Below are 71,859 nucleotides of genomic sequence, written 5' to 3' on the forward strand. Positions count from 1 at the left end.
CGCCCGGTCGCAGACGACGCACAGAGAATGCTTCATAGGCTGCGTGCTCGTCCATTGCGAATGCGGTGAACAAAGCGTCACGCACTGCGTCCAGGGAGCCGCGACTAGCATCCGGAAGCTGTGACCAGACAGCGAATGCACCACCAGTGAGCCGAAGCGGCAAGACGGACATCACAGGCACACCGCGCAGCTGGCACAGAAGCTCAGTCCGCTGAAGCCACTCCACAACGTCCGGCGTCCCGCTGAACTCGGGAATTAGGCGTGCATCGAATGGTGGTCCTGCAGTAACGGCTGATGCCACAGACGGCGGCGTCGGGGCCCCGGGCGACATCACAGGGGTCGCCCCCAAAGCAGGAACGCACGCCGTCCCACCAGAAGTCGCGATGGCAGCGACGGTGCTTCTCGAAGATGACATAGCTGTAGATGTTGCACCGCAGCTCATGTTGCCGAAATAGCTTGTTGTATTGACGCTCAATGCACTCAGATTAACCAGCAGCACAGAGCAACCAGCAGCACACCCGCGCACAACGCTCTCGCCGAGCCCACTGACCCAAGCTGACCGCCCCTCCCGAGCCGCCAATCGCCCCGGGCCGCAGTCACCGCACCAGCGCACGATCCTGACACGGGCGCGCCCAGGCCCGGCTGTTTTGGGGTGCATCGCCAACTATTTCACAACCTTGTACTTACGTCCGCCGGTATTTATCATGACAGTCCATGGTAATTGGTAGGTAGGTACACACATACCTACTTTCTGTATGCATGACGTCTGGATAAGATCGCTCCCAAAATAACACACACAGCAAAGCATTTCATTATTACTCGTAAATCATTAACATCCGGAGAGTAAATGCTTACGAGAAGTGCCTATGAGACATTTATGTACATTATATGTCTAGTGTCTGCTCTCCATGACAACTTGACTTCTCAAAACCTGGAGGCATGCCTTGAGCTTTCGTCATTAACCCTCGCCCGCACATGGGGGGGGGGGGGGTGGTTGCCACCCCCCCCAGGTAGTCTTTCTGCTCTGCACTCAACATTTTTAGAGCTAGAAGGTTGATTTTTCGTATAGCTGCTCCTCTATCCTTTATTGATGTCCACTGAAAATTTCAAGTTTCTGTGATTTTTGGTTTCGGAGATATGACCTTGTTTTTCAGGTCATGTCATGACCCAAATGGCCAATTCTCAACATCTTGCGTTTGCCATGGGCCTTATGAGCTTTTGACACCCTGATTTCGGCCTTTTTTGCCAGTCTTACCTCCTACCTATCATGGAACATGTTGTTTGACGATGTACAGGGGTCAAGGTCAGGGTCAAGGTCAACCTAGGTCACCTAAGATAATTGCGTTTTAGGCAAGCTGAATTTACTTTTTTTTGAAGTTTTTTGACTGCATTTTTGGTAAAAGCTTCTCAGATCATGATTTCATGTAATATGGACCCAAAAACAATCGGTGCACACATCAGTATACATGTTGCAGGCACTTCAGAAAATCAGTCATTTTGTAAAATGCCTAGGCATTTTACAAAAAGACGGCTGTTTGAAAAATGACTGAACGCAACCAGGCTTTTTTTCAAAATGGCTAGCCATTTTACAAAATGACTAGGCATTTTGCAAAATGCCTGACCAGCATGGAACGTAGGTCCCACTACAGATAGGGTGAATAGGTCAAAAACGCCCCCATTAAGCGCGAAACCTTCTGACACTCAACCCAACACAGATTACTTAAACCTTTGGGCACCATCATGTAGCTCATTCTTTTTACTACGCCTTGAGACCAAGAAAAGACACCTGCGTGTGGTATTTAACCCCCCAAAAAGGTTTTCGCATACCCTTACAAAAGGGCGTTTTGCCCCATACCCTGGGTAATACGCCCACACCCATGTGCAAAGCGCCCCCACCCCATCCATCAACAGAAAATGATGAACATGGCAGAACTTGACGTCATTCTGACGTCATTCGTGGTCAACCTATCATAGCCTTTGGAATACAATTTAGTTGCAATGTGTAAAATGGATGCCCGGAGGAGCCCTGAAAATTTGGTGACGATATCTGCAGTCGTTTAGGATATATCAGCAAAAAAAGGACAGGGAGAGGCATTTTCGGCCCCGACCTACAGGGCGCTACCCTGCACTCTCACCACCGTGCAAAACGCCCCCCCCCTTTCAGAAAACTGGGGGCGTCTTGCCCCATGCATCGAGTAGGCGTCTTTCCCCATCCACTCCATTTCCGGTCAACAAAATATTGACAAAAAACGCGCCACTAACGCCGCAGCATAATACATTCAACAGAATGACAATAAAACGCAGTTTTGAATGATGTGCACAATAGCAAGTTTTGTGATATAAAGAGGGCATCAAAATATTAGGAATCTTCTGTAAAAACAACAAAATCAACACCCAAAACCAACATCAGCACCTACCCACGCTGCTCCCCAAGACGCAGAACCGGAAATAGAGACCTACGTAAACAAGCAGCTGACTGTTCTGAAAGACAGGATAAAACACCTATCCGTCGATAAGAAGTACGATTTTTTTTTAGGGGAGGCGTTTAAACCAGGGGTGCGTTTTCCCCACAGTTACCCTACTACATGGCCAACAGTTTTTGGACGTCTTCCTATACCCTATAGGTACGTGTTCAGCCTGTAGCTGATCGATTTGAAGCTCTGTGATGACGACAATGCTGAGTAACGACCAGGTTGAGTTGCAGACTCGGCTGTAGCATAAAGCATTGTTTAGTTAACGCTGTAAAAAACTCCCAAGTACATCAACGCCGTTCATGTTCTGCCTGAAACTAGACTGACTGACTGTAGGTTGATAAAAAGTCTACTATTTCTGTCCGTTCCTGGTTCGTTATGAATTGATGGTTTTTGCCAGCACTTGAGTCTATGATCTCCGCCACCTTGCGGTCGAATTCTGGACGCGACATAATGCCGGTCCACGAGGCACTCGCGACACGCACGGACGCTCACTCACAGCCCACGGATCAACAAAGAAGCCCAGTGTGGACCACCCCTCCCCTCCTCAGTTGACTGGACAGCGCTCATTGGCTCTAAGGAACTTCAACAAGTCTACCCTAGGCCTAGTCCACGCAATTGTTTACAGTATTATTGTTTAGGTTTTCTTCCTAACTTTTCTTTGGAATAAAAAAGCTCTCTGATCACAATGAATATTAAAGCAATAATTAACAAAACACGATTAATTTTGTTCTGTGGCAACAGCTTTGAGTACCTACTTGCATGGTCCCAGTTAAAAATATCAAGCTCCACATCGGGAGAATCATCAGGTCGCTTGGCGTAGGACGAGAGCGTTGGTTTCAGAAGACACTACCGCCTAAGTGTGTGGGATCGAATGCTCGCGACCTCTAATAGTTTTACAGATCAGGCCGGCATAGGGCCAGTCGTTTGTTAACGCTCCAGATCGATCATTTTAAATCCAGCAGCGTCGCTGACGTCGGGGTTGGAAATGTCGCGGGCCTTCACTTCTCAAAATAGAGGTAGGTATGGACTTCCCACTGCTGGACTCCTCTGGTCAGACTCCTCGGTCCACCTACACGCTTCCAAAACGTATATAATTAGGTACTCGTATCTACAACACGCTGCTCAGTCATTTTGTAAAATGGCTAGGTATTTTGTAAAATGTCTAGGCATTTTGCAAAATGACTGGAGAGTCAGTCATTTTGTAAAATGCCTAGGCTTTTTGCAAAAAGCCTGGAAAATCAGGCATTTTGCAAAATGCCTAGGCATTTTACAAAATGACTGATTTTCTAAAGTGCCTGCAACATACACACAGACACACACAGACATACAAACACATATAATTGACCTTGACCTAACTTGACCTGAAATGACCTCAGCAGCAAAATTCTGGTCGGGTAGTGTGACAAAGAGGTTCTAGCTGGCTTGGCACCAGAAAACAGCATCGTCATCGGTATTTGATAAGCAGCACACTTGATATCCAACGGTGACCCAAAACAGCAACATTTTTTAGTTTGACCTGACCTGGAAGGTCAATGACGGACCTGAGAAGGTAAAACTGGGTATCATTGGATTCGTCTCTTCCCAAAGAATCTTTTTGGTCTTTACTGCTAAGCTCTATCTCCAACAGGAACGAAATGGCGCGGGGGGGGGTGGCAACCACCCCCCCATGTGCGTTCTAGGATGGGAAAATGGCATGTGCGGGCGAGGGTTAATTGTGGCTTCCCCTATGACGCTTTGTAAAATGCAGTAGCACGAAGCGAAAAAAAGATGTAGGTATATTATACATTCGCCTAGTTTCAAGAACGATATTTCATCATCAATCATGCTAGGAAGGCAATAACGTTCCATGTTTGTTCTGTCACCCACATTATCTTCGTCCTATAGCCATGAGAAGAATTAACGGTCAATTACCCCTCGTGCTGACCGCACGCGTACCTGTTTATCCTATAAGCCTATCACTCGGCGTTAGTTCATTGAGTGGAAGTTGGGACCACAGACGGATTATGGGGAGAGGTAGCCAAGATCGTCACTCGGGTGACCAGCTGCTCGCCCTCCCACCAGCACTGGCCCCCGTCCCCCACCGGTTTCACGGTCACTCGGCCTGTCTGACACACACATTGCGTCAGGTCGGCCTGACCCCTGTGTGGACCGCTCGGGTCAGGTCGGCAGCTGCGGCTGAGCCGGGGCGATCCACTGTTCAAGTACTCAGCCGGGCGGCACTGAGGCGCTCGGCGTCACCGCTCGACTCGCTGCTCCTCTCGGTTTGGTGTGGGCGAGACGGAGGGAGACGGACGGGGCTGGTGGTCAGCCCGCCGCGCCACGGCGTGCTCTATCGCGGCGGGCGGGGAGCGGGCAGGTGCGGACACCCCCTCCGCGCCCGCCTGGCCACCGGCTGCCGCGCCGCCCGCGGCGCCTCCAGACAGTAGCACCTGGCCAGACCTGAGGTCGGCCAGATCACGGCCGCTGCACCACAGATAGAACGCACCGACGCCATAAAAAGGCAGCAATATGGTCAGATACAAATCGGTTACTAATGTATCTGAGAATCAAATGCCTTCTTTTTGTTGGTATCGAACCCATTATCGAGTACGAGTACACAATCTAAGCCGCACAAATTGGTACGAATTAGAACCAACCCCTTTACTTTATATTTTACTAAGCAAACAAACTTAACTTCCCTGACCGGCTGCAAGCGGAGTCGTGCGGAAGGCTCCAATGTTTATTTCAAGGTCTGTTTCAGCTTGTTTCAACTTTGAAGAATTGTATGTACAAAAAAACGGCAAGCATCACTCATAAAATGAACATATAGGAATCCAACTTTTTCCATTACGAATAACAAGTCATATCAGCTCACTTGCTGTCAGTGTCTCCCATGGACACGCACTGTTCACCCATCTACTTCACCGTACACCTTCCCCCCAGTCCCCGCCGGACACCTTTCCCAGTCCCTGCCGTACACCTTCCCCAGTCCCTGCCGTACACCTTCCCCAGTCCCTGCCACCCCAAACAGCCACAGGCAGCGCGTGCCTTGGCGGCGCTTGGCCCGTCCGCTGCCGTAACAGGAGCTGCCGCTGCTACCGCGCGCCGAGCACGTAACTCTATCGGTGAAGCCGGCGGGAACACGCGCCGATCACCGGCTGCTTACGAACGATCCACGCGTATCGCTGAAACAACAGCCACTCAGCTGGGCTGACGCAGGCGGCACTAACGGGCTTCGCGTCCATACGGGGCACGGGCCCACACACACGGCGGGACCAGCCTTATGGCGACTTGTACTGCTGCTGAAATGCTAAGGTTCGCATAACAGGCTACCTCAGCTCGCAACCCGATGATAGAAACATGCATCTCCGTTCCTCTATCGGTCTATCTCCCTCAGTCTTTCCGGAGGCAATTATAGGATAATGAGAGTTGCAGTAGGTTATACATAAAATATGTAACAAAGTAGGTAACTATGGTGTGCAATGTGCATATCTCCATCAGAACTGTACCTATATGTACCAAAAATATGCATGATATCAGAACTTTTATCAAATATTTTCACAACTCGTATAGGTAAAAAAACATAAATGTGATAACTCACATAGGTACATATATGCATTTAATAGATTTTATTACGCCGTAGCGGTTAACAAATTCTCCGTTAAAAAAAATATTTGACTGGGGAGCACTCAATAACTATGTGTGTGCGCTGTGAAGCATTCCGTTATTTTTTGCGGCCCTGCACGAATCTCTGATCAATGCTAGCAATCACTCAGCTTGGAAGGGTGCCATCTGTGCTGAATCCGTGATCGGAACTCCATCTGTGTCCGCTAGCCGTGAGCGCGCCTCATTTCTCTGCACGGCCGCGGGGGCCCGGGCCTGTCACCCTGTCAGCCTGCTGGCCTGTCATTCTGTCAGCTCTGCACCAGCTCCGCCGAGCTGAATCACGTCAGTCTCGGACGCTGCAGTGTCTCCTGTCCGGCTCTACCTCCCCAGTCTGCAGCCGAAGAGGGGACGGTTGTTCATGACACGTGAAGGCATGTAGGCACTGGCACATCAGAAAGTCAATTATGCGAAAGTGTTAACAGAGATACACCTGAGCGCACTGTGTTTTTTAAGGCAATACGCATTACATAGTTATATCAGTGAAATTGATAAGTATGCTGGATGACAGTTTTGGCTATTTCTCAAGAAAATATACTTGCTCTATCTGCATGCTGCATATTTCGTAAATAAGTAATATTCGCCGTTCATGCCCTCTGCCAACGTTTGCTTGCTAAACAAAAAGCCTCCTTTCCGTTACTTAGTATGCTCGTGCTCTAACTATATAACACCACTGCCGAAGCTTAGGTAAGAACTAAGAAGCATTCATGGTAAAAAATTTTTATTTCAATATGAAATTATTTGCTAAATGGGGCGAGTGAGTGAAGGAACAAGAGTCAAGACACCTAAACCCCTTGAATCGCACCATCCCTTCTGAGATCGTTGAGTCTTTCATCGCGGCGTGCCATTGCTGAGTATGCTAAGTGCAGTACTTTGTTATAGTTTCAATATTTCCACCGTGTCCCTGCCTCCCTACCTTCTGCATATGACCTGCTGTTCAGACACACTGGTACCCCGTCCGTCCGGCGCCATAAACCAGCCGGCTGACACGACCCCGGACACGTGTGCGGGTCACGGAGGCCGGCCGCTGACCCGCAGGGCCCTCCGGGCGGTCGGCGGTGACCCGCAGGGACCCCCGGGCGGTCGGCGGTGACCCGCGGGGACCCCCAGCCGGTCGGCGCAGCTGACCCGCACGGCGACCCCCGGGGAGCGACGGGCAACAGGTGGCGTCGCGACAGGCCACGGCGACGTTGCCCCACCGTGGGTACTTATGTGATGTGTGTGCTTGAAGCGATACGAGAGGTGAATTAAAACGCGAGGCGGCAACATGTGTACGCGTATGCAGCTTAATGCCGAGCGTCAGTAAAATACGACTGAGCCCATTCGTTTTCTGATAAATCACAATGCATGTGAACTGCTGCCTGCTAGGCACAGTGTCCAGTGTCCACAGGTAAAATGGGAAAACCACCGATAGTCCAGCCTCTTCTGGCCTTCATCAATAGCCGCCTGACAATATTGTGGATGACATGCACTATTCCGTGTCAGTTCCGCCCTACATTGTACTGCAGCGACCGCCCAGCGCCGTCCGCAGGAGAGGCCAGCGAGCCGTGCCAGCCTGCCACACCCCGCCGCGAGAGACACCTGGTGGCGACCCGCCGAGGCACCGTCCGCGCGCGCCCCCGGCCGCGGCGCTGATATATGGCTGCCAGCGGTGACAGGGCGCGGCGGGCGGCCGCCCGGTAGCAGCTCCGCGCTCCGGGTGCCCGTCGACCCCGGCTTCCGGCTCCGGGTCCGGCCCGGCCCGCCCGGCCCTGCCCAACTCCGGGGACGCTCAGACGCCTGCGTACTACTGCAGGCACACTTCAGAATTGAAACAATGATTCTACACTCTACAGCATCATCTGACCTATGCAGTTATACCCGGTTATACCCTTCAGAACCAGAGCCCGAACTGCAAGCAGTCCGGCCCATCCAGTTTACCGGAGACTTGAACGAGCAGTTTCGACAGAACCGTATTCGCCCCGGGTTTCGTTTGAGCGGCTGGCTGGCCTGTCCCTCTGAGTCTTTCTAACGGGATGAGCTCAGTCGCTGCGGCACTTCCTGAGTCGGTGGCGGTCTCAGTTGAACGTCTGACCCTTTCCCTCGTCCCGCGATCCTAAAATGATTTAACTAGACCGAAACGGCCTATAATTCTGAACATAACCAAAACCCACATCATATGTTTGGCAATTTGCCGAGGGAAATTTTTTCAGTTAAAAGCAAAAACACAAGAAAGACCTCTAATTAATCTCCAATTCTCAAAGCGCAGTGGAACCTATATTTCGTGGACTATTTTGATGGCAGAGCTGCTGGCAAGCCAGCCAGCTCATTTGACAGTTGGACGTCAATGACAGATAGGTAGTGTCATGGTGTTATAAAGGTAGTTCGATTTAATTTTTCCTCCGCTTAAAGGGACTATCCCACCTTCTAAAATGTTGTTAAAACCAGTTAAATTGTGCCCGACTTTATAGATTGGATGACCAGAAACACGGTTCTGGCATTTATTTTTCATTAAACATCTTAGGCTTCCCATATTCCAAACACAAACTTTCAAATATGTGACGTCACAGCCCAAAATTACCTCCTTCCCCAGGCCACATTACTGTCATAAAGCTGATTCTTTTTACTCTGTAGGCACCACAACAAAGTTCAGACCAAGTTTTAAGCGATTTTTCAACGAACAAACCCATTTAAATCAGAATGACTAAACTAGGTGACGTCACACTAACGGTCGCTCCATGTTGAAGATAGGGCCTTGCACAAGGCCCATTTTCAAATGAAGGGAACGAATTTCTTCAACACCAAGAGGCCGCGGGGGTTGCAACCTTGATAGATAGTGGTTTCTGAACCTCGCCGCAAACTTGGCTATCTCAACTCAAACCCCATGTTAAAGGTGGGATAGTCCCTTTAAAAACGGGTTTGCTTGAATCGAAATTGAAACCCTGTTATTAAGTAAGATCAGACTTAATCTAAGCCTATACGGAAAAGTCCACTCAGTTAACCTCGTGTCTCGTTAGTGTACCAGTTAGTCTCGTGTAGCAGCCAATCAATTTGCAACGAGTGGCCGATATGTCATTTCGCGAGTAATACAAAGGCATATGAAGGTTACCTCAGTGTGACGCGCTGAATGGCCGTCAGCCCAACCTGGGACACGACGGATAGGTACTAACAGAATGATGCGACTTCATCAGTGGAGCTGCCGGTTCGCCTTATAAAGAGGACAAACACGATGGGAGCTCCTATGGCCAATGTGTGATATTGTTGTCCCACTTTTTACCGACATGACAACCTGTCGTGCGCTATTTACACGCTTGCCCTAATGCCCTGCTGCCGGCAGTGGCGGTAATACCATGCGCTATTGGCGCCGCACAGACAGTTGCTGCGCCGTTGTCCGCAGAGCATAACTGCGCAATGTTTGTCGCAGCCGTGAGAGCTGTCTTTTGTGCCCGCACGCAATTAGGTCCAATTGATTGTGGGCCCGCAGGCCGGCTCTGCGCGCCGCCAATGATTTACCGGCCACCCTTGAGGCAACAAAGAGTTGGCCTGTCAATACGCGAATCTCCCACATTGGCGTGGCGCACGCTCCTTACCGGCCGCTCACACAGAATAATTGCAACAATGAAATTCGACCTGGCCGAATCGTTACCAGGTGCGGGCTTCCCAGCGTCGGCACGGCATTCAGCGGGTGATTAATGCCGCACAGAAGTCAGCGGCATTGTGCCTCGCCCGGGCAGGATTGTATCATGACATGATAGATACGTGGCCGGCCGGCGCCTGGCGCGTCCGGGCCGCGGCGCGCCGCCGAAATGACACTTTGATGGCCTTGCATGTTGCAGCGCGAGCGTCGCGGCGGCCTGGGAACGGGGCCGGCGGCAGCGCCGCGGCTGGCGCGACTCACGGCGCCGGCTGGATTTCCAGTTCAGTCGATCAGGTGAATCGGCGGAGTGGGCGTAAATTGGAGATACAGGTGTACGCTAAACACATCCAGCGCCCATAAATTTCCGTCAACAGGCTCTGGGGAGCGTTCCAATATCCCCTAGTTACGGAGCGAGCGAAGCGAGCGTAGTCTTTTCCTTAGATTAACGGAAATTTCTGAGTATGAGCGGCCGGCCGGCCGGCCGTGGTCACGCTTTTGGGAGGCTTATATCTTAGCAACCACTTGACCGATTTACACGCGGTAATTTTTGTAGGGTAGCTTCATTCCTTCTACCAAGTATTGGACTATTCCTGATGCATGTGGGTGACCCCTTATGCACGTGCCACGTGCAAAACGAAGAGGTGTCCGTTTTGTAATTGTTGCAATATCTCGGTAACTACTTGGCCGATTGCGCTGAAAGTTGGCATGTAGGTAGGCACCCACTAGGCACTGCATATCCATGTGCCGCAATTGGGGTGCTGCTGCACGTGCGCACGTGCAGGGGTCGTTTTCAGATCTCGAGAACGGCTCGACCGATTGCGCTCAAATTTGGTACACAGTTAGGGACCAGTTAGTAGGGTGCCGTGCACAAGTCAGTTGGGACCCATTTTGCACGTGCGCACGTGCAGGGTGCCGCTTCCAGATCTCGAGAACGGCTGGGCCAATTGTGCCCAAATTTGGCACATCGCTAGAGACCGGTTAGTAGGGTGCCGTGCACAAGTCAGTTGGAGTTTCGCAATTTCGCACGTGCAAGGCCCACCCTCTCGCTCGCTCCGTTAATCGCCCCAAAAGGCGTTATACTGGTCTATATTGATGAATGTACTTCGCTTCAAATAACTACGTATACCATACGTTAATGTTTGATGCGTAGTAGTTGGGAATATGTTGCATAATCGGCTACTACAAAGTGCGAAGCTCAAATAAATTGATCAAAATGCTTATTTTATTCCAGACTGTTACATTGATTGCTAGACGGACTTACCAATTAACCCGCGCCCCGCTGGGGGGAGGGGCAGAATCTGCCCCCTCTCGTTTTTCGTTAATAACTTCTAAACGCGTTACCCCAGCAACGTGAATCTTTCAGTACCATATTATACATCAATTTAACAAGTTCCCTGAAAACTTGAGCGAAATTCGTCGGATTTTCTTTTTTATGAAATGACGATTAAGTAACGTCATGTCACGCCATTTTCGCTTAAAAAACTGCAAAATTTCAAACACCGCTGACGTCTTCATTTTTAAAGGAACTAGGACGTAACAAAAAAGGTAATACGTGATTCTACTTTGTCTATCAAATGGCTATATCGTTTTTTGAAAATGTTGGATTTTGGCCCATTAAAAAAAAATACTTTATTGGGAAATTCAATACAAAATCCAAAATTTTGTGTTTATCGAAAAACCGGAATGTTTGTTAGAGCAGTGGTCTATGTGCACCTACATACTAATATTTATAACAATCGGTTCAAAAATATGGGAGTTATTGAAACTTTTATGACGTCACAACACACAAAATTTTCATTTTTTTTTTTGGAAATTCTAGACCTCATGCGGAAACCAAAATAGCACAATTCGATTCGCCGTGAAAAACTGCATCGGATAGACACCTTTTTAGGTCTTAAGAATTAATTTCAAAAATTGACCTCACTTGACCTGACCTTGACCTGGCCTCAACCTGCAATTCATCCAAATGTGGTCCATATCACTAATCGATTGTGCCCATTGAATTATATGAATAAAATAACCCATGAAACATGTGTCGCACATCCCCTCTTCTATATTTCGTATTTGGTGACCTGACTTGACCTTGACCTTGACCTTTGCATGACATTGTATGCAACGAATCTTGTCTTGGTAGCCTGAGAACACGTTTTAGGCAATCAGTCTCAGTCCATTCTTAGGCAACTACGGTGCAAGGCTGATACTGTAGAAACTTGCATTTTGTGCCCTTGACCTGACCTTGACCTGACCTCTGACCTACTTAAGCAAAAAAAAATCAGCTCTTAATAAGATCCGCCTTGTTGAGAGCTTTCGATTGCCGTTTTCCCCGTCTTTCTGCGACCATCGGTTCGGAAGTTAGACGGGGGGGGGGGGGCAGAATTTGCTCCCCCCAGCAGGGCGCGTATGGCTGAATAGCCCAGCGGGGCGCGGGTTAAATATGCGTATCGCGATGTTAGCTTGCATCAATAGCACAGACAACAAGTTAGGTTCCATCATTTGCTTCAAAGCATTGTGTTAAGGTCCTTCTACGACGGTGGTAACTGGTAACATTTAAATGAAGAGTAGAGAAAGGCTTACGTAACTCACGCCAAGCCAGTGCTCAGCTCCAACCGCACCGCCGGCTTTTAGGGTGGGAATGGGTTTGCTGGGCATGTTTTTGATCCAAATGCAGCGACATGCACTATAAAGCGTCGTTTGAAAGATCGCAAAAAGACATGAAGAGGTTAAGCTTCGATCAATTTTTAGACATTGTCAAAGCTCAAGTCACCAAGAGTCAGCACTCATTCATAGGTCAAATTTGGCCTATTTCTTCAACACGTTTTGACAAATCTACGCATAATTCAGGAACAAATAGAGGTCCAGCACCGCGAGAAAGCTCAATCAATAGGTCTTTTGAACAATCATCTTCTTATATTTGGCCTAAGGTCAACTTAGTCTCTAGAGGGGCAAAAGTGCTTAAAACTAACATTTTTGTGGAAATTCTTTTGCTGCAATAACATTTGATGCGAAGTTTGCAATGGTCACTTTCAGATGGAATGAAATTTCTCCTTGTATATTTTTACCATTCAAAAACAAGTCTACTATCTCGATTCCATTTCGAATGTTAGCCCACTCCGTGCTGGAGTGGCGTTTTTACGCTCTCCTCAGGTTTCCGCGGATATCTAAAAAAAAAGAAATAGAAACGGCGGCGTGCAGCGCCACCGTTTTTACTACACCTTATCACACATCTTTTCTGCACATGTGAAAATCTCAGGCCCGGGCCGTTCAAGGTCAGGTCACCAGGTAACGTCAAGTGACCTTATCTCAGAAATAGTTCCAATGCTCGCCATAGCTACACCGACTGAACGATCAATTTAAAAATTTCAGTGAATTATAAGAGTAAACATCCTCAAGCATCGTTTTATAGATAAAAATGACACACTGGATCGGAAAATTGCACCCGTGACCCCTTCTTATACCCCTGAGGATGGGTCACTGGCTCCTCTTAAAACAGATTTTCGGCTTCTTTATAATCAATGAACATATGGTGTCGCGATTTTGGCAAACAATCAGTCGAAAGCCAAATACTGCGATTGAACTGGAACTGGCATTGGTCATATACCTACTGTGGACGTCAAACCGCGTGGGACGCGACTTTTTCGCAATAACTTTTGAATGCGTTGCCTTTCAAGAACGAAACTTCGGCAATGGACGTTTCAGACCCCGGCCTAATTTTTATTACTAAGGTTTTTCAATGTCCGATCAATATTTAGGGCACTTCCCGTTCACTCGTAATGTTAAATTTTGCTCCTGAAACTCTCTAGGTGAGCAGAGGCTACTCCACAAGGGGCGGAGCCATAGTGTGACGTTGGAGCTAAGCTCCGCCTCGGCTGGCCCTTGCCTGAGGCGCTACCTGACCCGAGACCGGTCAGTCGCGGTCCGTAGGGGTTGGTACGCGGTGCTTCCTGCCAACACACCCAGCCGCATGGCGTACGTTATTCATGCTTGCACTAAGGGCTGCAAGAATGTATTTGCAATGACGAGTGTTGACTGTTCGCACTTCTATCAATGAAATATTTTCTTCGACTCGCTAAGAATGTCACCCAGATAGGAAGACTATACGCGTACGCCAAATATTACGATGATTTAAGAATAACAGAAAATACGTAAATGATTATTTAATAAGTTTGTCAACGTAATTACGTAAATGAGATACATAATAATATAATATATTTACACAGTCAAGTTAATTTTTTAATAAACATTTTAATTTCAGGTTCTTGTAGATATCAAACCGCCAGGAACGTTAGTACACTTCGTGTTATCCTGCCAAGCCCCAATATGCCCCAACTTAAATGTTTCCGTAATGCACCGGTACGCATAGCCGGAGGGGAGCCGGATCCGCCGGAGCCGTCATATTTTGCCCTGAGTGGGAGCCGGAGCCGGAGCCGTATTGCCATTTTACTCGGAGCCGGAGCCGGAGCTGGAGCTGACTCAAATGTTCAAGGCTCTGCATCCCTGCTGCTAAGTCAATAATTCGTATAGTTAATTTGGTAAAGGGCCATACTGAACAATCTCGTTTTTTTTTCTTGGATTAAAAAACCTGGTAAAAGGCCATACTGAACAGTCTCGGTTTCGAGATGTCCGCCCATCTGAGACCCGACGCACACAGCATGCAGAACCGGTTCTGAGTGAGGATCGACCGACAGATGGCAGTCGTGTCTGAACGGTAGATGGCAGGGAATTCGTAGTTAGTAGGCGGGGCTTTGCGAGCAGCCTGACGATAGCCGCCATCCGGGCTGATATTTTACTTAGCATTACGAGTGAACGGGAAGTACCCTAAATATTTATTTGACATTAAAAAACCTTAATAATAAAAATTAGGCCGGGGTCTGAAATGTCCATTGCCGAAGTTTCGTTCTTGAGAGGCAACGTATTCAAAAGTTATTGCGAAAAAGTCGCGTCCCACGCGGTTTGACGTCCACAGTAGATGAATAGCTTATGGATTATCATGGATCATGGATAGCTTTAAGCCCTAAGTTGTTACATTGTCGAATTTTGGTACACAAATGTGTACGAATACCTATGCAAGTCATCTTATATGTCGCGGATCGATTCGGGATCTTTCTTCCACGGTCTTGGCATTTCGCAGACCAGTCGGTGTCTACCGCGCAAAGTTTACGGTTCGGCACGACCGCCACGAATGTTTCATGAAAAAATGAAAATTTCGTGGCCGCTCGCCGAAGTTATGATTGACGAATATGATCGCCAAACAGTCGCCGAATCACCGGTGACATATCGCTGCGGCCTGCGTGCGTCAACTTGCTGCCGAAGTATCACCGACTATTCGCCACGATTCGCCATTAATTCGCGATGCTCGACGAATCATGGACCAAATTCGACCTGCGCACGATTAGGGGTGCCCCCCCCGTTTTCTGCAATATGGACTCTGTCGGCGAAGTGTTCGCCGATTTCCTACACAGCGTGATTCGGCGACAGGATCTTGGCCAATATTCGGCAGTGTAACTTTACTTTACTGCCTTTGCTGAAAGCCTGAAACACCTATAATCTACAGTACTCTTCAGCATCAGCTATGATAATTATCATAGCTGATGCTAAATGTTTTCTTTATAATTGGAAGATGAAGATTATAAATGAAGATTATGAAGATTATGATGAAGATTATAAAGATTATAATCTTCACATATGTGAAGTCAGTAAGTCCCTTCCTATTCATGTTTCAGTTGGACGCCATACCTTCTGATCATGCCTGTTCTGTCCCGCCCACCGTTGCTTGTCGTCCGTTGCCCACTGAATACCGGGCCGCTGTTGGTGAGCGCCAGCTTTGTTCCCCTCTGTCTGTGCCCCCCCCCTAATTAAACCTCATCTCAATTAAGCCATTATTCCCCCTGTGAAAGCGTCCACGTGTTGGCTTGACCAACGAAACGCAGTCAATTTCGGGCCCTCCCCAGTCCCCACTGACCGTCGGCCACCGGCCAGAGACGCCACTACACAGAAGGCAGACGCAAAGCGCCCGAGCCCAGCGCAGCGCACCGACATTTAAAGGTAGTGTGCCACCTTTGAAAGATTTCCCATTTTATTTTTCCTAGGATAAGAAGCTTCTGTTTTTGCCTAATATCGCAAAAAAAATCAAAAATGGGCCTGGAATAGTGCCTTTTTCGCCTAAAAGTTTTTTGGTTTTTAGATATGTATAACAACTGTAGTGGGCTCACCTGCAAACAGGCGTCGGGCAACAATCGCGAATGCGGCGCACTTGTGACAATAAGCAAAGGTCATTATTGTGTTACGACCATACGACGTACGGGAATGAGTTATCAGCTGTCTAATCGTAGACAACACAATGTCGAGCCTTAAACTGTAAGCCCGTATTGGTATTGTTTCTTTTATTTGGCTGTCGAACATTATTTATGGTTTGAAATATGATTTTATGTAAAATAATTGATATGAAAAAGCCGTCTTATAAGTTATGACCCCATTTCACCACACGCAAGTGGCAGAAATGACAATGATCAGCTGACGCATTTTTCTTGGCCGAAGTCAGAGCGCGCGGCCCGACGCACCACGCGTATTTGGAAATTCCGACCTCGACGAGCATCAGAAGCCACCTAACAGGCGTGTTCGAAACCGCAGGAGATGATGATGAACGGGTTTATCGAAACTTGATTGGATGAGCATATCGGTAATAGCGATTTCAGTATGTGCATTTATTGTTCATAGTGGTGTGAAATGTGGTTGGGGTACGACCGACAACCCGTCGGGGCGAATTTCGCACTGGGGTACTCAAAATTTGAAGAATTTAAGACGTTTCCATGAGTTTTGAAGGTATGGATAAGTTCTAAAAATCCGGTTCTCCTTATCTGGGCCATTAACTCCATACGGTCCAAGAAAGCTGGCACACTACCTTTAAACTTATCTTTCTCCGGAGGACTTTAAAGAAGTGACAGATTGCAGGCGCGCCGATTCAAACCTAGGGAACAGATTGTCCATGGGGAGGATTTAAACGGGGCCGGACGCTGGGCCCAGGACGGCCAGGTCATTAGCGATTTAAACGGCACGCGCGCGGCGCGCGTGCCCCGCCGCTGCAGCGGCCGCCGCGCTGGCCACATGGCGCGGAGCGTGCCAGCCGGCCGCCGCCGGCCGCTCCCCCCACCCCCGCCCGCTCCCCAGCCGCAGCACGTGCGCAATGTGATTGGGCAAGACGGTCACGGCCTCGGCCGAGCGCCGACCAATCAGCGCGCGAGCTATCACGGCAATCCGGGCGAATCCGGCCGCCGATTGGCTGAAATCATTGATTGCCGCTCGAGCCCTGGCCGGCTCGCGATTTGGTGTAGGTCGATTCTGAAGCGGCGGCAAAGTCGAATCTTGGCCAAAGCTGGCTAGAGGTGCAAGGTGGGCCGGCCCAGATTGAGCGGACTTACAGCGGACTGTTGTATCTCTGGGAGGCGACTGCCGAGGGCGCCCGCTCGGTGGTCACACCAGACAGGGGACATGGCAAGTCCGCCCAGCCGGCGACCTCTCGACCCGCTGCAGGCCTCCGAGGCCGGGAGGCGGAGCAGCGCCTTCACGGCCGTGGCGCCACACATCACCAGCCCGATCAAAGGTAAGCCGCCCCCGCCCCCCTTCCGGTCCAGACAGATAACCGAGACGTGAATAAACTTGAATCCGGCTTGGAATCTCGCCGCACGCGCATGTACGGCTCTCTCGAGATTAAGCGGTAGGTTTTGCACTTTTGCATTTCCGGTTATGGCTCAGAAACTAATCGATCTACGATGAAGCCATTTTACACGATCATGGCCGGCTTGTTACCAAACACGTCGACCGCATCTTCAACACTTAAAAGCTTAAGATGACGAAGATATAGCCTGAAGTACACTAAATTTTCTAGGTGCAAAACCTACCGCTAAAATCCGCGAGACCTATACGACATGGGTGCGTTTACAATGCGAAAAACGCTGAGCGTTCTGTGTCTGGCAGTGGCGACTAGCGGTTATGAGAGGGTGAGTCTGTTTTGGTGCGCGGGAGAAGATGGAGCGAGCCTGGTAGGTACACTGAATGTGAGTACATGCCCATTTGGTGATCGAGTTTCCGTTGATTACTTTCATCTGTATTTGCGGAGCTTAGTAGTGCACTACTTAAAACCAACTACCCTGAAATTGAGGAGGAAATAGTTGTCAAAGTCAAGACGCATTATGTGTATGTATCTGCTACTCGAATTGCCGCTTTTATAGGGGAGTTCTTTTCCCGACTGCATGCATGCAGGCATTAGGGTGTGCCTGCATTTTGTGCCGCATAACATTTCAGGCATAGTTAGACGACTTTGGGTACGTAAGTACTATGATCTTTTCTCAACAAGATGCAAAAGTTATTGCTTATTTCTACAAATGGTGGGTACCTACCTGCAAGTGCGCATCTACATGTGTATTTATTGTTACCTTCAAGAAGCCGCGAATACTTTCTATGCATTACAAGTCTGAAGTACAAGTTCTATGCATTACAAGTCTGTAATTAGTTGAATCGATTATTGTGAAGTAAAAGGAATATTCTAGACCATTTTGGTATTCATGATGGGTAGTCTTACCTAATTCTTCAATATGCTCGCTGCTGCTTACAATGTGACTTTAGTTTTATCGTGATATCGATATATATATATATATATATATATATATATATATATATATCAAGAGGAAGTAGGTATCTTAGCCTTCGCTGTCTCTTATTTCATTACCTACCTAAGAACATCTGTCACCTCGTAAAATGAATAAATTATGCCTTGTGCAATCCTAAGGACAAAATCATCGCTAGCTTTGGAATCCAACCGTACTTGAAGCTTACCAGAGCACAACTTTTTTTCACCAAGGCAATCACGGATAATGTGACTATTAGTGGAAAGATCAGCCAGAGCAGCCTGCTAAGCTGGTTGCTGGACAATGTAAAGATGCTTACGAAGCACTTATTTGACGGATGAAACAACAGTTTGGGTTGTCTAGCATTAATTTGTTCTAAAGAAAGGATTAGCTATAAACTTGTTTAGTATATATCCAAAATTGTACCCCATATGACATCCTAAACCCTAATAAGTCTTTAATATCCATCTATAGGCTTCGATAAATAGGTAACAAAATCACTACGACACGTCTTAATCGATTTAAAGAAATTTCACGCCCTTTTTTCTCGGATACCATTCATCTTATGCAAAAATGAACGAATATATCGCTTTAGCTAGCAACTAATCCTATATTTCCAATTTTAAATGATGTCTAAATGACATGATGGAGAAAAAGCTTTTTGTAAAGTCGGCTTAACTTGTGCCATGAAAACGTAGTAAATGTGTCCGTAACATTTTTAAAGCATGCGTTATGAACGATGTAAATAGGTAATGAAACGGGCATATTAAGTATTTCAACAAGGTTGTGTGAACGCCTGTGCCAAAAGGATAAACCATAAGCGTTTACTTTTAACATCGTGACATTTGTTAACGTTTGTTATCATGATTCGATGCTAGGGATGTAGATATGCAATTTGCGAATTAGGTATTTATGATCTGAAGTGGACGTTACTGTAGGTATTAGGGGAGCCCGACGGCTGGCATGTTCAGGGGCGGCGCCACGGGTTTTCGATAGGGGGGGACGGGGACCGAAAATCGAAAATCCCAAAAGTAGATACTGATTGTGTATGCAAAAAAAAAAACGAGGCACGTAACGCCGCGAAACTTGGCAAGGCCCAAAACACATCGAATGGTGCATCCCGTTTCCAAACTTATCCTAGGACAATTAAGATCGATCACCTTTTCAAGCATCCTTGCCTCTAAATCAAAATTTGCAGTCTTGCCAACTCAAAGCTGGTTTCCTACAAGCTGCGAATTGCTTAGGTATGAGTAGCAGTGCCAGCTATTCTTACGTTTCGTACTTTCAAATTTTCGATCTTACGTCTGGTCAGCTTCAGGGCTTCACCATCATATAGTCATGGTGGAGGAAAAGTGGGAATGTCTTCTGCTCTGACAAGTGCGCCAAAACTGCAATATAATTTCAGAATCATGACATCACCACCTGATCCATATGTAACGGGCAGGGTGCAGCTAATGGCTAGCCGTCAGTGGTCATGTCATCGGTGGTCACTCAAAAGGCCATGCTAGGTCATGGAAGGTCACCAGCCGACAGCCGTTATTTGATCACACTTTCTGATGGATTTTACTTGCCAAGAGCTTCGCGGGAAAAACGAGCGCATGCACCGTTGAAAAAATTGAGTGAAAGGGTCTCAGGTCCGGCGACCTCTGCAGGTGAAATGCCCCAGGGTAGGATTCCGGTGCTTGTTGATTAACTTCGTCAAAAATGGCAGTAGAGCTGTGATGTCGGCACCATTGTGTTCGTCATGCTCGAGCTGGCACGACCTGCATCGTTCTCATATTCACCCTCCAATCGTAACTACAGCAGGCGCTGTTACGATAGCTCGGCAAAATCCAGAGACCTTCATTACCTCCCTTTGGGAGGTAATGAAGGTCTCTGGAAACTTCATCCCACATCTCTTTAGCATTAGTGGCTCTCCTTATGGAACAGGTTTCTTGACTGGTCTGTTTCACCCCAGAATTCAAAGACTATAATAGTCAAGGTAAATCCGAGCGCACCACAGTGAGCACAATTTGATAAGCTGGTGTATCTCAATTTTCATGTAGAACCTTTCACGTATCACGAACCTAAAACCCTTTCGTGCACTCATGCAAAAGCAACTGCCATGTTTCAACAGCTGGTAATGGCATTTTCACAGCCGCTGACGTAAGAAGGGGAGGGATGGGGGGCTCGATTAGACCCGCCGACCGAACTTAGTTTTGCAGAAAAAAAAAACGAGTGCTATCGAACCCCTTGACGAGAGGGAATCGATGCTATATCCAATTATAAGGTCTTGGGCTACTGCGTGCTTTTTTGGTCCTGCCTGTGATCTATCCGAACACTTCTCCCCACAAGTGCTGGGGTTAATGGCATAGATTTCAAATGGTTCCTGTGGTAGAACTGCCATGCTTGAATTTGACTAATTAGGAATGGAAAATTTTCATATGGTAACGGAAATCTATGGAATTTCAGTGAACTTGGTTTTATCGGCAATGGGGTCTGGCAATGGGGTGGGGAGGTTATAAGTAATAACCCTGCCTGGCGCCCCAAAAAGGGGGCACGATCCCCGAGGCCCTGCCAATCACCTTATAACTACAGGCATCACAGCTCCACACCTTTTGCAGATGGCCAGGACCCCCTGCGATGCATCCCAACAGCAATCTTTATTCAGAACCTGCCTTGATTAACCAACGATGCATTAAATGCGACGGATAGCTCTATAATGCATTATTATCAACTATTGAACGGCCCTCGCCGATAGGGGGGTACTGTACCCCCCTAACTTTCGATAGCGGGGGACCTGTCCCCCCCGTCCCCCCCGGTGGCGCCGCCCATGGGCATGTTTATCAAAAATAACTATGCCTATGCAAAGTGCCGTCTTTCAATGAAAGCTGAGTTAAATCAATTGGTAGTATAGGTTATGGTTTTGGTTGTCCTCTTTTTCATAATAAGGGACCGTTACCTAATTGATATTTAAGCCGTTTTATTGATTTTTTTTCAGCAAATGCAGCTAATCGTTCCTTATGCCTATATATTTATAGCATGTAACGATGTCATTGCAGCTGACATAAGCGTGATGCGCCATTGGTGGCCAAACGGGACCATTGTTATATTGATAGAGACATGCACTATTTGGGACCATTGGTGGCCATGTCGAGGCCGTTAGATATTGCCAAAACTTAAAAAAAAAATGGTAGGGATGAATTAAAGCGTAAACTGCAGACGTTGAGTTACATTTATATGAATAAGGTAGCAGTGTCTTGTGAACAAATCAAGCTGTAAGATAGTTGTCTGTTTTGCGCAAAAATTTGCCAAGCTGTGATTTTTGGACTTGGCGGTAATCGACGCATTCTGACGCTGTTGTGACGTAATGATTTAAAGTGCATTTCTGAACCGTGGAAGCAAACATGTGCATGGATCCGAGGAAATGATCTGGATTCTGATCCCACGGATCCTGATCTCGGCTCCGACGGGATCATGGATCCAGTTGTTTACTTATCAACAGATCCAATGGATCATACGAACTCATCTATTTTCTTTTCTTCTTTCTTTTTGTACTTTAGATCCACTGAGATGACAGTTCTCACTTGTTCTTTGATAGCACAACAGTCCTAAAGATGCACTTGCTGCAACTCACAAAAGTTCTGTTTTTGTAATTTATGCGATTGCACGTAATAATTCATAGTTAGTTTCGTGACACTTATTGACATAGAAACGCTTGGGAACATTTCAAATGTTCTGCATGGTGGGCGTCACTCGGAGCGTAAATCCGTGTCCTTGATCTGTCGTCAGATCCTATAAGATCATAGATCCATATTTTTTTTCACGCGGGATCCGGTGGGATCATAGATCCTAACATGCAGCTTGCTTCGAGATCCACTGTGGTTATAGATCCATCATTCAAATACATGCACATGTCTGCGAGGAAGGGCAGTGTCCAAACTATGTATATTCCCATTGTAATTAATTTTAGAACCTTTCGCAATCGTTGAGCATAAGGTTGTCCTAAGATATAGTAAAATACCTAGTAAGAGAGGGTAAAAGAATGAAAATTGATTACTTGATCTGCGCAGCCGCTGGAGATGAGCTATGGCTCGCTAGTCGCTTGAGCTTTATTAAAAAAATATGATGCAGAAAATGATTTTATGCTCATGTACAGGAATACCTATACCTAATAGTGAAATAACAAAATATTGTTGGTAAATTTCATCTTGCGTCGTCTTCGGAATGTGCATTTTCGGGATAGTCGACGAGAAACTTCACATCTCTTCAAAAAAGCAGCATTTTTGTGAGATCTGTGGTTAAAGTTTGTTATCTAAAGATCTCACAAAAATGTTGCGCACTATTTTGAAAGGATTCGAGTTTGCTCCCCGACAAGTCCGAAAATGTACATTCCGAAGACGACTCAAATCGAAATATATCAATAATATTTTTGATTGGCTCAGCTTGGAAGTTACGTTTTGCTTTATCCCATCGGCCATCGAAATCTTCATTTGTGCAGCTCCCTCCCTCATAAAAAGGTAAAATGTAAAGGTTTCTCATATCCCTACTACATTGCGATCGGCATCCGTACAGTTCAAATTAGTTCTACAGAAGCTTTATGCTGCATTTACCAGCACTATTTTTGTGGGTACTGCGACACACATATGCCCCGCATACACACATACACACACCAACAGATGCACGTGCCGCCGAGTAAACAGCGAGTGCTGCTGCGGCGCGAGCGGCCCGATTTGTGCACACATCGCTGACGCTCCGTCTGCACAGTGCACACGGCCCGACGGCCCAACACCCCTTGCGCCGGTCCCGTCGATAATTTGCATGCGTCGTGTGTGTTTGCCCACGGGACCGGGGCGGGGCGGGGATGACAGTCTCTGTGCGGTCGCGGCCGACGGACCCGGGGCGACGGCCGACAATGAACGGATGGTCGATCGACCGACGATCGGTATATCGGCTCGGAGCGGGTGCCCGCTGGATGCCCGTGAATCGGGCACACACCTCCCCTGCTATAGGCCGGAGCCAAGTTGGAAACCTAACCGATAGTTGGGCCGCTCCGTTCGCCTAAAGAGCGGCCGAGTAATGCGTGTGTAGGTAGGTACACCAGGCGCAGAGTGTGGCTATTGGGCACTCGTGATGACTTAATGGGCTGCCGGTATTTTGATGAGTTATATTATATTAGAAGTGCAAGCTCGTCACCTGGGATGCTACTACATGTGTCATATCGTGACGTATTCGATCGCCTCCGTCATCTGAAGTTTTATAGATTGGCTTGTGGCTTATGTCATGTTCTAGGAACAGGTTAATCGCGCACGCTGCTGACATTTCGCGCAGAGCACGTAGGTAGGTGCCCGCAGTGTGTAGCCTCCGCACCGGGCTGCCGCAGTCGTCAGACCAGCCACCTTTCAGCTGCGGCTCAGTGGCTCCTATTTACCCGCCCCACACCAAAAACCGCCCCTCGGGCCATGGGTCGGGCAGGACAATTTGAATACCCTGTCCATCACACGGCGTCAGCGCGAGCGTGATCGGCGACAAACGCGGCGCGAGCGGCGCCACGTGGCGCGTGTCGGCGACGTGGCGACTGGGGGAGGGGGGGGGGGAGCTCAGTCAGTGGCGTCCGACAACTGTTCACCTGCCAATCTCACCAGAGCTGGGCGCTGCTGACGGCTCGGTGCAGCGCCCATGATTTGGCGGCCAGTCTCGGCCAGATCCACTGAAAAGCTCGACGGCAGCTCGGGATGCACGAACCGCGGCTGACTATGAATTTGCAATGCAGCGCTCAACACGGATTGTTCGTGACGGAGGTTGCATGAGCTCGGGTGGTAGCCCTTCCTCGGCCTAAATGTATTTAATTGCTGGATGGCACGGCTTTGTGGGGCGGCGTTTTGTCATTATGAAATTGCACCGGTATCAAGTATCCATTAATATTTGATTCCAGTTTAATGTTCCGAGACTTACGGCAGCCTGGTAGGGTTACATTACGCGGTAAGAAGCCGTATCACTAATCAGGGGCTTGATACATTTATCCGATATACTCTTACATACACTCATGTGACGGGCTTCCTGTATAAGAAGCACCTCGACTATATCGGTAAACCTAATTGGGATTATTTTGTGCTGAATTTTTGCTATGACCCGGCTGATCGGGCCCAGTTGGGCCTGGCCGGGAGAAGTCCTCCAGCCTCCAGCCGCCGGCTGGCTCCTGCTGCAGCCGCTGTGCTGACTCCTCCAGCCGCCAGCGGCACTCCCCGCTGACTCATCCGATCAGGGCTAATCACCCACTCAAGTGGTCTCAACTGCCTTAAATAGACGGCCCGCATGCAAGCACCGTTAGCTTTTTATACCTCTGAAGCGCCGAGCTCGTTGCGGCGCACCCACACCCCATTCGTCGGCGCCGTCACCAATCATCGTTTGGGGTCGTCGCCGGCGTCTCATCCGAGCCGTCAGGGGGCTGTCGGCGCCGCCCGGGGGGGGGGGGGGGAAGGGGGAGGGGGCGCCGCTGGACGGTGTGATCCCTCCCAGCGACGGCGCGATCAAATTAACCTGGCTGTCTCGCCGCGCTGACGGATGATGTTCCGTTCGGACATTCTCGCTGCCATCGGTCTCGCTGATACCCTGCAGCCCTCGCTGCCCCCTCCTCCCCTCGGGCATGGGGGGGGGGGGGCGGTGATAGTCCGGAGATCGCATGCCTCTCATCCGAGCCGAGCCGATGATGTGACCGGCATCACCATTTGCCGGCTGCACGCAGCAATAAAGTCAGCGGCGCCGCCGGATCCGCCGCCTCTGCGCCATTTCCGCCGCTATAGTGACAGAGGTCGGTGAAGGGCGGGTGTAGGAGAGGAGGGCAGGGATAAGGGAGAATGCGCGACCTACTACACCCACCTGCTTGGTGGATAGGTCAGAAAAAGCTCAGCGTCGTTGAATGATCATTTGATGAATATTTTTTAGCCTTCTCAAAATGACTTGCCTTAAACTGTAGAATAAATAATGCTGGAGAGCGTGACACTGACATCACTTTCTTTCTCGGTTGGTAAATTATATCCCCCGCAACTCCTACTTGTTGCAATAATTACAATATTCTTCCCTGAAATATTTTACAACGCGCCCAATCTGTAGCGGGCGCCGTCGCGTTAGCTGCAGTGTGCTGATTGCCGACCCGTAAACCACCGCCACTAGCATGCACCTCCATCAACAATCAGGTAACGAGGCGGCCTCCTGTCTAATTTCCCCACCGCATCGGCACATGACAAAAGCCGGGAATGCGTCGTTCACGTGTCACCGGCCGATACCATCGCCGCGCCGCCGCCGACGCCATCGCGTCCGTATGCAAATCGGCCCCGTATCGACGCCGCATCAGCGCCGATGACGGCCGGCCGCCGCTCGGAGGTGATTTGCGGATGGCCCGCCGCCGGAGCCGCGTCACAATTTATGACGTCATCGGTGGCAATCGCGCCCTGGGGACGACGGCGCTCGGTCGCCGTAATTGCGGCCTCCGCGCCCCGCTGCAACAGGTCGACGTGCATACGACCGACGCCGACGGCAGTCATTATCGCATATCGGCGGCGACGGCGGCCGGCCGCAAAGTGTGATTTGCTGCATCGGCCGCGACGCTGTGGCTGCCGGCGGCGGGGCGTCGCAGCCACTGGCAGCCGGTGGTTAGGGCTCGGAACGGGCGCCAGTTTCCTGCGGGTATCTGTGTAAGGCAATGGGTGAACCGCTCAGTCCAGCACCGCGCTGTCCAAATCTGAGACGGTGATGGGTGTTTTCGGCGTTTCAGGCGGTGGTTGCAGTCAGAGAAGCCAATAACTGCATTGGCCATTCGCCTGGATTGATAGGGCCGAGCACAGCCCACCACTCAATTCACCGCCTTTCCGGATCGTGTGATTTAGACAAAAGCTCGGAGTGTTTCACTTTCCCGCCCGACGTACCTTTGACTTCCAGCCTTCCCACCCATCCCCGGTGTCGTTTCCCCAGATTCCAGCACCGCTCCCCGTCCCCTCGGCCGCGTCCCGGGCCGAGCACGCGCCGACACCTGTTGTGGAAGGGGCAGCAGTTGGCTCCCCCCGCCTATTAACCCCTCCCGGCCCGCTGCCGGCCGTCGTTATTGTAATGGGAGTGAGCGCGTGGCGAGGGGACGGCTCGGCCCGTGTATGGGATGGTCCAGATGCTCCGGCACGCCCGAAATTGAACCGTAATGGGACGAGGGGAGGGCCGCAGCGCGGGCCCCGAACGTGTGTGCAGCGCAACTCCTTTCCCATTGCAGCTCGTGTGTCTTGTATGACACGTGGCAGGTGTCTGTTGTCTGAAGATAATGCTATCAATGTTTTAAATAGTTCAAGCAATCATGTAGCACCGGGCGAAGCAGCTTAACTGCATCATTCGTCATGCAACAAGAACTGGGTCCATCGATAAGAGGCGGCCGCTGTTCGCAGCTGTCGGCAATCATATCCTCTTGACAGTCTCATAAGGCGCTGCCTTCATACCTCCCGCTAATTACAGGTGAACAAAGAACGGTCGGCTCCGATTTCGATCACACCTGGATCGGTAGCTAGCCTCCGGCCCGGCAACACCCTTCGACCGCCGTATTTTAACAGCGTGAATACGGCACAAGACACCGCGGCCCATTGAAATTAATTGCCGGCTAATTTGCAAACGGTCCGTCCCGAGTGGGCGTTCATCACTTTGACATGGTGGTCGCTGCCTTCGCCGCTGCCGTTCGAAGCATATGCATTACCTCGCCCACTTCCATTTAAAGCGAGTCAATAAAGTCAATCCAATTACCGGCCTGTGCGGCGGCGGTGGCGGCGCGGCGGCGGCGGTGGCGGCGCGGCGAAAGAGTCCGGATATCCCTCGACGCAAGGCTCGCTCCAGCAGCGAGGACGGCGGTTAGGCAGGGCGGATATCGGCACTACACACCACATTTTGAGCCACAGCGGCGGCCGGGGCTGCTGGAGCCCTGGCCAGCTGCGTAAAACATCAGATAACTGGAATTCTTATCTTGGGAGACCTTCGGTAGACTGGAATAACAACTATCTGATAATCTGTAACCTCCCAGCGAACGAGGATCGCGGGGAATCATATCCGACTGTCCGCAATCCACGGCTGAGCGCGGCACGTGCCGGCCGGCCGCCTGATTACCGTCCCCGCCCTATCACCGCGTGCCGTGGTCTATCACCGCGAGATCGGGCTCGGTGGCTTCATCTCGCCACCTCGGCTCGGCGAGAGGAGCAGAGGCCGGGGCAGGGTCGAGGTCAGCAGCGCCAGGTGATGGCCCTCAGTGACCCGCGCTGTGACCCGTCACTGGCTCAGACGCCAGGTGATCGCGCCTGTATCGACATCTCTTGGAGACGTGACCCGCCTCTGATAACCTCCCAGCTGCCCTTTATGTCACAATGGTCCTCGGTGGTTAGAACATTAGTCGTGATAAGGTGAATTGTGGACAATAGTTGTCTTAAGTTAAACCACTAAAAGCGCAAAATATTTTTGAAAATAATATCAGCAACTTGTTTGCCTACATGATAATCAGTCTTTATAAATCTGAGGACCAAGACAGATTTTCCAATTTGCTTTGGTCGCCCACAATATACGTAACGACTGGCTCTTGTTTTGTCCGTCCGGCTCCGCCCCTCTGCTCCTCCCCAGCAGTTTGTGGTTCACCTCCCGCCCCTCACCGCGCAGCCGCGGTGCACCACCGGTCCTCTGAGACGGCCGTTGGTGCCGCCGCTCCCCTGCTAGTGACCGGGCACCACCCCGACCCCTCAGCCGACCTCCTCCGTCCCGCCAGCCACCTGGCAACCGGCTCCAATCTCGGCGCGACTGCCCGCAATCTGGCGCACGGCGGGCACGCGCGCCGCCGCCGCCGCCGCGTCGCTAGTCACCTGTCTCTCCGGGAGGACCTCGGCCGCTCGCCCTGGGTGGCTCGGCGGCCCGGGAGGAGTCTGTTGTGATCGGAACGGCTGCCTGCCGGCTGGGCGGCGATAGGTTTCACCATCGACAGGCACGACAGCGGCGCTCCTAATCCGAGCAGCTGTCGATGCTTAGGCAAATGCGCTGGTTAATTGGTGGTGAAATTTGGTTAATTGGCAGTTTGGTCTGATGCGGTAGGCTGTGAAGTTTTGTTCGAACTTCCATTGGCCCAATTTTTAGTAGTCACTGAATCGATAAGTGTTTATGGCTAAGACGTTAGAGATCAGGCACGTACATTTTATCTTCTGGTGTTCCCCATTTATTTTCTTTCATGACCACACATGATAGATCGTGACCATCCCACTTCTACCTACTCCTTCGAATCCGGATAAGATTTGCGCAACATCCCTTCCACCCCTAACTTTTCGGCGGCTGTTCCGCTCGGCCAGTTAGCACTCGAACTCTGAGAGCTGGGCAGCTGCGCTCGCCGGCGTCGCCTTTCCACTTGGAGCGAATTCCCTTTGTGCGACGTGCGGAAGTCGTCCGGAATTGTTTGCTGGCGGCGCTGCGGCCGGCCGCCTGTTATTCCGAATTGCTTCATCCGGCCAATCTCCCCGGGGCCAAGGAGGCACGCCGCCGCCGCCGCCGCCGCCGCCGCCGCCGCCGCCGCCGCCGCCGCCGCCGCCGCCGCCGCTGCGTGTGTCTGTCTGTGTCCGCTCTGCGTGTCAGCGGCGCGCCGGCGACGGCTGCGGCGGCCCTCGGGCCCGCACGCGCGCGGCCCGCGCTCGCAAGCTGTCTCATTACGCGAGCTATTACACCCGCGGCGCGGCGGTGGACGCGCCGCCAAGCCGAGCGGAACTGCCTAGCGCGTCGCCGGTAGCCATGGGTAGCCATAAGGGCCAGTTTGGCCACCGAGCGGCCGGCCGGCAGCCCTTGTTGGTCGTGTCATCTGGCCGGCGGCAGCGGCCCCGGGCGGCATCACCTGCGGCTACCCACCGGGCGGCGGCGGTGGCGGCGGCGGCAGCGCGCGGTGCAGAGACGCCCGTGCCGCCCGGCCGCGGCGGTGGCGGCGGCGGCAGCGCGCGGTGCAGAGACGCCCGGGCCGTGCCGCCCGGCCGTGGCGGCGGCGGACGATGGTCCACCGTAACGATTCTCATGAATAATTGAGGCTGGCCTAACACGGTTGGCGACAGATATCTGGGCGGAGAATAGAGATGTCTGGCTGGGACGCCCCCCCCCCCCAACCCGACTCTTCCGCCGGTGCTTTCGTTGGTACTGCTAGCGGATGAGTGCGATAACGGTACGTAGACAATTAAGAAATCTTGAGCGCATTTATGAAGGCTTAGGCATGCAGAAACACTTGCCCAAGGGGACATCCCAAATGATTCATGGCGGCGCAAATGGTGGTAGCGTGAGCGTAAATATGCACTGAGCTGACAGCAGCGGGACTGTAGCAGTACGTGTTGATTAAATTCTGGTTGGGATAATTTAATTAACGGCGCCGCAACTCTGCTGTTGCAATAGTGTGACCCTAATCCGAGCTAGCCGGGGAACGCGGCACGTCTAAGTGTTGTCCAGGCCAATACCAACCATACTCCAGGTCTGCCCCACCTATCGATCCTTTCACCGTACTGGGGAGAGATAACAAATCACATGCTACATACCATCCTAATCTTTGTCATTCCACGCATTCACAGCGGTGGCAAGTGGCACGTGACTCCGCCGCTAACAAACGCTGCACACCTGGACGGATTCCACCGGCGGCACTCTCACACTCTCACACTCACTCACTCACATACCGCGCTAGATCGACCCGCGGCGCGTGCCCGGCACGGGGGTGCTGCAGCCTGCAGGGAAAAGGACAGGGGGGGCATTCTACGATAGATCGTACCACTTTTTTCCAATTTGACACCCTCATCTCTCGGAATTTGACGAGAATTGGTCTCAGGGGTAATCAGGGGCTCTGAATCCACCTGTAACAATTTCAGGCTTATGAGATAAGTATTTTTTTGAGTTATGGTGTATAACATTTTTTGGATCTTGCTTTGCAGCGCTAAGTTTGGCGGGCTGTAACTCTAAGACGGATTATTCAAATGCCAAATGTTATATAACATTAAACTTGCAATGAAACAGAGATTAATATGTATTTTTGAAATTTCGAAAAATACGCTATTTTTTATATATGACATATCGAGTTTTCTTTCATTTGTATTTTTTGGACTTTGGGACCAATTTTTTTTGAATTTTTATTTCTTTAAAAAAATATTTGGCTCATTGTTAACAAATATGCAAAAAATTAGGAAGGTGTTCTTTCTATAAATGTATTTATTTTACGTCACGATAACGGTTTCAAATAGTGATTTCGGGAGGAGAGCTTACAAATGGCGTGGTAAAGCTGCCTAGTGACATCACGGGTTACTGAAATTTTAATTGAAGTCTGAGTCATCTGTAAAAAAAGTGAAAAGAGGGTTCATCCAACCCTCTTTCCTATAAGCGCAAGGGTGAAAAAGGCTGTTTGGTTCTGACATTGTTTTGGACGCCAACGACCATAGCTGTCCGAGATGAAAGTTACAGGACGCATACATGGGGTCTCACAACTTGTATATCTGGGAATTTTTAAGGTTACGTTCGGTCAGGTCGGTCACGTGACATCACTGTTATAAGTCAATGGGGAAATACAAAAACTGTTATTTTGGCGCCGGGAATGAGCTAAATCTATCCCACGTACATGGTATCGTGATTTCATGCACTTCTAGCAAAGTCCAATGCTTTTTTGGCATTGGTAACCTTGCGTGACGTCATTTATGACGTCACTAGGGTCGTACGAGTTTTTCGTCAATAACTCCCGATCAAATGGAGCTAGAGAGTCGGGAAAGCCACCAATGGACTTGGGAAGACCTTCCGAATCGAATGATATGCCATATGATACCCTTTGTCCAGCTTCGTGACCTGAGGGGCTCTGATCTGACCTTGATCCAAGGTCAACTACTTAAGTTGACCTCACCCTAGCAAAAAGTATACCATTCGATGCACCTGAGCTAGGCAAACACAATGATGCCAAAATCGCGGCTCTGCGGCCATTTTTTGCAAAGTTATTTACTAAAAACCGAACCCGTAACTTCAGTCACTTGACCTGACCTCAGACGCTACCGGTTAAATTGAGACCTTAAAATCGGGTACCAATCGCTGCGACTTGTTGCGGCACACACGCCCGTTTTTTCCGCGAGGCTCTAGCTCTATTAGAAGCGAAACGGCGTGCTGGGGTCGTATCAACCCCTCCGAAGCCCATTTTGTTTGCGGGAAAATGAGGATTTTATAGAAAGAACACCTTTCTAATTTTTTGCATGTCGATTTGCAATGACATGAAGTTTATTTTGAAAAAATAAAAATTTGAAAAATTTTGGTCCCAAAGGTCATTAGAGGCGAATGAAAAAAGATTAAGGTTTTTGCTCAACAATGAAAATGTTTCTTTGGAATTTTTAAATGGTAATATTAATTTTTTATTCATCGCAAGCTTAGTGTTGTTTACTGTTTGTTGGTAGCTTAACCCGTTCTTGAGTTATAGGCCATCAAACTCACCGTTACAAACCGAAGTTAGAACAATGTAATGCAATATAACTCAAAAAGTTTTGATCTGAGAAGTCTGATATTTTGCCAGGCGTCTTTGGGGCCTATGATTACCCCTAGGACGGATTTTCATTAAAATCTGAGAGATGAGGGTGACGGGCCTGGTACGATCTATCGTGGAATGCCCCAGGGGCGAAAGGAGGGGGCGAAAGGGCTCAGTATGCCGGGAGCGGGTACACCAGGCGGGAGACACTAGACAGCGTATGGGACATCGTGTGTTTTTAGTAGTTTGGTAGAGCCTCTGTCACAGCGTGTTTTCATCAGGATGTCGGTTGATGAACTAACCGAGCGAGGAAATTGTCTGAATTAATAACAGGGCGACAGATGATAAGTAAATTTTCTGACTGCAGTAACGTTGATACAACTTAGGACCTATCGCCGTTTTCTGAAACATTCGTACAAATGCGGCCACAAATCTGAAACATCGTAGTTATGACGCATACACCAAGCACAAGTGTCTGAGTGTCCAAAAGGCCACAAAAAGACGCGCGTCAGTCCGTGACCGATCGTCGTTTCTGTGTATCTACATACGATCGACAGTGATCTGATATGTCAGGTGTTCAGCAGAGTCATGTGCACTCCTTGCAGTCTGTGCAGTCTGGTGCGCATCAACCGAGACTCGTCAGCTCAGTGACGCTCACAAAACAGCTGTGTGGGCTTCTGCCGTCTCTAAGCCGTCGTGCTTACCGTGCTGCAGCGTAACATACGTACAGTCCACAGCAGAAGTAATGTGTGGTTTCAGTCATGGGTATGTTCTGCTTCTGAAGCTTAGGAACGATTAGCCAGACTACAATGAAACTTTGAATGTAGCTTACATGTATCGTCACCCTTGCAGCTGCAACTTCAGCTATTGACATCTTCTTTTCGATCACTCCGCATTAAACAATCGCCAGTCAAAGCCAACCGTTGAGATTGGTAAAACCCTACATTACTTTAGCGGTGGGCTGTACTTACCGGTATCGGTAAGTACGTACCGCATGTTTCGACCCATTCAGTTCGCATTTACCGTACCGTGCCGTACGGTACCGCATGCTCTCATCACCCGTCCTGGCCGGGCTGAGGGCTCGGCCAGTCCCCATCGATGCTGCCCCAAACACAATTATGATTTCATATCCAATTGAACTTTACGAGGAGCGAAATCAAGCAGATGTCAGGATTGAGTGGACACTTTTGAATTGTGAGGGTCACTGGCTAAACAGGCGCCGTTCAGGGGACATTGGTGGCGGTCTAGTGTTTGTAGCGCCGGGAAACGTGTAGTGGGGGGGGGGGCAGGTAGGGGCGCTAGAGGTCGGGGGGGGGGGGGCGGACGGAGGGTACCGGGAGCACTGAGGCAGCTGCCGGGAGCGGACAGAGTGGCAGAGGTTAGCTCTCTGTGCGGTCAGTCGGGCGGTCCCTCTGAGTCGGCAGCTGCCCGTCCCCCAGCCCCCTCCCCCGCGCCGTGACAGGTGTGACGGTCGGGCGGAGCGTCACGGCCCGTGACGCGGCCGCCGTGACGACTGCGCGCGCGCCCGATTATTGGACTCATCACGAGCGTCCCGTAATGGTGATGGATCACTGGCGATTGGTCGGCCGAGGATGACCGCTGTTTTTACAGCCCCGCTCTGCCATTAAAACTCGGCGGGATGTTAATATTTCAGTGCGGCACAGGTGATGCGGTCGCTCTGCTCGCACGGGATGCGCTATGATAGAGGCGGGGCCGCCAAAAACGGCCGCTCGTGCTGCACTGACTCAACGCGCGCCCGTTTTTGAAATCGCACATGTGTGCGAGCCGACCAGTTGGTGTTGCTCGGTGCAGGCGTGAGGCGCACCTGGCTGAGCCGAACCGGGCTATTATGGGGACCAACAGCTCGCCCCGGAAACCATCCTCGGCTCTAACCTCGGTGCTGACGGGCACCGCCGGCCGTATGAGTTTTCACGCAGTTGCAGAACCGTAACGACCAGCTGGTGCAAAACTCGCCGGCAGGATCATCGATGATTCACTATTCAGCGAGCCTGAAATGGTATATCGTGATTTCTGTCCGGCCGGATAGCGAGATTGGCGGCCACCGGTCTCCAGAGACACGGTGCGTCACATTTCGTGACGGAGCGTTACATTGGCAGCCGCACGCACCCGCCACAGTCGATACTCGGCTAAATCGAACGCCCTATCTGAACACACACACGGAATCCATCGCCCCCGGTGTGATTTGTTCTTGTGTGCCGGTGTAAACGGGCCTCACCGGCTCCGCGGCTATTAGCCGGCAATGCCGTATAATTACGATCAGCGGCGACGTGATCTTATCTGCCGCGTACTTCATACACGGCTGATGGGTCTGTAGAAATACAGTGAACACCTGAGTCGACCATGTGTCATCAGTGGTTTACATGAGTGTAATCAGTGCGGTACAAGGCCCTCGTTTGTCGACGGTAATTGATTATTCAAACTCATCAATGCGCTGCCAAGCCCAGCCCATCCACACGTCGTCTCTCATTATCATTTCAGAGTGTAACTATACAATCCTGACAGCCGACATGACAGGAGGGACGTGAAGCTCATGTACCCATGCTGAGGTGCGCAGAGCCATACTGACGGATAGCTTCTTGCTTTTTGTGTGTTTATGTGTGCATTACCTAAACATGCTTCAAGCAAGATATTCGAAATGACTGGTATAATCACTTTTCCTGGACAGAGTCGTGCAGACTAGAGCCTCACCGCCTCCTCGCGGCCTCCCCAGCACCCAGTCTCACGGCTCGCGCGCCCCTCCTCCGGCAGATCCGAGCAGCCCGTCGTATGGGCAGACGCTGCCGCCGCTGCTGCCGCTGACGATGCTGTACCCGGGCTGCCTGCTGCACGCCTACCCGCACTACCAGCGCTGGTACTCGTCTGACGCCAAGGCGCCGCTGCTGCCGCCCTCGGCGCCCTACTCGGAGATGGCCAGGCAGTTGGAGGCCGTCCGCCTCTGGGGCTCGCTGGCCAGACGCGAGATGACCAGCCCGGCCAACAACGGTGAGCCCGAAAATGGAGGACCTTCTTCCTATCTGAGCATTTGGGTATACTTATCGTGATACAATTGAAGGGTTGAATGCATGCTTAAATTCCTCTGATGATCACATGAATGCCCTCTATGTTTCACTTAGTACAGCCCGAAAGCACTATATGTACTGACGGCTGCGCACGGCTCGTTCTCTGCAGAGCCGCGGACGCCGACGTGGACGGGCTCGCCGTCCTCGGCCGAGGAGGAGCCGGCCGACGCGCCGCTGAACCTGTCGACCAGCTCGGCGCGGCGGGCCATCTGGTCGCCGGCGGCGGCTGTGGAGCAGGAGGCCGAGCGGCGGCGCTGCTCGTCCGAGCTGAGCCCGCCGCCGGCCAGCGAGCCGGCCAGCCCTCCGGCGGCGGCGCCGCTGGCGGCCTCCTACCCGCCCTACCGGCTGGTGTTGCCCGGCTGGACGGCTGCCGCCGCCGCCGCCGCCGCCGCCCGCCACCTGGGCCGGCCCGTGCCGCCCAGCCGGCTGCCCGCCATGGAAGGCCAGCACATCAGCTGCCCCGCCTGCAAGAGGGCATTGGGCTCGCCTGCCGCGCTGGAGGCGCACGTGAAGCGTTGTGCGGCCACCCTCTCGCCGCGCTCCGTGCCGGGAGGTCAGACCAACACCAAAACAGCGCACGAGAGGTCGTTTGAGGTAAGCACTCCGGAACAGGCTCATGGATAAATGAGGGGGGGGGGGGGATGGATCTGCAATTTTTGGTGGCAAATGGTTGTAACTGATGACAAAGATGTTTAATTCCTTTCCCACGTTTGCTGTAATAGGTGAGTTGCAGTTATTCACGTTATATATGTGTTTATCGGCTCAATACACTAAATACACCCCTCCTGTTTTATTTGCAGTGCAAGGAGTGTAAGAAGACGTTCAAGCGTTCCTCGACGCTGTCAACACATCTTCTAATCCACTCGGACACCCGGCCCTACCCATGTCCGTACTGCAACAAGCGCTTCCACCAGAAGTCGGACATGAAGAAGCACACCTACATCCACACCGGTGAGTCCTGAAGCGGAAAATCGGCCAAATCGCCGACCAAGAAAATTGCACGATTGAGTGGCCATAAACCCACGATTATGCCGCCCTCCTCAGTGTCATGTTGCCACGGCTGATCAGCGGCCCTGTATATCACCGCCAACTGCCTCGATTCACCGAAGCATTATGATGTTACGGTTACACATAAGCCGCTCCAAATTGCTCCCTTTAAATAAAACAGATCATCACTCTTGAACTTTCCCATGCCTTCCAATCTACAATATGGAATCAATTTGTCGTTGATTTATGTATATTCCCAAGGGTGGCGTCCCCTCTCCATAAAAGTTATCGACGAGGAGGCGGCCGCACCCCGCGTCCAAATTGGTTTTATCATGAGTCGCTCTCCGGTTCACGAGTGATTGCCTTCGGGCATGAAATCAGGGCCGTCATTGTGACTGGGGGTGATACGCGTGCGTCTGCTCTGTGCGCTGATAATGGCCCGCTCCGGACAGCCAGATGGCCGCCGATCTGGACAGAGATCAGCGCTCACTGATGGCTGATCAGCTGGGCGATGGACCGGCCGCTCGCCAGCCGACCAGGCGCAATGACGCGTGCCACCAGCGTATAGAGAGCCGGGTCCCATCGCCGCCGCTCCAGCATCGGGGCTCACAAATCACGCGGCCCCTCGGGCCAACGTTCGTTTGAATATTAATCTGATATCGGGCCGGGCGGCCGGCCGGGGCGGGGGCGGGGGCGGGGGCGGCTGAGAGGAACCAGACGCGGCGGCGGCTGACGGCTGAGCTGATGTATGGAGGCGGGGTGTGACCGAGCACTGCCCGCCCGGCTGGACGGGTGCTGCAGGCTGTGTATGAGATGCAACGCCTGTACGATCGATGAGCGCCAAGGCGCTATGGATGCTGGATAGCCATGTGGCCAGGCCGGGAATAAGAGACTGATACAGTGCTGCCGATCGTCAGCTACTGCCAGTAAGCACACATAAGACGGCGCTTAGTGCGGCCAAGAAGTCAGCGAGAGCAGAATTGGGTGGTGTCATATTTCTTTGTGGAACGCATTCCGGGTATAGCCTGTATCCTTACACTAAATCATTTTGCATTGCCGTGGATGAGATATGGTATAAACTAATTGAGCAAACCAGCGCATATATAATTTTTGGTCGTAGCCCTTGGTGCCAAAGCAAACATCGTTTGAAAATGTTTCGAACCACTTCAATCATGAGCGCCATTGCTTTAATAATTCACGGTATTTGAACTCCATAAAGGCCCGATGTCCCGGCGCGAGGCGGCCCACTTCGGGCCGGACAATGGCGCGTCGTGCCGCGCCGGGATCGATCTTGGATTGGATGGGCTCTGTGCACTCTGTGACAGTGTTCAAACACCAAGAGCCATTCTTCCCGGTTAAAAGCAATGATTCTGCAGCGTCGGCATTCAGCTGAGTCATTCAATTTGACCTGTCCATGTTTTGTGAGGCACTATTGCGTTCAGTTGGTCTGGTTTCAGGCTCTTGCCTGACCTCTGTCATACCCCTGTTGTATAGCTCTGTCGTATCCTGTCATGTCCCCTGCCTAGTGTCCAAAGCTTTCCGAGCCCTGTCTGACCCTATGCAGCCCCTTTCTGACCATGAACTTTCTCCCGTTTTCAGGTGAAAAGCCGCACAAATGCTCGGTCTGTGGCAAGGCGTTCTCGCAATCTTCCAACCTGATCACACACATGCGGAAACACACCGGATACAAGCCGTTCGCGTGCGGCCTCTGCGAGAAGGCGTTCCAGCGGAAGGTGGATCTGCGCCGTCACCGGGAGAGCCAGCATCCGGACCTGGCGCACGTGCCGCCGCCGCCGCCGGCGCCGCCGGCGCCGGCCGCCCTGCCGGCCGCGGACTGACGGGCCGGGCCGCCGCCGTTGCCGCCGGCAGTCTGAGCGCCCCTGAGCAGCGGACCGGCGTGACGCTGCGGCAGCTCAGCAGCTATTGATTGTTCTCACTGACCGATGTAACCCGAATCTCCGCCAAATGGACCGCATTTGAGCCGGCGACGTCGACTTCAAAGCAGCCCGTATGACCATTACTTACGTCAACAAATTAAAAATCTTCGACCGTCTCGCTGAATAGCGGCGCCCTCTTCAGAGTGCCGCGCTCAAACAAAGCACTTAGGCGGCGTTTTCCATTGATTTCGGCGGCGCCGGCCGGTAGCGGAGGTGACATTGTTGTCCGTAGTGTGCACACAGAGTTGTTCAAACATTTAACGAATTCATTGCGTCTGTATCAGCGTCGATGAGCGGCTGCGAGGGTCCGTTTGACACGGCACCAGCAAACGGCAGTCGGACACAAAACGGCCGCCCCCGGCCGGCCGAGCGGGGACGGTGCGTGCGGGGGGAGTGATAGACGGCATCGCACGGACTAATGATTCGAGCCAACGGCCACCATTGAGCTAAATGGACGGGAGCGCACGGCCAATTATTGAGCTTTCTAGTCAGCTTGTATATAAAAAGTTATAGGGGAAGAGTGACTGGAACGCTTGTGATTCAAAAATCGGATAAATGTGCGGCTTTCAGGTGATTTTGGAGCTAAGTGCTCGTATCTTGCGTTGGCATGACTTGTTTGGGAAGTAGAGCTCATGGGTGTGATTGTGTAACCGTCGGACAATTCTGTGTATTGTTAGAACTGTTTTAACTAGAATGCATACAGGGATGCATTGACGTTCGCAAATAGCTGTTGTCCGGGGAAACATTCCGGTCCGACTGTACGCAATTTGTGTTTTATCTTTTTGTTTTATCTTTTCTGTAAAGGCACTTTTAGTTTTGATACTTGATCAGACTCAGCGGCACTTTTAACATGCTGACTGTTGCAGCAGTGCAGTGCAGTTTATTCGAATGTTCGGACAGATAAGAGAGAGCTAATCTCGCTGAAATTGTTCAGTCGTTTACTGAAACGATGTTCGTGGGGCAACGCTATGTCATATAGCCAGGATCGCATCTTTGTCTTCTGGTTCAGGAGTTCAGATCTTGTTATCTTGCCAGCGTTTCAAGTGCACAAATTTCATGATAGGTACTTTTACTACTACTACTGTATTCCTCTGGTGCGCGTTAAAGGGGATTTCAAGCACTGTACAAACTTGCACACGAAACTGGTAACTCGTACACTCTTCGTGCCTTTTTCAGCGCCATCCAGCGACTCTAGTTAGAGCCATTATCAGATTTTAGCCGCATATTATCGGTGTTTGGGCGCTGGCGGGGCGCCGTGTGTGTACGGATGTGGACTTTGTTGACGGGCGCCGGCTCTGCGGGGCGCCGGCGCCCTCCGGCGCCCCCGCCGAGCGAGCTGTGATGCCACCAGACCGTGTGACCAGGCAGCACTGCGGTGGCGTTCGTTGCATGTTACTCGCGTCCTTAAATAAATTGCTGTTATCATATGAGGCACTCGGTGTTTTATCGTGTTCTTTTGGGTACACGAAGGGCTGATTGCGAAAAAAAATCGCAGCCGAAGAAGTGAAGAAGCTGACAAAGACGGGTGACTGGCAGAAAGTATTCCCGTGTGGTTTTGAGGTTTAAATAATGTGTTTACATTGGCAATCCCTTACACTTGCCATCCCAGAAACATCACGGGAAGTTATCAGGGTCAATGGTATCGTTTTACGCTTTCGGCCTAAACTCGTTTAAATCGGCTCCAGATTCCCAGGGAATATAAATAATAACCTTGCGCCGTCTCCAAAAAGTTTTTGTTACATTGAAAACGATCGTTCAATTACAGACGTTATAAGTTTACATAATTGTTAAAGGAAAAAGTAAACTTCAAGCCTATCTAAATAACGCCAAACCGACTAGTATTCAAACTGTACCTAATCTGACATACCTATATGTCATTTGACAAGTTTGCAAAACAGATGCATTCGAGATATTCCGACGTGAAATGACTTAGCTGTATTAGATATAATAAACATGCCTTCCTAGAGAAGGTAATTAGTGGGTTACCCTTTCTTCAGGTGTAAAGCTTTAATAAATAATACCTGATAAGAGATATTAACCTTACTCTCATATTAGCCAAAAGATATAAAATTTCAAAAAGACAAAATACAGTTTCGGGAGCTTTCGGCTTTGCGCCTTTATCAACCGTTATCATAACGGTTGATATAACCGTTATCATAACCGTTATCATAACGGTTGATAAAGGCGCAAAGCCGAAAGCTCCCGAAACTGTATTTTGTCTTTTTGAAATTTTATATCTTTTGGCTAATATGAGAGTAAGGTCAATATCTCTTATTATATTCATAATGTCTCTCAAAACTGTGCTAAAAACCATTCAAATAATACCTACCTAATATAAAATAAACGGCAAAGGTGGTTCAATCGGGCCATGTGATGGCATCAAAAAATGAATAGTTGAGCAGTGCTGGTGATGGCTTTTGACGAAATGTAAGACGTTTTATTAGTTTGTTTTCGTTTATGTACCTACAAATGATACAAACTTTGGTTTATTTATTTCAATATTTTCCCCTATGCCCGAAATTTATCATTTACCTTCTATCTTCGTCTTTAGAAACGCAACGCTATTATGCTTCACAAGACATCACAGATTTTTCAATCTATTCAAACATTGTCCAGTCGTTCCGCAGAAGTCGCTCAAAATAGCCGATCGTGGTGCTTTTCTCCTGTCACTCGAATTTCTCTCTTCCTCTCTCTCTCTCTCTCTCTCTCTCTCTCTCTCTCTCTCTCTCTCTCTCTCTCTCTCTCTCTCTCTCTCTCTCTCTCTCTCTCTCTCTCTCTCTCTCTCTCTCCCTCTCTCTCATCGCCTCCATCCCTGTGTCAAATTGGCGTCGGCCGAGCGGCGCGTGGCGGGCGGCCCGCAGCGCGCGTGCGCCTGATTAGAGAGGTCAGCCGCCCGTGACCGCACGCGCCGCCCCCCTCCCCTCCCCGCCGGCTCCTTTGACGCCGCCGCTCCGCTCGGCCGCTCGGCCACAACAATGGCGGCCGAGCGCAGGAGCCGCCGCTTCTGCTGCGGCTGACGAGCGCTGACTGCTGAGACATCCCTGGATCGAGAGACACTAGACAGCGTGCGAAGTGGGATATGGGCAGAGGAGCGAACGAGGACTGAAATTGAAGCAAGTGATGCGTCTGGAAACGAGGTTAGGATATTAGGCGGGTGCTCTACCTGTACCTAATAAATAGACTGTTCCAGTACGTAATTTTATCGTGTGAGATTGAGTTCGGACTGTGTTAAGCTTTGGTTTCCAGCTATCAATTATTAAAAGTTATGAGTGTTATATTGGTCGACTTAGTGATTACCCGGTGCAGGAGAGGCGATGCAATGTAAAAAGTAAATTAGAACAGCTAGAGGAGAGAGTGTTTCAAGGCAAGCACTGACCTGTAAAATATCGATTCAGTCACACGATTACATGGTGCGTTTTATAAATGAGCGCATCAAATAAAGCCAAAGTAATGCAAACGTAAATATCAACAATGCACAAGCATGTAGCATTTATCCTCATTATCGCTGTACAGGGAAGAGGCAACCGTTCAGCGCATTTTCTCCTTTTTTCATTGGCAATAAGAACAATTACAGGAGACCTTTGTCAAGTGATCATGCAAACGAACATTCAATATCAGCTGAATTTATATTTCAACGTTCGATTTGCATACGATAAACATAAGTCGTTTGCAGGGCACTAGGTCGTTCGTATGAAAGCGTGCTCATAAATGTAAGCCACGGACCGCGATCGAAGACACTTCTGAAGCCTTCTTGCTGCTGTACTACTACCAATACATTCTCGCCGTCGGCGTTTCTTTTGCAGGGCAGGTGGTCCGGGAGTGGGAGCCTGGTGTGCTGGGGCAGGTCCGGGAGTGGGAGCAGTGTGCTGTTCGGGCTGCGGGACAGGCGCTGTGTGACATGTCCCGGGAGCCATGTGGTTACCGGTGCCGGTGAGCCGCTCTAATGAGTCATCATTAGCCACCGTTTGGCCACATATTGACAGCCGCCGAGCGGTCGCCGGGTTGCGGCAGGCTGCTCCACACCGGCACCTGGACCCTCTCCCGTCAGTGGCCGCCGCGCCGCGCCGCCGGCCTCCCACGAGAGGGCGACGGGCATCAGGTGTCGGTCGGCGCGCCGCCGCCGCCAGCGGCGTCCCTCGCCGCCCCGGGTCGCCCAGAGCAGGTGCTACGTGCGCCATTAATGTCACATAACCTCATTACATGTAATTGTTCCCATTACGGCGCAGCTAAGCGCGCGTAAACGACGCAGCGCAGATGACTCGAAGGCAGCGATTACGACAGAGTAGAGTAATTGGGATTTTGTGGGTTTAGTCGCGCGACGTACGCACACTGCACAGCGTCGCCTCCGTTACGCTCCGGCTCCCGGTCCGTCGGGACGCAGCTAGCTCCCGGACCGGTGACGGGGCGCACGTCACGTCCAGGGCTGCCGGCGGCCGTGGGCCGTGGGCGGTGGGCTGCGGGCGGCTGAGGCGGCAGGCGGCAGGCGCCGCTGTAGCGCCGGCGGCACTTCTGAGGAGCTCACTTCCGATGGTGATGTCCGGTGCACGCGCAGAGACGACCGGCGAGTCCCGGCTGACGGCACGAAGGAACTGGGCTGAATGTTTTGATGGGTACAGATCAGAGTGGAGTGGAGTGGACCTCTAAAGACGTGCTCTGCTCGCCACTGCTTACATGTATGTCAGTCTAATTTGGTGTGACATGTTTCTTTGTATTGTTTGTCTGCTTCATTTACCGAAACACTGCAATATTTTCAGCATTACCTACGTACAATAAGGGTACGGACAATAAGGGTGATGCTATTGCATTTGGTTATTCAACCGTAAAGTATTATCTGACACGCTTTGCAAATGAAGCAATTTGTTGAATCAAACGACCACCCGAAAATGCCCTCTCCGGTGTCACTGGCCACAGGTTTGGAGAAATACTGCAACGCATTTCCACTCACCCTGAGCCTATTAAACTAATCGGCAATAGCCGCATTCAAATACCACGGGATAGCGCTTAAGCTTTACAAATTAATTACTCTGGCTTAAACAACACAACGGCTGGCAGCATTTTCGGAATGAAATTAGCTTTATGTGTGGCCGAAGGCCGATACAGCTTGATTAGGTAATACTGACTGAGCCTGTCGGCCTGGGTGGGTGAACTCGCCCTGGCGCTGCAGTATGTAGGTATGTATGTACGATGGATGGCCGGGCGCCGCGCCGCTGACCTAATTTGGATCGTCCACTGAGTGGGAGTAGCATGCATTACCCGTAATGAGTCCCCGACCATCAACTATCGCCTCAACAAAAACCGATCGCTTCGTTATTGCAATGGCCCCAAAAACCGCGCCGCAGTGGCCGGGACTCACAAACAGGCACGCAGAATACACTTCTGGCGCAATTACGGCTAATTGTGCTCCAATCAATAGCTCGGCACCTCGTGCAGTGGTGGTGGCTTTCAGCACCGCGCTCACTCTGTGAGTAGTGGGGGGGGGGGGGAGACATTGGCGCCCCGGGAGCCCGGCGACAATCGGCGCAATGAATGTTTTATACTCGGTTATTCATGAAAAACGGATTGTTCTGCCGTCGGACGAGGCATCGGGGAGAAGCCGCTCGGTCGATCGACGGCGCCGATAAATAGCGGCGCCGGCTAATCACCGGCCGCTAAGGGATTTCGGCATGATTAGGGATTTCTGATAATAATTAAAGCTGTAAATTATTGATGAGAGTGTGATGCGATCGCCACCGGCGTAGCGGGAAATGCTGATTCTGTCTCTCCCTGAAGAGACGGAATCTCGTAAATGGATTTGTTTGTGACTATTGCAGCAATCCGCCCAAGTGGATTGCAAAACATCACATTAACGCCAAGTGTTTCACGTTGATACTTGTTGCCTTCAGTGTGCATTATCTACACGTGAAGCGGTTTTCTGCATCCCACGGGCAAAAAGTGAGACAACGTATGTCAGTTTCGGTCTCAACCGCCCTCTCTCGCCTCCTCTGGCCAGATCTCACTTGCAGGAGGGGATGGGGAGGTGACAACACTGTCACCACACCGCGTCCTCCTGAGCTCTGACGCCCTCACGGCACGCCCTCAGTGTCCTTAGCATGCCGTCCCACCACGCCCCCCGAGTCCCCGGCGATGTTACCATCAGCGATCCGAGGCGACTCATTAGCGTGCCTTGTTTGCCTGCTGACTGGATTGGACGCGGCACCTCTGGGAGCCGGCCGAATCCCCGGCAATCTCCCGGGCGCTGTACCAGGGGGCGCACCGCCAGCGGTAGCGGTAGCGGAATAGGCACATACCGACACACGCAATGTGAGCGACAGCAACTGTTACAGTGATGGCAGGCAGAGGCTATAGATGACGTAAAACAACGACGTAGGCGCTACTTCGGAAAATAAATTCAAAGTTGATACCTTCAGGTAATTTATTACTTCTTCACACTGAATTTTGCTCATTGACAGTACGTCATTATTAGATGATAGTTGTGTTGACGGGTAACTTCAAACCTCGCCGGACCTATTGATTTTCTACATACGCGCCGGCCAAGGGGGGGGGGGGTACGACCCCCTCGCCGTTTCGTCCTTGATGGAGCTAGGGCCTCTCGCCGAAAAAAGGAGCGTGTGCATCGTCACCAGACGCCGCCTTGCCCAGTCGAGTGGTACTCGACTTTAAGGTCTCAGGTCAACCGGTGACCTCTCAGGTCAGGTCAGGTGGTCCAAGGCACCGGTTCGGTTTTTGGTAAATAACTTCACAAAAAGAAACGGCCGCAGAGCCACGATTTTGCCATCGCCGTGGTGCATTGCACACACACATACAGACGTACTCGATGGTGCCGTGGTTCCAGCACGTTCACCCAGCTCCTCAGTCCATGAAAGCGGCGCGCCATCGGCCGTCGATAAATCCATGCGGCACAATACCGCTCCCCGGCCCGGCTGAATGCCACTGTCTGGCGCCCACTCAAAGGCGTGTCAACAAGCCACCGATTCCGAGGTGTTTACTAAAGGTGATATAACGACGCACCGAGCACTTCCATTATGACGCTTAATAGCGCAAGATTACAGCCGCGGCAAATATTGCTGCGCTAATTGGAATATCGGATTTTCTATCAGGCCCCAGATGGATGGGCTCCACATTAGAGGCGATTGGCCCGGCGCACGCGGCGGTCCCCGGCGGCGGCGCGACGCTCCGTCGTCATCGCCGGCCGTCGCCACCGCCACCGGAGGTCGCAGGTGGCGTCGGTCTCGGCGGCGGTGCCTGTTTGCGGTCTTTGCCCGGGAGTCGGCGGGGAAGTCGGCGGAGTCGGCCAAGGGTGGCGGCCGGGACAGTTGGCAGGCGGGCTCGCGTGAGGGCCGCGCCGGGACAGGTGGGGTCAGCGCAGGTGAGCCGGGTCAGGCCGGCCTACCCCTCGGGAGATTTACTCCTTGGCCGTGGCGGCGGTTCCGGCCAGCTGCCGCAGATGCGCCGCAGAAAGGGCCGCCGCCGCGCGCGCCCACAGACGCGCTCATTACGCCGTTACCGAGTCGGCCGATAATCCTTCCGACCACAATAGGGGGTCGCTGGCACCCGGTGGGCCACGCTGGGACCCAGCGCACCTTGCGCCTTCATTACCGGACGGCGGGCGGCCACCCTGCGCTTTCTGGCTTTTCATTGTGTCCCATACGCTACACGGGTGTCTTTTATGACATACCAGGTGCTCGAGGTAGACTAGCCGATTCCGAATCTCTCCAAAGTCGGGTAGTCGCTGATTTCAAACCTGCACACGCACCATTCCCCTCACACCGTGCACCAAATGATAGTCTCCCTCGTCCACCGCCCAGCGGCGTCCAAGAGGCGCTCGGTTCAAACGGCGCTCGCCAACAAATTGGCGGCGCGTTCGTTACAGTTCCACCTCCCATCTGTCTGTACTGGCTTCCGCTCAGCGTCCAGGTAATCATTACCGGGCCGAGAATTCATTTACCAACACAGTAAATCTGGGTAATCTTGGCTGGCTCGGGTCGGAGCTCCATCGTGGCTAGGGCTACCAACTGTTGTACGGGCGGTTCGGCCACCCTCACCTCCACCTCCACACCTCAACGCGTCGTGACGCGTGACGCCCGAGTGCGTTTTAAATCCCTGACCCGAGGCGCGCGCTGGCCAGCTGACACGGTCACGACGCCAGAGAGGGGCGTCGGCACCCCTGTACCTGCCCCCCCCCCTCCCTCCCCGCCGCGCGTGGCCCCAGCCCTAATGAGGCCATCTGGTTCGGCCCCAGTGATGAGCAGCGCTGTTTACCAAACGACAAAGGGCGGACGGCCTACCTGCCGTCTGTCACCAGCTACAACAGCTCCAGGGGAGGGGAGGGAGGGGATGGAAAGGACCTGTGGGAGGGGAGAGAGGTGGAAAGCGACCGGTGGGGAGGACGAGCGGGATGGCAATGGACCGGTGGGTGTGGGGTATGATAGGATGGGCGCAGATAAGTTGGGATAGGAGGAATCAAGTCCAATGGCCCGTTATCAGCTCAGAGAGCCCAGACACGTGCTCAATGCCCCCACAGTTTCTCATATGCTCATTTAACCCGCGCCCTGGTGGGGTCTGTTTATAACGCGACCTGGTGGGGGGGGGGGCTATTTTTTGCCCCCCCCTCGTATCTCCGAAACTACTGGACGGATCCGAAAAATTCAAACGGCGTTCGAAAGGCCTGTCAAATTTGTCGAAGGAAGCCAAATTTTATTGACCTCGGGGTCACCGATGACGTCACAGGTCAGGTCAAAGATGAAATGTTTCACCGTTCACGGGTCTTCTAGGGAATGCGCTATAACACCGAGGAAAACGCATTTTGTCGGGAATCAGCGATAGGGCGTCAGTTGCCTAGTAGATATGTTGCTGTTAGAGGTCACTGGTCATACCAGGTCAGGTCACAGGTCAGGTCACCAAAGGTCACCAAGGGTCACCACATGAACCCAACTTTACTAAGGTTATGCGATGCATGTTTTATGGCCAGTTTTTCATTTCCAACTCAATGGTGTTGGTTATAAGATAAGACCATCAGGTACGGTTTAGGTCACTTTCTGGTGGAGGTCAGGTCAAGGTCAGGTCAAAAAAGGTCAAATTTCAAAGTTGATATTTTTGCATAAAATGGGTATTGATTCGATGCAGCTCGTCACGGGGAGTCTAATGGTGGTCTTTGTTTTGCGCTACGAGGTCTAGAATTGCTGAAAATTGAGTTTGAAAATTTGACGTCATCAATTTTGAACAGTTTTTTCGCTATAACTTGGCCAAAAAAAGAGGTATCGATCTCAAATGTGGTATGTAGATAGAAGGCGGTAAGGACTATCACATATATTCCGGTTTTTTCGAAATTCAAAATTTTTTTTTGATTTTTTGGCTATTATATTCAAAAAATCTATTTTTTGATTTTTGGGGGTCAAAATCCAAAAATTTCAAAAATCCGAGATAGCAGTTTTGTAGCCCTGTCCATTCTACAGCTTTTATGTCTGTATCATTTTTCTGTATTTGCAAAGCTATAGGCCTGACAGCTCTTCCCGCGAAACCCTTTTTTGGGTCGAAAACGGCAGAACATGACGTCACTCTGACGTCATTTCCGGCCAACCTATCATAGCCTTTGGAAAAATTTTGGTCACAATGTGTAAAATTGATGTCCGGGAGGGTACTGAAAGTTTGGTGACGATCGGCGCAGTGGTTCTGGAGATATATCGAAAAGTCTGGAGGGGGGGGGGGCAAAAAATAGCCCCCCCCACCAGGTCGCGGGTTAAGGTCTCAGGGGCACCTCGTTAGCAATTCAGAGACCCCTTGAAAGAACAGAGGGCCAGCTAATGCAGCTCAGGGCCCTCGGTACTCAATCTCGGGAGGCCCTTGGAAAGCTCGGGGGCCCGTTTTGCACTCAAAGGCCCCCGGATTGCTTTGGGAGATCCCTGGCACCGCAAAGTGCCCCTTGGTGCTTCAGAGAGTTTAGTGCGCCCTTTTGATGCCGCAGAGAATGTAACAAAGCGGCCTTTTTTAAAATGACCATCCCACCTTAACATCAGTTTTGAATTGATATAGCCAAATTGGGTCCCGGGCTTGCAATTACCGGTTTGGACGCTCACAACATCCAGAAATACTTTAATTCTGAGATATTTGATTTCAAAATCCCGCTTGTCTCTATCTTGCTTCGTTCTCGAGATCTCAGGGGGGGGGGGGCGATCAACCTTCCCCCGTCGGTTCTAAGCTGGCAGACGCTCGACGGCGTGCGGGTTAACTTTTTGAAGGTGGGAGGGAAAGTCCCTTTAATATTTTTAGCTAGTTGAAACTTGCCAAATGTTAAAAAACATCAACAAATAAGCAATTTACAATGTTTAATGTTTCCCATGTGAACTTCAATTGAAACCGTCTGTATTTTTTCATTTCAAATCTTCCGACAAGCCGTGCTCCCTCACCATTCTCTCCTGTGTGGTCCCAATCACTCCCCCTGCCACCCCTTCTCGGCCCCGGTCTGGCGCGGCTCATCAGCTCATGGTCCGAGGAATGTGCCCAACAGAAGGTGACCAGGCCGGTGCCGTTTTTAAATGCCCTCCCGCTGCGCGCTGGCTGCTGGGTGACGACGCCGAGCGGCCGCGGCACGTGCCAGTTGGTGAGCGCGCGCCACCCTCTTCCAACGGTCGGAGACGCGCCACTCGGCGACAGCAGGCCGTCTAAGTGGCCACCACTGAGGATTTATTGCCGCCACAGACGGCCGCCGGGACGGAAGGATGGTCGAGTTCCGCAGCCCGCGGCTCCCCGGCCGGCCCTTTAACCGGGCGTCAGTCGCGCGCCGGCTGACCTCTTCACATTGACCATCTGACTTCCGCGCGCCGCCCGCGAGACGCCGCACGCCCACAATGGAACGCCACCCGTTCCGCGCGCTTTAAATGTCGGCGGTAGAATGCCATCTGTTGCTGGAAGGGTCGGTTGGAAATTCCTAAGGGTGGCGTTCCTAGAGTCGTGCTATTACATCTGAAACGTTGAAGCCCACACACCTACAGGTCGGATTTTTATGATGACCCCAACGAGTGAGGCTGCGTGCAATTCATGTGCCGTCGAAGGATGCTGGATAGTGAATGCCGGCGAGAGGAAGGCTGCGCTCCTGGAGCTAATGCCGAACCCATGCCAGAAATTGGAGGGGGAGGGACAATTTGTCCCCCTACCTAGCTATCCTCGAAACAAACCACCTTCGACCCATTATCTAAATTCAAACGGCATTCGATGGTATCATCAAAGTTCTAACATGAGAAACACTCGGCTATATTGACCTCAGTGCTACTGCTAGTGATGGCGTTATCTATCGGGTCAAAGTAAGCTTTTGCCATTCACAGCACTGCAAACCAATTTTAAGGCCTGGCTACATATGCGTTTTCTGCGTGCGTTTTTTGCGGGATTGCGTTTTTTGCGTAACATCGTTCTAGAAAAAAGTTATAAATAATATAATTTTACACAAGTTGTGCATTTGTTATGCGGTAAAAAGCAGTCGACAGCTCTCGACGAGTACGTTTGAAAGTATTTCAGTCATTTTTCATCTTAGAACAATATTGGGGTTACCAGAAGTTATCAAACATCAAAAGTTGCGAATTGTCATCATATTTTTCAGAAAACATGCCATTATCTCAGGAACTATGATAGCTAGAAAAACGCTTGGAAAAGCAATCGATAGCTTTTGAGCTCTTCTTTTGATAAAGTCAATATCAAAAATGACTTCAGGTCAGTGGTTTAGCCTCCAGAGGGCAAAAAACTCCAAATATAGCTGTTTTTACGAAAAGTGTTTTTCGCCAATAACTTTTGAATAAAAACCACCACGACATTTCTCTTGCCAGAATCGTGTTCCTCTCACCGAGCTGCGTCGAATGAACTATAATTTGACCTTGAAAGGTCAACTTGAAAATTTGACCTCAGGTCAAGGTCATGACCTGACCGGAAAAGGTCATGTTGCATATCAGTCGATGCGTTCCGGCAAGACAAACACAATGAGGCCATTCCCAGCGTTCTATCTCTTTCCAATCGAGAGTTATTGGCAAAAATCTGTTTGTAGCCTCAAATGACCTCGGATGACCTCTCTATAGGCTATCAGCAAAAAAGACACCTTGGTCGTCACGGGTGGTCCAAATAATTGTGATTCTTAAATCAGTTGGACTGTTCCTATGCGTACACACTACACACGGATCTAGAGGCATTTTCGTTTTTCTCCATTGACTTGTAATGGAAAGGTCACGCTACTGACCTGACCTTAGGTCACGGATATAAAAAATCCGAGATATACAAATTGTAGGCGCCCATAACATCATGCAATCCATCAAAAGAACGGTTGCGGTTGGTATCAAAAGAACCAGCTTGAATGAAAGGTCAATATGCCAAGTTTCAGCTCTCTATCGCCGGCGTGTCCTAAGCTATCGCGAAAAAATCCTCCTGGGCGGGGGGGGGGGGGGGGCGTCACCCGCCCCCATCCCCTCGGTCGGCGAGGGTTAAATTGCATCTCTCTATCCCAATGGTGTTCCGAGCTATCGCGTAAAAGAACGTAGGTATAGCGGGCGGCAATGTCATACGCTTTTTCATCTTTAAAATTTAATGTAACCCCCTCTGGCCGACCTTAACCCTCGCCGGCCGAGGGGGGCGGGGGCGGGTGCCGCCCCCCATATAGGGTTTTTTTTTCGCGATAGCTCCGAGGACACTGGCGACAGAGAGCTGAAACTTAGCATACCTGATCTTTGATTCAAGCCGGATCTTTTGACACCAACCGCATTTTTGGGTCAGGTCAGGTCACTGACCTATGACGTCATAAGTGAACCTCTGCACGGTCTTCAGGTGTCGCAACTTCGCAACGCCCTCACTGCCAGAGGAGATGTCACAGGGAAATGAAACTTGCAGGATCTAGTATCCATTATGCGTCTCAAAACTTGTATATCTCGGATTTTTCCTAAAGGTCATATGAGGTCAGGTCATTTTCGTGACCTCACCATTATAAGTCAATGGGGAAAAATACAAACTGCTATTCTGGCGCCGGGAACGATCTCCAACTACCTCAAGCACACAGAATCGTGATAGAATCGTGATTTTATGCACTCCTTGCAAGGTAAGATGCGTCACTTTTGCAATGTTGACCTTGCGTGACGTCATTTATGACGTCATCAAGGTCATATTAGTTTTTCGTCAATAACTCTTGATCAAATTGAGCTAGCGAGTCGGGAAAGCCACCAATGGACTCAGGAAGACCTGCCGAATCGAATGATATGCGACATGACCTCTTTCGACCAGCTTCGTGACCTGGGGGTGCTGACCTGACCTTGACCTGAGGTCAACACCCCAAGTTGACCTGACCCGGACAAACAGTATACCATTCGACGCGCCTGAGCAAGGCGAACACGATGTTGCCAAAATCGCGGCTCTGCAGCCGTTTTTTGCGAAGTTATTCACCAAAAACTGAACCGTACCTTGGGGCACTTGACCTGACCTCAGAGGTCACCGGTTAACCTGGGACCTTAAAATCGGGTACCAATCTCTGCGTCTCGTAACGGCGCACACGCTCGTTTTTTTCCGCGACGCGCTAGCTCCACCAGGGGCGAAACGGCGGGGGGGGTCCTACCCGCCCCCCCCCCCCCTCGGCCGGCGCGTATGTAGAAAACCAATTGGTCCGGCGAGGGTTAAGTGAAGGTCAGGTTTTAGCAGGGTAAACGAGATTTAATCTGCCCATTTTGTTTTAGGAAAAGAGGCCGATGTTCAAGTTGTCAACGGCCTAACGCAGCTCAACACGGGGAATTAGCCCTATGTAGGTAGGATAAATGGTGCTCAAAGTTTAACGAAAGGTAGGTACGTGTCTAAACTGCCACAACTTGAGCTAGGAATTTCAATTCTATATCAATGCGGTTACACTTGATATTATGGTTATTTGGGTACCTTCTTTCTACCTGCGGCTCTGTTTTTACTTTGATGAAGAACATCATAACGATTTACGAACGATCCAATTCAATTGCTACAATGCAGTGCCCCCAGCGCGATGTTTCCCGAGCGTTGACTAATGGACTCATTGGAAGCGTGACGCTTTTCGGCATTAGTGGTGGGGAGGGCGCAGCAATGCAGGCGTGTTATTGGATGAGAGTGACTAGTGAGTCATGTCTGGTAATCGCCCATTGTCGGCAGCCAAGGCGTCTGACCCAGGGGCCGCCACGGCCGCGCTCAGTTACTGGTTCCGCTATCCACCAACAGATGTCTCTGCTGATAGCTCTCGGCCTGTTCCGCACAGGCCACTCGTGGGACACGATGTGCAGGAGCGGCAAGCCAAGCAGGTCAGGTTAACTGACCAGCTCATTGTTTCACAGTTCCTGCGACTAAAATAATCGGTAGATCCTAGGTAGGTATAGGTACCTAACTAAACCTATGCCTAGTTACAATGCGTTGTCGGAGTTGACCTTTGATGAACCGTTTATGCTTCCTGAGCACACACAAATACCTATAATAAGATTTTATGTTTTAAAATATCAGTTACCTACATTTTCAGCGCAGGAATTCGATGTGTAAATGAGATGTCAATATGATAAGTAAAACGGTACCTAAGCGTGGCTATTATTTTTTATCAGATGACGAGACTGGCGCATGCATGCCTATGTTTGAATCTTTTCTTTTGAATACTAGGAAAAACAGCAGTGACATCCAGCAGCAGCGGCGAAAAACCTTCAATTAAGGGGGGACTGTCGGGGGGGGGGACTGCCGACTTTTGGTCCCATTCTTTCCATGCAACGTCCATAGGGCTAATGTTAAAATGCCAAAATCAAAGGGGGGCACGGTGCCCCAGTGCCCTCCCCGTTCCGCCGCCTATGTTTTTACAGGGAGATCACCACAAGCTGCTAGCCCGCCGGAGCGCCGACCGGCCGCCGAAAACCCGCCCCTGCGGCGCCCTCGGCTCCCGGCCGCCGGCGGCGCGCCCGGAATCGATGGACTCCCTTTGGTGTGTACCGCTCCGTTCCCAGCGCCGGCACCGGCGTGAAATCCGGCGGAATTACAAAACTTGCCCGTCTGGGAACGTGACCAGGTGACATCGGCTCCTGCGCGCCCGTCAATGGAGACACGCCGCCCCGGGCGCGGACGCTAAGCCGCGCACAATGCGACGAGCTGCGTGCTTAAATCTCCATCAACGGCGCCGGCAATTTGGGGTGATTAGGCCTCCGCAGGCTCCACCACCGCGACCGATTCGGGTAGATCCTCCCAAATCTGCCGGCTGCCCGCCGGGTACGATTCGCCTATACCGGCGATCAGTTGCTCTGATCTGCGCGGCGGTGACCAGAGCTGAGCGGCAGCTGATTGTGTGTGATGATGTGCTGCACGACAACCGGCGTCATTGGTTCAATGGAGCGGCGGCGGCGGGGATTGGGTCGGAGCGAGCCGTGACTCATGGTGACGGCGGTATCCGCGGGACGGCAGGCTGCTCGGACGGCCGGGAGTGGCCCGGGGACGGACGGACCCGTCCTACAGATGCACTGCACTGGTCTGCAGGACGGGAAACTGACTGACACCCGGCGTCAGTCCTACTTACAGAATACAGGACGACTGGAAGCTGAACATAGGAGCGTCTGTTGGTAGAAGATAACTTGTGTCAACTGTCAGTTGGATAATGCAGCACGGCCAGATATTAGGACTCTTTAGCGCCCTGGATATTAGATGTCTACATAATGCATATGTCAGAACTCAGAGAAGCTAAAAAAACTGAAAACTGTCATTTGAAAATTGAAGTGGAACGTGAACAGATTATAATAAGGGGATAGTGAATGCTACTAAAACATGAATATACAAAACAAAAACTTTGCTAATAGGTGTGAACTGTGAAGACTATCTAATGAAATGTGAAATAACGTTTACCTAATTTGCAGTGAATAATTTTAAAAATCGTTGATCTAAAGTGCTTCCGTTAACTATAGGTAACAGCGATAATAGCGATTATAGTTATAATAGCAATTCACTATCAGTGGAAACGGGACTAGTGATGAGAAATGAAATGAAGTCTCCCTTCTCTGCGGTACCAGTATATAATATCGCCGGGCGCCAGGATCGCGTGTTGGCCGACTCTGAGTTGTCTCCGCTGAGTTATGGGATGCTTCCGGCAGAGTAAAAATGTCGTAACTCCGCCTTCTGGTTATGAGGGCGTGGCTCGCTCATATTTTATCCAAGTTCGGAACAGACACACACATTCGCTAATTTGATGTTAACATACCTATTAACGGTCACCTTATTTGTCAACCGGACAGCGGTGTGAAGCAGGTACACCTATGAAGCGCGTTCTGCTGGTATACGAGCTCTTCAACGGAGCACCTCTTATTCACGACGCTCGCGACAGTTTCACGCTGCAGGTCTGCTCAGCTCATCGCCTATTCCAAACGAGCGTCTTTATGTCAGTTTCATAGGCAGGAGGCCGGACCGAGAGACGACGGCCGCGGTCTAAATGTCACGCGACAGCGACGCCACTCGGAAGATGAAATGCTGGGACCTCCGGTTCTGAATAACGTTACCCACCACCGACTATTGGCTTAGAGACACTAAAGGCTGAAACAGACTCTTTCCGCATTCAGGAAATCGCATGCGAGAGCCTATTCAAATACATTATGATTCTTCCCGCATCAATCGCATGTGGGAAGTGCGTGCGATTGATGCGCGCATGCTTCCATGTACTTGAATAGGCTCTCGCATGCGATTTCCTAGCTGCGGAAAGAGTCTGTTTCAGGCTTAACAGGCTCTGCGAAATTAATTTGCGCCAGAAAAAATAAATAAAATGACATTTTTCCTTCCCCGAGTTACTTTCCATCCAATGAATTGTCAAGTTTGTATAAACCAGAAGTAAACACACATGTAGCAAACGCACAAACCAAAAGACTCAAATTGCATTGCAAGAAATGTATTTCCGCACTTGTCTTCTTGGCTGTAACCATTCGGTGATGCCCCACTGCACCGATGTTGGTCTGTAGATTCCCCGATCGGCTAGGCGTGCCTTCAACACGTGTGTCAACAACAAAAACAAGACACCGCGGGACACGGCTCATAACACTACACAGTCCACACCACAAAAGTAGACGGTATACGCTCTTATCCCCGACTGGTGCGGTGCGGTGGCGTGACAAGATTACACGGTAAAAGCCGCACAGTAGCGAAAAGAAAGTGCGGCTTACACAGCTGTTTTACCAAGCTCAAAACAATTCAGTCATGCTTGTCATGGTTTCTTCGCAAGGTCAGAAAGCGTCACCAAACCCATCTGGGGTCAATATTCTCTAGCACAGGGAGGCATGCTACAGCAGCGTGAGAGTACGTGATTTCGCAGCTGTTGAGGCAGAAATCCCATCGAAATTTTGGTCTGACGCCAGCAAAACACTTTAAAAAATGTCAAACTCGTTATATACCTACCAACAACTCAAAAGGAGACTCGCTAAAGGGAGCCTTCTTAAAAAAGATCCAGCTGCCGTAGCTGATCTTATTGAGGTCTATCGACCCCTCGGCTAGCATGACGCCAATTTTTCCACCCCCAACTATCGACGTCTGGAAGCTGTATTTTTCAGTTTACTGCTGACCGAATCACAAGTCGACGCCTGGTTGCACAGCCGCCACTACCTCCACATAATCACATGTCTCCGCGTCTCTGTCCCCTCTAATCTCTGCTAGCAAAGTCATTCAAAACTTCTAATATGTCCGACTTGTCCTTCGTTCAGCCACCAGTGTCCCATCCTCGTCCCCTCGCTTCCGTCTGGTCCTCGCCAGTCAGTCTTTCGTCCTCGTCCTCTCCCGTCCGTTTCCTCGTCCCCTCTGTCCGGGTCCGGTCGCCCGAGTGTCGTCCGGTCCGAGCGCCGCTCCCTGACAGTTGCCAGCCGACGGCAGTGACATCCCGTCGACCACGTCGGACATGCTGCTCACGTAATTGCTCGGCGTTAGCGTCAAAGCGAGACTGGTCACCGCGCGGTCCGGCACAGCGACAGTCGCAGGTCGAGTCACAGTGAGAGGCCGGGTCAGCAGAGGCGCGGTCCCGCGCAGCGATAGTCGCAGGTCGAGTCACAGCGAGAGGCCGAGTCACAGCGAGAGGCGCGGTCCGGCGCAGCGATAGTCGCAGGCCGAGTCACAGCGAGAAGTGCAGGCTGGGGAAAGCGGTTCAGCAGAGCGGTGGAGCAGCAGGGTGGCGGCTGGGGAAGAGACGGATGAAAGCAGAGATAGATGTGAAATAAAGAGGAAAAAGGAAAACTAGCTGGTAATGGACTATTGAAGAAGACTTCCATTGAGCAGCGGCAGTCTGTGATCAGTAAAGGATGCTTGTACGGACTTCAGAGCGAGACGCGGGTCGAGTTCAGATAAACGTAACGTCGTCGCAGGTCCATTGCATTGTCGAAGCGTGCGACTGTCTGCTGACATTGTTGCGAGAAAGCTATGCTGGGCAGAAGCTGTAGCGAGGCAAGCGTTGCTGGCGGGTCCGTCATTTAGTTGTCAGGTCACACTGAAAGCAGGGCAGAGTGCAGTCAGGTTGCTGGTGACGGTTGAGACCCTACATAATTCGCGCATGTTGTGTTGCTGAATCTCCTGGGTATAGGAACATTTTATATAAGCACGTATCTTACCCTAAGTACAAATTATCAAACATTTCATGTCGATTTATTAAATGGCAACAGGCATTAATGAATGAATATGGTTACGATACAATCGCAAAGCAACGACAAAGCTGAGCTACATTTAATTGTAGGTATGCTTAACCGAATGCCGATGAAGGCAGCATTTGACATTGGTCCAGTGTGGTGGAGCTGTCAATTGATACCCGTCTCAGCCGCTGCTCCCTTCTCGGGCGCAGCAAAACAACAACGGTAATGCGTTGTTTATGGATAAATGAGCAATAGTCATGAATTTAAAACACAAAAAGCACTGTCAATGTCATGTGTGACAATCGAACGGAATCTGCTGATTTTTTTCAGTAATGCCCTCAGTGTTGCGGCATTATAAAAGCACATGATGCAATGCAATTGCAGATAAAAAAATCATTACACGCACACAAACATTCGGTTTGGCACCCACCGATGCCTCAGGCATCGAGCGTACCTCTCTTCATAACCAATCAAGCGAGCTGAGCATTCGTATCGGGTTGATGGTGTTGATACACACGAACGATGAGGCACGGTGTTGAGCAGTCAATTGGACGTCCGGCTGCTCTGAGCCTACAGGTCACGGACCTCCCAGTGACCTAGCGACCGGGCCATGGACTCGGCGTGACGCGGAGGTTGCCGTTTTTGTCGAATATCGACGGTCGGTAGGTGGTCAGCGGGGTGCTCCAGGCGTGGCTGTTCGGCCTGCGGGTGGTGACCGGCCACAGGTGGATCCAGTCCCCGCCCGGCGGACGGTATGTGGAGGGCCGGCGAGTCGTGGTGAACGACCGCCGCGTCGGCTTGGGTCTGCGGGTGGTTTTTGGACGGAGGGTGGTCCTGGGCTTCCTGGTGGTCAGCGGAGCGCGGGTGGTGAATCGGCGAGGAGTGAAGGACTTTCTGGTAGTCCGGGGAGCTACGGTGGTGGTTGGTGGGGGTGAGGTTCGTAAACGACGTGTGGTCATCGGGCGGCGGGTGGTGTTTGGCCGACGTGTTGTCTTAGGAGGTTTAAATGTCGGTCTGATGGCGGTTTTTGGCCGAGAAGCGATCTCGGATAGCTTGCCACCGAAACCCGACCACAGCGGAATAAAACTATCGGACGGAGGTCGACGAGTAGTCGTGGAACGGGGTCTGGGTCTTTCTGTGACGAAGGTTTCTGGCTCGCTGACACGATCACCGTTTAGGAACACGTTCTCTTTAAAAGGATGGCTTGCTGGGCCATCCGAATTCTCAGTAAGGAATATGTTGTCAGCGAAGGGATGAGGGTGGTCGTCAACTGCATCAGCTTCGCTGTCTGTCGAACCTAAGAACACATTCCGGGCAAACGGATTTGCTGAGAAAGGGGACGACTGCGATGTAAAGGGACCATTAGCCTCTGAAGGCTGAAACACTCTGTCCTCCCTTCGGCTTCCTCCCGCCCCCGAGTGTTGCCTGACATAAGGCTGGAGTCTACCTTTCTGAGGCCGTGCGCCGCGCACCAGGAGGTTGGCCAGCGGCGCCAGGTTGTTGAAGTGCGTGTGCGCGTTCGTCTTGCTCGGGTTTCTGTAGAAGTCCTGCACGGAGGGTCTCCCGGTCGCTGTCGGTCGCCGAGTGGTCGTTGTGGTGGTGGTGGTCGGCCGCTGCGTGGTGCTGGTGGTGACTCGGTCACAGCCGGAGACGTACGACGACAGGTCCGAGTGCTGGCAGTGCTGCTTCCAGGCCACCCTGCAAAAAGTCCGGTCAGTCATACAGCTCCAGGAACGACACAAAGCAATGTACAGCTCGAGGGGCTCCAAGACCACACACCCTGCTGGCTGACTCGATGAGTTCACTTACACCAGGACCAAGTCAGGTCGTAAACGCGATTCATGTCGGCAGTAAAAGTAATTTGCGCTGATCCGCTAATCGGTACCCGTTGCCCGGCGGTTGTTCACGGTCAGTTAGCGGTTTGGTACTGTGGCGGCGTGGGGTCTCATCTGGTCCTTTGACAAATAACGAAGGATACCTCACACCAGGATATGCCTAAGACCGCTGCCGATAGTAAACCGTCTGTGGACTTCCCACTACCGGATGCGTCACCCTCTGCTTATTATAGAGCTTGGTGATTGACATCAATTGAGCGGATACGCTCGAGAACAACTCGGCACACTAGCTGTGGCGTCATGTGATATCTACGAGCAGTCAATGAGTATTCCTGGGCAGCCTCCAGAGCATTAGAGAGCACTTGGCAAGCTGATTGTGCGCATGTGTCTTACACTCACCAGGCGAGGAAGCCGTTGCCCTGCAGACGCTGGTGCTCCTTGTGGATCTTCATGACGCAGGTCAGGTCGTCACCGATGTCGTCGTCACGGAACGCTGCCATCAAAAGGCACCGTGTCTGACGTCAGAGCAGGCTTGTGACGTCAAAACTACTGAGAGCTAGCAGGGACAGCGGCTAAAGCAACAAGATCTTGCAGCGACAAACGACACACATAAATTGGGCACAAGCCTGTCGGATTATGTCAATTATTCTCTGCAAGGTATGATGGACAAGCGGGCCCTTCATGTCATCTAGTACATATTCATGAAGGGAAGCCAAAGCTATGACCCCCGGAACCGTATCACTTCGAAGTTGGGGTCTCTGACTAGTGACTATACACTTGATCACATTTCATATTATTAGAAATTGTGTTATGAATACGGTGGATTATGCCTCTCTTGCATCCGGATCTTGTCTTCCTGTTCCGAGTATGATGCCCTCTAATGCGGAGGCCTGTCTTGGGCCAACTGAGTTCCGGTGTACCGTAGCCTTGGTACTGTATGCGAAGTGAAACCAACCACATCTCGACAATGAACCCGGCTGCAGCCTTCCGTCTGATTCAGACCGGCTGCGCACGCGAGAAAGCCCGGCGCGCCGCGGACCGACCCATCAGCGTGGCGGAGGGGCCATATCTCAGCCACACCGCTCGTGCGTACTGCGGACGGTCGCTGCGCCGCGCCATTCATTCTACTGCGAGCGTTAGTCGCTCGCCCGCCCGACCACTCAGTGGTAGGGCCATCGGCCGCCACCACGGAAGAGCCTTGGACGCGCCGGCGGCACACGCTCTGGCCCACTTGTTGCCGCCGCGGCGACCCTTTCTGCCGAGACGGTGTGCGCGCACGGTAGCCGGCCGTAACGCGGCCCGCCCGTGACCGTAACGTGGCCGTCACGCGACACGCGCCGGCCGGGGGCGCTGTGACGTGCCGCCGCCGCTGATTAAATGAGCGGGCGGCTAATTGCCGCAGTGCCGGCCGAGCCGTCCGTCAGTGCAGGCCTGCACAGCCGGCCGCGTGTCGGCGCCGACGCGCCGCGCCGGTGTGGCGGGGCCGACAGTGACACTAGTTTTATGCCGACCTTTGTGCTGCAGTGGTTCTAGCGGCCAAGGGCATTGCCCGACACCCCCCGCCCCCCCCCCCCGGAACGTCAGTCAGTTTGTGTAGTTACGCTTCAATACATGTAGGACATCCGAAGCTGCTACATGTATTCATATTCCACGGGAGTGAGCTCCGAGCTTCTACCATCCATTGTTGAATAAGCCCGGTTTTAACCCGGATTTACCATATTACTGGGGAGTGGGGATGCTGGGATTTATTTTTATTTTGACTGTAACAGTCCGAATACTTGTTTTGACTACGTACTTATCCTTCGTTCAGACATCGAAATCCGTTGGTCGCCGTGGTTACTGATCCTTCTCTAAGCAGCTGAATTAGTTGAAGTTATTTGCATTTAACATGTCCTAAAGCTCAGTTCCCGTATGTATCGTAGGTGCCATCAGACGCGGACATATCTAAGGGCGTTCTGATGCCATGTAAATCACTCTTCATACCATACACTTTTCTAAACCGGACGTTCCACAGCGCTTTATGCGCTTACGGTGACCGTTTGCGGTCTCCAGCTCGGCTGCACCCATCGGATCGCCCGCACCGGAGGACAGCTCAGCTCTGCCTGCGGGACACGCCACACCAGTCGCAGAATGCAGGTGTTAGCCACAGACTGGCCTTGACCGTGAGACGGACCGCGGCGGCCACCGTCAGACGGACCGGACCGCGGCGGCTGCCGTCAGACGGACCGCGGCGGCTACCGTCAGACGGACCGCGGCGGCCACCGTCAGACGGACCGCCGCGGCCACCGTCAGACGGACCGGACCGCGGCGGCCACCGTCAGACGGACCGCGGCGGCCACCGTCAGACGGACCGGACCGCGGCGGCCACCGTCAGACGGACCGCGGCGGCCACCGTCAGACGGACCGGACCGCGGCGGCCACCGTCAGACGGACCGGACCGCGGCGGCCACCGTCAGACGGACCGGACCGCGGCGGCCACCGTCAGACGGACCGCGGCGGCCACCGTCAGACGGACCGGACCGCGGCGGCCACCGTCAGACGGACCGGACCGCGGCGGCCACCGTCAGACGGACCGCGGCGGCCACCGTCAGACGCACGTGCCACGTGCGACAGCGCTCGGGGAGCCGGGAGGCTGGCCCGGGGAGCCGCCCGGGGAGCCAGGAGGCTGCAGCTCACCGAGCGGACATCGGGAATGCGCCGGGCACCCGGACCAGAGACCAGAAGCAGTCCCTGTGGTCACTTATCTCGGGACCGCCGGGACCTGTGTGCGGTCAACGCCGGTACCTGTCTGCGGTGACTCTTCGAGCCGTGGATGCGGTTATCGGTGGACCTGTCTGTGCCTCTGTGGAGATCTGTGGACCCGTCTGTGCCTCTGCGGTCACTCGGCGGTACCTGTCCGCGCCCCGTGGCGAGGGATGGCAGTGAGGGGTGGGTGGATTCCAGGTTCGAGGTCATGAGGTGAGGCGATCTGCTCGTTCTCATGCGACCGGCTTCAGTCGTATACTACGCGACGGGTGCTGCGTATGTGGAACGGGCTAGCGGCAGCTGCACGGGTGTTCAACAGGCTGCTGTTACAGCCAGGAACGGTGAAAACTAGCATTTCGCGCAGATTACATGGCCATAACTGTAACGGATCGCTGAAGATTAGCGACAGACAACAGGTAGTCGCAGAGACGACCAGTTTTAAGTTTTAGGCCAAGCCCAGACAGTGATTCACGTACAATAGAGGCTCTGAGCAGCCATTAACGGCGATTGACAACCGGAAAAATGCGACATAAAGGAAAGAATCCGCGAAACAACCGTTTAGTAGTTAGTTTACAGTTTTTCATGTTCAGGCATATTTACGCAGCAGGTGAGCATAAAACCGCGGTGTGGATGGAGCCAATGTAACCGCAGAAGGAAGCGCACCATAGAAACGCTGCCAATACTTTCAGGAAGCGGACATCTTCTATACAATAGGTAAAAATGTGTTAGGCAAAGCAGCAACGGATGAGGATGTATCAGGGATGGGATTTGCATACAGATTAGATAGACGGGCGGAGATTTACAGCTGGCACCATGGAACCAAGGCCAGGTGAGCCTGCAGGACTGGGTCTCATCTCCTCAGCTCGAATGGTCAGTCGCAGTATGCGATCGGCGGAGGGGAACGTGCATCTCAGAAACGATGCCATACGCGTGTCTATAGCTTTGGCACTTACTGATTTCCATGATAAAACATAACAATTCCTTTATTTATATCGTCATGATTCACTTCCTAAGATCTAAAATCAGAGAAGTCTTATCAGTGTGCGTGCTAAATGTAAAAAATGAACGTTTTTCCAGACTTTTCTCAGGACAGGAGAATGGTTATAATAATATTTCTCGATCCTTTCGTTACAGGCTACTGATCCGGATCACAGGAACCCATGGAAACCGGGCTGTTGCCAATACACTGAGAAAATATTCACTCCAAATAAAAGAGTAAAGTGGTTTCATTTTTAACCCTGAGCTTAGAGTACAATTACTCCACTTACTTAAAAGGTGTAGTTACTACACGGAAAAAAATATTTACTCCGCGAGAGATTTACATACACCTTTTTTTGAAAACTCCTTTTGATGGTGTTCATATACCATTCATTTTGGAGTATTTCATGGCGAGGAAGAGTAATAAAAGTACCTCACTTTATCTGTCGGAGTAAAGGAAAGAGATTGGGATTTCACTTACTCCCCATGCATAACCGCTCGGAGTATACAAATCCGGTCGGAGTTTTGTTACTCTGCTGTGACAGTTCGAATAAGCTTGGAAGTACGCAATGCAGAGTAATTCACCGCAAAGGGAGTTAACGAAGAACAGAGAGGACAGTCAAAAGAAAAGAAGAGTAACTGAACTCCAAAAAAAGACCTGAAACTCCTATTGAAAGAGTTTTGCCGCCATCGCGGCACTGATGCACGTGCGTTTTCGACGCCATTTTCAAGGCAGCAGTCGGTGGCAGTTGCGCCTACAGTGAACATGCCGGTGGTGGTGTCAGTGGACTGTCAGTGGATTGTGAGAGTTTTCGGCGGAGAGTGGTGCAGGAAAAGGTGGGAGTTGGTGACGATACGCTCGGAGACGACGCTCTCGCAGCAGCAACTATCATCTCACTGCATATAACTGACAGGATCTTCGAGCTCACAATTCAGGCAAGTCCCTTCTCGCTGCGACTTTGGAGATGCGTTCAACAGTTATATTTTCTTCGTGACATATTAAAATCAGAAGCTACTGCAGTGGAGGCTGTTTTTTTTTTCTTTGCCCAAAATATTGACGTCCAGTACCTATGCCGGCTCTTCCCGGAATCATTCGTTTTTGGTAGCTATACACTTTTGGCAAAACTAGAGAATGCAATGAACGACATCACTGCCTGTTCCCCTTTGTCGTAGACTTGTCATGGCAGAATATACAAGGGTTAAAAACGAAAATTAATAAAAGATTTACAGTTTTTGGAAACTCGTGGTAATGGCTTACATGTTCCGGTTAATTTTTGCTCTATTTTGCTCCTTTCTTTGAAAAATAATCTGAGTACCTGAATGTCATTAGTTATCTGCGCTGCATACATCCATGCCCCATATTCAAGTAGCCTTTTCATAAGGTAATTTATACTTTAACCCTCGCCGGCACAGGCCATTTTGCGTCCTTCGACGGCACAAGGGGGGGGGGGGGGTACGACCTCCCTGGCGTTTGGCCCCTGATCGAGCTAGAGCTTCGCGGAAAAAAACGAGCGTATTGCCCTTGACGAGAGAAAGCCGATGATACCAAATTTTGAGGTCCTATGTCATCGGTTGACCTTCTAGGTCAGGTCAATGACCCAAAGGTCGGGAAAATCGGGACCTGCAAGAACATCGTAAAGGGTGGCTGCTGTTTTTTTTTCGGGGCGCTGATCATGAATATCATGTTGGTTTAGATCACAGATGATGTCCTTATGCATGTAGGCCAGGTCAGGTCAGGTCAGGTCAGGTCAACCAGTAAGGGTGCTGCCGGGTATTTGTAGTAGGTGTCAACCGCCTCTGACAGCCTCGTAACATGTTACGAAGGCACGAAAACTACTTTGTAAATGTTCAAATGGTTTTTAACCGAGGTCACCAAAAGTCAATGACCTGACCTGACCTTCAGGTGACCTTGACAACCATCCTAATCCATGAGACCAACATCATATCACATGTTTGAACGCTTGAAACCACGGAAAGACTGCAAACGCGCTGCTAATGCGAGCCGACGTAGGTACGCCGAATCGCGATTCTGGCCAAACATGGTCTTGGAAAATAGGCCACAGGTCAAAGGTCATTTGGGTCAGGGTCATGAAATTATCAGGGTAGGTGTAAAATTGATTCACACGAGGGTACTGAAAGTGTCGTCGCGATCGGCCGCTTTTTGCGCGAGTTATTTGCGAAAAACCTGCCCCACCCCCTTGTGCCGGCGAGGGTTTAACAATGAAACTAGTTTTAATGAAAGAAAGAAAGAAAGAGGCTCTGCTGATCATTCCTTCTCCATGAGCCCCGCCAACCAAACCTCACCACCACGTGCAGCTCCACATCATACACCGAAACAACAGACTTATCATGACACTCGTAACACTCAGGCCCACTTCTCTCAAACCCTCCCTCAGCCACGATCACCAGCTCAATCCAACCCAACAGCACCACCATCCCCAGCGCTTGAAACCCACGACTACGACACACCATCAGCATCCCATTCTTTTGCCGGACACCAAGACATACCATCATCACCCTCAAAATCCATCAGCTCAATATCTACTCGCCTTATAATGTATAGAAAGATATATGAGGAAATGAGGGCAAGTTTTGTGCTACAAGGTGTCGATCTGAGCCGCGACCCTCTGGCGGACCCAGACCTTGCTCCATACCTCATGCGCGGTGTTACTCAGTGTCCTGATTTATCGTGTCTAGCGCAGCCTTAGCTGTAGTTATCTGTGCATATCTGTATACCTATTTGAGGTGCATGCCTGTACTGGTTACTTTGTTTGTAATATATCCTATCAACAAGTTTTAATGAAAGGCATATGAAAAAATACGTGTATTTACATATATTGCTTTATTAGAATAGGCCTCTCTCAATAATTTTCCGAAAATTACCCGCCACATCAAAAGACAAATGCACTCAAGCGTGAATTCCGGAATTGAAATGTTTATGAAAATGTTAGTTATATAAAATGTTATACGGAAATGTTAAAAAGCTCAAGTTATCAATTGCAAAGGTTGAGCACAGAGCAGAGCAAACATCACTCCTCGCCCAATACAGTGACCTTATAATTGCATCAAATTTCATCAGATGTTGGGAATGTCCCTAGCTCCTAGATAAAGTTTCTCAGAAACCCATTGACCCAACCTATGCAGACTTAAAATATTGTCTTTTTTAGTCACAACGGAACATTTTCCATTGCAGATAATGCTGGCAAGCATGGTTGGCAAACACGCTCGGAAGCCCGTTGCACGACGAGGAATACGTTGGATAAACGAATAGTGTCCAACGCGTGGTTGTCTATTCATCCAGCACAACCCTCACGGAGACAGTGTGTGCAATGCACACTGTGCATGGATGCTGAGCCACAGTGTGTATATTGTATAACCTTAACCCTCCCCGGACCTACCGGTTTTCTGCATGTACCCAGGTCGAGGGGCGAGTCCCCTTCCCATTTCTTTCCAACTTGAGCTAGAGGCTCGCGGAAAAAAAACGAGCATGTGTGCCGTCGCGAGATGCAGCGACTAATACCGATTTTAACCCGCCCTGACCGGGGAGAGCGTTCGGACATCCCCCCCGTGGTTTTCGCAGATAGCTCACAAATGGCTGCGTGGAGCCACCGTCTTCTTTGGCACACCTGCTCATGCATCTTTTCCCACAAATGTTAAAATTTCAGACCCAGGTCGCCAAAGGTCAGGTCACCAGGCCACTTCAAGTGACCTCACCGTAGAAAGAATGCTCGTGGTAGCTACACCGACTGAATGATTGTGTTGCAATTTTCGGCGATTGATAAAAGCAAAAGAATCTATAAAATATACCTATATCTCAGAACTTCGATATCGATGACCTAATGCCAGGGCAATTTTGCGCAATCTCCATTATAAGTGAATGGGAGAAAATTGCAATGCGCATCTTTTGGACGAACGTCGTTCTAAACACTCTCAAACATCGATTGAGAGACATGCTAGAGCGGTAAAAAACCTCAGATGTGTTCAGCTTGACGAGAAGAATCGACCGATATGCAGCATGACCTTTCCCGGTCAAGTCATGACCTTGACCTTAAGTTAAATTTTCAAAATTACCCCTCAAGGTCAAATTATAGTTCATTCAATGCGTTTCGACAAGAGGAATATGATGCTGCCAACAGCAATGCCGTGACTCTATTGAGTCAAAAGTGATTACAGAAATACACTATTATTTTCGTAAAACGGTTATTTGTTGAGTTCTTTTTTTTTCTCTCTAGAGGCTAAACTGTTGACCTGAGGCCACATCTCAGGACACATTACGAAAGAGCGTTAAAAATGGCTATCGAACGCGCCTTTCCGCGGTGCTGCGGCTCTTTTAGGTTCCCAAGTTATGCGCCGGTTTTCAAAAACTATTGAAAGAGGCAAAATTTGACCTTTGATGACCTCTGGTGACCTGATCGTTGACATGATCTAAAAATGACAGGATTATTTTCTTCATTATTTTTGACTATCGAAGTGCCGTTTACCGCGTGTCGCTAGATGACCCAAGAGCCGAGTTAGACTGGGGCGCGAAAACGCCGTCCCCCCCCTCCCCAGCACTCCACGGAAAACTCGCACCACCAGCACGGCGCTGGATATGTGTGTTTAGAATCACACCCCTATGACCGTGTTACAGTGTTATGGAGAGTCTCAATTCTCAATTGTTTCTGCATAAAAATGTGTTAATTTTTAACCCTCGCCCTGGCAAGGCATTTTTCATAGCACGGCCTGGCAGGGGGGGGGGGGTCGATGCGAACCCCCCCCTCTTGCGATTGCCTCCTATGGCACCTAGAAACACCAAATTTGGTAGGTAGGTGGGCCCCCTGGAGTTCTCGCCCCTGTGCAAAGTTGGTTGCTCTAGGTCAATATTAAGGGGAGTTTTGGCCTTTGGGGGTATACGTGTAAAATTTTCGCTAAAACAGGTCAAAAGTTTTTCGCTTCTAACTTTTTATCTAATTAAGATAGAACAAAAACAAAAGCACCAGTGAACCCAGCACATCAAGGCGCGTCGAATGATGTACTTTTTTGCTTGCTTAGGTGTACTTAAAATATTAAGCACATCCTAAGTACAACTTAAGTCTTAAGAATGGTCGAAATGCTTAATGTTGCATATCATTCGACTCGGCTGTTCAAGAGGAACAGAATGGTACCATTTTGAAAGCTTTATCCTTATTATGTGACAAGTTATCGGCACAAACGTCATTTGACCTCAGTTGACCTCATTTGACCTGACCCTTGAATAAGTACACCAAACAAAGAGGCACCAAGTGACATAATGTTACGTACTGTGGTTTCAAAGCACAAAAGTGATAGAACGAAGCGGATATCTTCAGTATTTTCCGAATTGAATATTTTCCCATAGGCTTAACATTACGACGTAATGACCTCTAACTCACCTCAGGTCAGTGACATAAAAAAAACGAACAATATGTTATACAACTCGGTGAACTTAATACATCCTGAAAGTTTGAAGGACATCAGTCCAAAACTGTGAGTTGGACAGGTGCATAAACAAATTGAAATTTGACCATGACCTTGTACCGGTTGTTCTGACCTGGTGACCTGACCCAAGGTCACCGGACCTGAAATTTTCAGGTCATATGTTAAAAGGTTGCCCCATAGGCAGTGCCAAATTTGGCGGCGCTGCGGACCGCCGTTTTTACGCTATCTTTGAAAAACCTTAGGGGGGTGGGGTCGCATCGACCCCCCCCCCCTGCCAGGGCGAGGGTTAACATCTATGATAGCCATACTTTGTTCACCATTGCTGTACTTTCTGGACGCTGCTATACTGGATGATACTGGATGCTGCTGCAGATTTTCTGTAAACCCAGTGGCAAATCCTTGTGGCTCCTGACCCTCTTGTGCTACATAAATCTGCTGTTACATGCATGATTTGGTTGACGAGAATACAGAAGAAATGTTGTTTATAATCCAGTGTTTTTGTTGGATATGCTCGAGATTTTTATTCGTCTGCTGGTTATTTATTACACTACAGCTAAACTCTGTTTCCGAAATGCGCGAAAGAAATAGGAAGAGACTGGTTCTTATTTCAGCCTCACAACACACGTCACGTCATAGCATCATAGTAACTTTTTTTGCAATGATATAACGTTATAAATGATCCATACTTGTTAAAATTCCAGCTGGAAATGCTCTGATTATGTCAGTTGGGGCTTGTGCAATGTGCGTCCTGCCCAAAATTAGGAGTGACTCAACCCGTATATTTGGGGTGACATCACACCTTTTTTGGAAAACTCCAGAATGTTAACTTTATCTACTCTAATATAAGTACTGTATTTGGGATGAGTACCTTTTTGGGAGTTTTGGAACCACTTAGCTTGTCTCGTTTTCGGTGTGACATTACTCCACAGACAAATTTAAAGGAGTTTCACTTGCAGAACAGGAGTAGTGAAACTCCCTTTTACGATCATAACTCCGGAATAAGGAGTAGTTAATAAGGAGTTTTATTACTCCTCTTAGGTTCCACTACTCCCTATTATTTTTCACTCCCTAAAAGGGAGTTTCAATTGCGTTTTACAAGGAGGTTCAAAACACCAAGAGAGTAATGAATCGCCTTTTGACAGTTTTAGGGAGTTATGGATAGAACTCCAAAATAGGGCGGATATCTACTCTAATATAGGTACTGTATTTGGGACGTCAGAACCCCACGTAGGGGAGTAAATATTTTTTTCCGTGTATGAGCATCCTATACAGTACGCTTAAAGTATTCGACATTTTTCCGGAGTTGCTCTATCAACAGAACGTTCAGCAGCATTTTTCAGTTACCTCGATTTTCTTCGACAGCCTTTCTGGCATCCTCCGTTCATAAATCTCGACCAGCACCACTCCCACGACATCCCTACATGGAAAACTTCCAAAGGTCCAGCTGAACTTCCGCAGCTGACGGAGAAAGGCGCAGGCCAAATAACCTCGCCCGCCGAACGCTAAATCTCCGCGGCCTGCCACAATTTAATATCAGCGAATAAATATCGGTCGAGGATTTGTGTCCCATGCCCAATACCCATGCCGATCCCGTCCCCGGAAAGACAGACCAGCTGTCTGCTGAGGGTGGCAGGCGGCGGGCCCCGCCCACACGACCTCTGCCACAGACGAGTGACGGGTCCGCCGGGCGCCGGTCGCGGCACGGCCCCACCCTACTGTGACCTTATCCCGGGGTCAGTCCAAATGGCCACCAGTGACACCAGTCAGCCGGAAACGGGCGCCGCACGAGCCACACTGATGGCCCTATCTGACACCAGATCGGGCGGCCACAGGACACCGGAGATGGACCATCAGACACCGGAGGCGACCCTTGGGGTATCGGAGAGTGACACCCTGGATATGAGAGACGGACCCGTCACCGCCGGGGCACAACTAAGTGGCATGACCCATCAGCACATAACTATGCTGGCTGAATATAAATGATATGCTAGATCAGGTAAGCTAGGATGCAAACCATCGCTCTCATGATACGTATCTCAAGAGGTAGATCGTCGCTACATGGCTACAATACAAACTGCAGGAATTCGGGGTCATTTCTTATGTCCACTTAAGAACTTTCATAAGACATTGTAACCAATGCAATGATACCAATAACGCGGGATTCGCAGACACTGCTGGAATCCCTCAAAGCAGCTTGACATATAACACCGGTTATTACTTTACGTAAGCATGAACGTTGAGGAAACAAAAAATATCGATTAGTAAGGCTTCATGATAATTTTCCTGCAATGCAAAAATCACCAAGATAACGAAATGCAACTATGTATACTGCATGCTGTGTCATGACTTCATTAGGACGGTCTACCACGGCCAAAATTGCTGCCGCGGGCCGCGTTAATATCGCAGCCGCGGGCCCTATTGACTTCTGCCGGTGCTGCCCCTTAGAGACGGGGATATGACCGTCACAATCAATACGGCGGCCCATACGGCGCCTATCAGACCCGGCTGATCCCCGAGGGGTGTCGGCACCGTATCAGGGCCCCGCCTATTACAGCGGCGTAGAGCCATGAATCATTACACGATTCCGGTTATTCACCGCGGCCGACACGGAAATGGGACTTTATAGCTCACCGAGGATACATCATAACAGGGACACGGAAATCGACTTTAATCCGAGGATAAGCTCAAGGTACCGAGGGTACATCATTCCAAGCATGCTATAACATCATACAGTGCCCTGGGGCATCGCTTTGATACATAGAGCGATGGAAGTACAGAATTCTCATAGTGAGCCGTCTTTACAATGGAATCCGGAACTGCAAGTAGTGCCAAGTCGACCTCTGGAAATGTGGCAGGTCGACCGGATCCAGTCCTTCCACCAGTCCGACCCAGACGGCCAGACCAGTAGCGCCAAACCGGCCCCGTGGCGGCATTCATCGGCGGTGGGCTGAACACGCGAAATAGGAGATGGGGTTCGCGAATCAGGGGGTGGGTGGAGATATCGACCACGAAACAGACATGAGTAGCGGCTTATATATGTCGGGCTTTGGAGTGGAGGTGTGCAGATATGTGCCATCAGACGATGGGCGGAAGACTCCATGAAATATGTAACAAAACAGGTATGAAACTGACTATGTACCGAATAGCTCACATCGCTGAAATTCACACAGAAGCACCTTTTTAAAACGTGAAAATGGATGAAAAATTGAGGGAGAATGACATATTTCCGGGAATAGTAAATCAACCTAAAACAATTTAATTAACCTTCATAGTCTCGTGTGTCAGTTGATAGGGCAGCTAGATATTCCATTGGCGGCCCAGTCTCATTGACCGACCAAAGTCCGCGCGGCAATGTTTGTGCCACAGCTGCGGGCCGGCTGTGGGCGCGACTGTGGGCGCGGCTGCGGCCAGTCGGCTGATACAGCTGTCAGGCAGGGCAGCTGCGGAAAAGTACAGTTGGTAGTGTTTCAGCTGGTGAAGACAAGACAAGGCTGCTGTTTTGGTAACGAGAAACCATATGTGTGAAGATGTTCTCTGGCGTGCAGCCGCAAACATTAGTTGGATCAGTTGATTCAACCAACAGACATACAATGGCTCAAAACTTCGTTCCTTTGAAAGAGAGCGCCTTCGAACTCGCTCATGGGTACACGTGAACCGTCCGACGTCACTGCTACATTTCGACGCTCACAGCAGTCAGTCAGTCTGGCGCCCTTACATAGATAAAAGTTCTTTGCTCTTCATTATGAACGAGCAAAATATTCAATACATAAATTTCGAACGCTGAGGGACGGGCAAAGCCCAGGATCCGTCAGTGTTGGCACCCTTCCACCCATCCACAAACACGGCCAGGAGGGCCCAGGGTGAGACGAAACACGCCGCGGGCGCGAGCCATCTGCCGTCGACATACAAATGATCAGGTGCAGACAGGCTGCCAGAGCTGGGTGCATTGAAGTCGTGAAAACAGGATGGCGCGGATATGTAAACAGCCAGACCGACGGGTAGACCGTCAGGTGGAAGGGTCCGAAAAAAGGTGGGAGTGTCTGAACAGGCCTGAACGGGGCGTGACTGAGGGGCCGGACATGTGTACTCTGTTCTAGCCGTGGCACGCTACTGTTTACAGGACCTTGAACGGTGCACTGGGAGGGGACCTGCTGACGGGGCTGTAGCGGTCGCAGACGACCGCGCTCGGGTCATCAGCGGGCTCATCGGCGGACCAAATAACCGCCCTGCTGTGCGGTGCTTTTATTCATTGCAGGCGGCATCGTGAGGACAATAGAACTTGGGGAGAGAAAGGAATGAATCAATTCCGTCGACATACAACTGAGACAATTATAAACTATTAAGGTAAGCACAAATATTTAGGCACAGACTCTCGCAATTTCACTTCAGCCCATCCACACTCCATACTCCATAGCACCCAGTGTAA

At 50.8% G+C, this 71,859-nt stretch overlaps 2 protein-coding genes across 3 annotated transcripts; one reads left to right on the plus strand and one right to left on the minus strand.

Annotated features, from left to right (window-relative positions):
• Positions 1-17,093: 17,093 nt before the first annotated feature.
• LOC122366797 (zinc finger protein Gfi-1b-like) lies at positions 17,094-39,280 on the plus strand. The gene is made up of 5 exons (XM_043339387.1): positions 17,094-17,329; positions 34,615-34,848; positions 35,035-35,519; positions 35,726-35,876; positions 37,512-39,280. The coding sequence occupies exons 1-5, from the start codon at positions 17,218-17,220 to the stop codon at positions 37,748-37,750; spliced, it is 1,221 nt and encodes a 406-aa protein (XP_043195322.1). The 5' UTR covers positions 17,094-17,217; the 3' UTR covers positions 37,751-39,280.
• A 2,176-nt stretch (positions 39,281-41,456) lies between these two features.
• On the minus strand, positions 41,457-58,793 carry LOC122366809. Of its 2 annotated transcripts, none has more exons than XM_043339422.1 (3): positions 58,674-58,793; positions 57,887-58,137; positions 41,457-42,438 (listed from the first exon to the last, which is right to left on the minus strand). In XM_043339422.1, exons 1-3 carry the CDS (start codon positions 58,772-58,774, stop codon positions 42,368-42,370), a joined length of 423 nt encoding a protein of 140 aa, XP_043195357.1. In that variant the 5' UTR covers positions 58,775-58,793; the 3' UTR covers positions 41,457-42,367. The 2 variants fall into 2 exon arrangements, with proteins under 2 accessions (XP_043195357.1, XP_043195358.1); XM_043339423.1 differs by lacking the exon at positions 41,457-42,438 and adding an exon at positions 54,695-56,300.
• Positions 58,794-71,859: the final 13,066 nt, after the last annotated feature.

The sequence above is a fragment of the Amphibalanus amphitrite genome, unplaced genomic scaffold (assembly GCF_019059575.1).
Source record: "Amphibalanus amphitrite isolate SeventyFive unplaced genomic scaffold, NRLGWU_Aamphi_draft 000832F_arrow, whole genome shotgun sequence".
NCBI lineage: Eukaryota > Metazoa > Arthropoda > Thecostraca > Balanomorpha > Balanidae > Amphibalanus > Amphibalanus amphitrite.

Bases quoted from the DNA above. Each gene is read 5' to 3' on its own strand.
- LOC122366797 (XM_043339387.1), top strand. From the start codon at position 17,218: ATGGCAAGTCCGCCCAGCCGGCGACCTCTCGACCCGCTGCAGGCCTCC. The intron at 17,330-34,614 runs GTAAGCCGCCCC...CTCCTCCGGCAG, and splicing joins CATCACCAGCCCGATCAAAG to ATCCGAGCAGCCCGTCGTAT. The intron at 34,849-35,034 runs GTGAGCCCGAAA...CGTTCTCTGCAG, and splicing joins GACCAGCCCGGCCAACAACG to AGCCGCGGACGCCGACGTGG.
- LOC122366809 (XM_043339422.1), bottom strand. From the start codon at position 58,774: ATGGCAGCGTTCCGTGACGACGACATCGGTGACGACCTGACCTGCGTC. The intron at 58,138-58,673 runs GTGAGTGTAAGA...GACTTTTTGCAG, and splicing joins GGCAACGGCTTCCTCGCCTG to GGTGGCCTGGAAGCAGCACT. The intron at 42,439-57,886 runs GTAGACTCCAGC...CATTCAGCCCAG, and splicing joins CGGCGCACGGCCTCAGAAAG to TTCCTTCGTGCCGTCAGCCG.